Source organism: Arvicanthis niloticus, chromosome 3 (assembly GCF_011762505.2).
Source record: "Arvicanthis niloticus isolate mArvNil1 chromosome 3, mArvNil1.pat.X, whole genome shotgun sequence".
Classification (NCBI taxonomy): domain Eukaryota; kingdom Metazoa; phylum Chordata; class Mammalia; order Rodentia; family Muridae; genus Arvicanthis; species Arvicanthis niloticus.
In genome coordinates this window covers 52376546-52448634 of record NC_047660.1, presented here as the reverse complement: position 1 = coordinate 52448634, position 72089 = coordinate 52376546, and the positions used below count along the sequence as shown (strand labels likewise).

The 72089-nt window shown below is 40.3% G+C and overlaps 2 protein-coding genes across 3 annotated transcripts in view; both read right to left on the bottom strand.

Annotated features, from left to right (window-relative positions):
- The window catches only part of Bnip3l (BCL2 interacting protein 3 like), a 23414-nt gene extending 17444 nt beyond the window's left edge, over positions 1-5970 (bottom strand). For both annotated transcript variants that reach the window (XM_034498017.2, XM_076930811.1), the window contains exon 1: positions 5781-5970. In XM_034498017.2, coding sequence (XP_034353908.1) covers positions 5781-5877 — 97 coding nt within the window. In that variant the 5' untranslated portion in view covers positions 5878-5970. The remainder of the gene's footprint in view (positions 1-5780) is intronic.
- Positions 5971-13406: 7436 nt separating this feature from the next.
- Positions 13407-71436, bottom strand: Ppp2r2a (protein phosphatase 2 regulatory subunit Balpha). The gene is made up of 10 exons (XM_034497971.2): positions 71077-71436; positions 69278-69352; positions 38420-38517; positions 27366-27531; positions 22631-22743; positions 21748-21925; positions 21123-21287; positions 20267-20436; positions 18203-18294; positions 13407-15384 (listed from the first exon to the last, which is right to left on the bottom strand). Exons 1-10 carry the CDS (start codon positions 71081-71083, stop codon positions 15105-15107), a joined length of 1344 nt encoding a protein of 447 aa, XP_034353862.1. The 5' UTR covers positions 71084-71436; the 3' UTR covers positions 13407-15104.
- Between the last annotated feature and the right edge of the window lie 653 nt (positions 71437-72089).

The window sequence follows — 72089 nt, the reverse complement described above, 5'->3', positions numbered from 1 at the left end:
GAAAGCAGGAATAAAGCACACAGAAAATTGTAGTAGCCAGCACAGAGAGAAATGCCACATACAGGTCAGTCATTATGGTAAGTATATTCTGTATGTCTTCAAAAATCACTGGATTTCAAAATCGTGTTCCTTAAGCTCAGAGATGTCAGTATATAAAAATAAGATTCAGGGCTGGAGAGAGGGCTCAGCAGTTAAAAGCACTGGCTGCTCTTGTAGAAGACCTGGGTTCAATTCCCAACACCTACAAGGAGGCTCACAGCCCTCTATAACTCCAGTTCCAGAGGATTCCATACCCCCTTTCTGGACTCCTTAGGCACTAAGCACACATGCTGTGCACATACATGCAATGCAAGTAAAATACTTAACATATAATTTTTGTTTAAATCTTAAAAACAAAAACCTAATAATTCTTCTCTCCTCCCATTTCTAGGTTGGTTGGTTGTAGTTATTAGGGGATTGGACCCAAGTACAATAGGACTATTTAACCCAAACTTTGTGATTTGCTGGAAATGGTCTCATGCAACCCAGTATATACCACAAATGCTAACACCTGAGTGCTGGGATTATAGGAAGGCACTCCACACCTGGCCCTCATTCCTACATCCAGAAGAAATTACTTAAATGGTTTCACACAGAAATTTCTACAAGTATTTTTTTTCCTTATGAAATATTTTTGGGGATTGAAGAAATGGCTCATTAGTTAAGAGCACTGGCCACTGTTCCAAAGGACCTGGGTTCAATTCCCAGCAGCCACATGCCAGCTCAAAGCTGTCTGTAATCCCAGTTCCAGGAGACTTGACACCTTCACAGACAATACACTCAGGCAGAACAGCAATGTACATAAAATTTTTTTATTTTTCAAGATAGGGTCTGTGTACCGCTGACTGTCCTGGAACTCACTCTGTAAATTAGGGCAACTTCAAAAATTATTTTTTTAAATGAACACTGGAATTGTACTATATATAAGTTCCTCTAAGTCACTGGTTCTCAACCCGTGGGTCATGACCCCTTTAGGAGTCACACATAAAATACCCTGCATATCAAATTCGTGACAGTAGCAAAATTACAGCTATGAAGTAGTAACAAAATATTTTTATGGCTGGGTGTCCTCATGTTTCACACCATGAGGAACTGTATTAAAGGGCCAAAGCATCAGGAAGGCTGAGAGCCACTGTGCTAAGTACTGATTGTTACCTAAAACTCGGAAATGCCTTTCAATGTTAGTATGTGCATTCTTTTTGAATACCTTGAATCCATTTTAAAATTTTCCTTTACAATTCATGTGTATGGGTGTTTGGCCTTCATGATGTCTGTGTACTATATGCATGGCTGGTGCCTGTGAAGGCCAGAAGAGGGTGTCAGAGCCCCTTTAATTGGAGTGACTCAGTTATGAGTCACTATGTGGTGCTAGGAATCAAACCTGAGTCCTCTTTAAGAGCAGTCAATGCTCTTAACCAATGAGTCCTCTCTCCAGCTACCTGAAATCTCACTTTTAATAAAGACACAGCATACTTTAACTATTATCCAATGACAATCACCCAGAAGACTATATTACCAATATTTTTACACTGACAGAATCAGTGAACATTCTGAAAAGTCATCTGGCAATATGTAACAAGAGCCTTAAAAAGCTGGATTATCCTTAACAACTGTCTTTTAGAGATAGTCTGTGTACATATGCATCTGTGTGGCTGCCTGTGTATTATGGAGACCAGAGGTCACTTTCAGGTAGTTCCTCAAGAGCCATCCTCCTTGTTCTCTGAGACAAGATCTCTCCTTGACCTGGAAGCTGATAATTAGGTAAGGGTGGCTAGCCAAGGAGCCCCAGGGATCTACCCATCTCTGCCTTCCCAATGTCAGGATTCCAAGTGTAGACCATTGTGCCTAGCTTTATACAGGTTCTGGGAAACTCAAATCCTCATACTTGCAATGACTGTAATGATGGAGCCGTCTTCCTGACTCCAGCTGCGTTCTCTGTGGAAGCATGCAATGCCACAGGGAAAGCCTGGTATACATTCCTTACAAGGAAACCTATTAGACAGGTGTGGTTCCTCACACCTGTAACCTTGGCCAGTGGGTGTCTGAGGCAGGAGGGTTGCTACAAGTTCAATCAAGGTCATCCTGGGCTGAACAATGAGACTCTGTCAAAAAAAAAAAACCAAAAAAAAAAAAAAAAAACCAAAAACAAATAATCTGATGTTGGTAACAGAAAAAGAAACATTTTAAAACATTTGGTTTATCTTCTGAGTATAACATAAAAGAAAACAGGTGGGGGGATGGGGAGACATTTCTTTTGTTATTGTTTTTTACTTCAAGCCTAGGCTGCCCTGGAACTCACTCATTATGTGGTCTAGATTACCTTAGCCATGATCCTAACTCATTTACAGTCTCGGCTGCCACCTCTGCCAATCCCCACAAACTCCCCTAATGCTTGGAAAGGAAACAAGGCAAAGATTTCACGTAATCCAAAAACTACGTAGAGGAAACCACCTGTGAGGCAGTTCCCTTCCTAACCAGAAAGCTTTAAAGAAAGAGCTGAAGCAGTTGTTGTTAAGGACTGTTTACACGCTGGAAGCTGTTCCTTTGTACTAGTTTGTACAAAGACATGGAGACTTACTTTCTAATTGGAGTCTTCTGGAATGGCTAGGGAAAGGCATTAGAGGTTCTGGCCAGTAACTGATCGGCACATCTCTGCAGCTTGCAGCCCCTAAGCTTCTCACCAACAATTAAACCCTCTTACACATCACAAGAAACATTATTTCTCATTTTCTCCCAACTTTTCAAGACCTCACAAGTCACTAGCACACAGTTAGGGGTCCTGAGAGCCTTTCTGTCTGCCTGTTTTGGGTACTAGATGCTGGGACTCCAGATAACCACACAACAGTCCATGACACTCTTCTCTACAGTGGGTACTACACACCAGTAACTGACAAAGGAATCTTATGCGCTACAGCCTGAACCCCTTCCCAGGGTGGACAGCAAGAAAAGGCTATAATTCCAATTACACAGAGTTATGATACCACTCTAATCTCCCTTATGCCGTTCCTGCAGTCTCCTAGGTGTCTTACTCATATCTTGAGAAACTTGATAGTTTTGTCAATTATAAAAGTAACAACTGGAAACATCCTTTTAACTTTGCAAGAAGTTTGGGTATTTGCCCTCCAACAGTCCATACAGTAGTAAACAACATAATCAGAAAATGGTTTCACTGTTTCAAACATATCAATAATTTGGGCTGGAGAGATGGCTCTGCTGTTAAGAGCATGCACTGCTCTTACAGAGGAACAGAGTTCAATTCCCAGGACCCATATCTGTTTATGTTCCAGATCTCAAGGATCTACCGTTATCTTCTGGACTCTATGGGTACCTGCACTCAATCGGACATACCACAACACAGGTGTACACCGTACACACACACACACACACACCCCTAAAAATAATCCTTAAGAAATTTCAATAATTTGCTATTAAAACTGCTGTGGGGCTGGAGAAATGGCTCAACAGTTAAGAGCAGTATCTGCGATTCCAGAGGACCTGGGTTGGATTCCCAGCATGATGTGGAGGCTCACAAGCATCGGCACTCCAGTTCCAGGGGATTTGGTACCCTCTTCTGGCCCCCATAGGCACCAGGTATGCACATGGTGCACATACATACATGCAAGCACGCCCATACACATTAAAAACAAATAGACAAATCCTCTGCTGTGATCCTCCAACTAAAGATAAAAATCTCAAGCCAGAGATAACCTGTCTGTGTTTCTGCTTCTGTTTTCCACAGTTGTGGAACTTCAGCCAGCAAAGTGCTTGGACTTATCAGCAGTTAGGGTAGTTTTAGACATCTGAATAAGTTGTTTTGCTCATTGGAAACAAAAGAAAAAAAATCACTTGGAAGAATCAATAAGGCTTGTTTTGTTCAATCCAGGGTTGTGTGCTAAGCTTTAAAAAGCAAACAAAGAAAGAGGCAAGGACAATAATTAAACCTGGCATTATCTAACAGCTTTCAGTAACTTTTAAAAGTGCAGCTTACTTAGCCCAAGTACAATGCTTTCTATCTAGCAGATTTCCCAGAGTAACATCAGGTATCATATATAGGCTGGAGGTTCTGTAAGAGCCACTTAATAAAGGAAGGAAGAAGCTGGCTAACCCATGACAAACACCTGCCAGGTCTGTCAGACTGTGGGATAAACAACCACAGAGCTCAACCCTTCTCAGTTCTGTTGTTAATAAAGAATCCAAGGAATATGAAAATCCCTTTGTATGTCACAGCCCCACACTGACCGGACATTTAAGCAGTAAGAAGACGCTGAGCACAGCTAACTCAGAAAGGACCAGGCAGAAGATACACACATCCATAAGCATGCCGAAACCCAAGAGAAGGCTCCCAAAAGCACCAGAGGGGCTCAAGACAGAAGCACCACTTCTGGGAATAACACAGAACACAGATTTCTTTAGTCTTTTCATTTCTAACATACAGTTAAAGATGGGTAAAAATTAAAAATTCTGAATTACATGGTATGAGTGAAATTTAAGGACACAATTGACTAAATCTTTATAAAAGTCAGCATTTAGAGAAGTTATTAAATATTGCTTATCAAAATATGGGGTGGGGGCAGAGTGTCTTAAAATACCCGAATTCTTTGTTACTTATTTTGTTGTTGTTGTTTTGTTTCTGACACTAAGTCTTACTTTGGGGCCCAGGCTTATTCCACTTGCCTAGTGAGTAAAAACTAGGCAAGTGCCACCACACCTAGCTAAAATGTCCAAAAGCTCCTGCCATCATCCTCCAGGCTCAGTGACAGCTCTTCACTAAACCGTTCTGGCCACCCTGGAAGCAAGTCCTCTACCGCCACCCACTACCTCTTTCATTAAGACATGAAATACGAACAGAACGGTTGGGCAAGAAGGCCGGGCAATCTCACAACAGTGGACAAGATGTCTGTTTAACTGCAACTCGATCCTGACCAACAGTTTTCAATTGCCAGTAACTGTGCCCTGTGTCTGTTGTGTTTACTGTATTTCTTGAAGTCCACTGCAGATTTGGCTGAAATAGATGTGATCTGAGGGCATGTGCTGGACACCCAATCCATTTAACATAAGAAACAGTGACTTTAAGAAGTCACTAGTATGGTGGCTGCCGCTTGTCACCCCAGAACTTGGGAAAGTGGAAAGCAGAAAGAAATCCGGTCATCCTCAGCAACACAGCAAGTGTGAGGCCAGCCTGGGCTACATGAGACTATCTCAAAGAAAGAAAAGGCAGCCAAAATATGAACTCAAGGTTAACAGCAGCAAAAACCTTGAGAAACTTGGAAATTTTTCAGACCAAAAATAAATAAATAAATAAATGTCAGGGGCGGGGCAAGCACCCTGCACGAAACTCCGATGACCCCTGGACTGGCATGTAGTAAGAGGCGAGCCCCGCACGCACACCTGCGCGGCCGCACGTCCACCCGCCACGCCCGGCCGGTCGCGTCCATCCCCCGGTGTCCCCGCCGCACGTCCTATGCCCTCCCTTCCGCTGGCCAGCTCCAGCTTGCCGCCCCCAACTGCGTGCGCCGCCGGCTCCCGACGCCCACCGCGACCCTAAACCTCTGCGCCCAGAGCGCAGGCCGCGAGCCAGCGCCGAGCGCCTGCTCCTGACTGGAGCGCTCTGGTGTCAGTCACACGCCCGGACCAATTAGCTGCCGTCTGCTCCCGCCCACCCCCACCCCCCGCACGGCGGCGGCGGCCGAGCGGCTCCTCCTCCCCCATCCCTCCGCTGAGCTCGGCGGCCCCGCGCTCACTGTTGAGGCCAGCGGGCGGCGGCAGGGGCTGCTCGCCTTCCTCGCAGTTGTTGTTGTTGTTGTGCAGGGGAGGCGGCGGCTCGACTAAGTGAGACATTGTCTGGAGACTGGAAGCGGCACGGCCGCAGGACGACAGTATCCGGCTCTCCGACAGCAACACAACAAGTCGAGTCCCCCCGCCCCCTTTTCTGCGTCTGCGCAGTCCCTCCCATCGTGACGTCAGGACCCTCCCGGGGCACGTGATGACAACACAGGTCCCCTGGACGGCGGGGTCTGAGCCAGGGAGAGGGGGCGTGACCAGGCCGAGCTGGGCGGGGCATTCGCGAGCTGCTCCGGACTTGAGGGTGCGGAAGTCGCGTTGACTCGGGGTGCCAGGAACGAATTCCTGCGAGTCAGTCGCAATAGCCGGAAGGGCTGAGCAAGGAAGTTGGCACTGGATTGAGAATGGGGAGGAGTGTGCAGCCCGGAAGCGCAGGGCCTGAATGGAGCCCCTCCCACGCCTGCAGCATCCACATAAGGACTCACCTCTGGCTTTAAAGAAGCAGAAAATCTCAGTTCCTCCCCTTAGTGAAACATCCATTTGTGCCTCCCACAGAATACTTTGTGAGGTACCTTGGAGCTAATCACCTTGTTGGAATTTCTAAAATTTTAATTGCAAAGGTAACAGGCAATCACGGTTTAAAAAAAAAAAATCAATGGCTGGGCGTAGCGTGCACATTTGTCATCTCAACCTTTGCTGAGACTGAGGCAGGAGGATCTCGAGTTCCCTGCAGCCTAGGCTAGTGAGCGAGCCCTTGCCTTCAAAAACAAATTAAAAGGGGTGGGGGTGGGGGATATAGATTTACCCAAACCCTGGTTGTTACTTATCTCTGTAAATGCCCTTTCTCCTGTACGCTGCTGACTCTGTTACTTACTGTTCCTAAAAACTCCTTCATTCTATCTTTGTCAAGTTTCCTTGACCTGATTTTTGTATAGAGAATGTTTTTCTCAATATGGCATTTGCCTTTTAACTTTGTTTCAATCTGCAGATGTTGAATTTTCATGGAATTGTGTTTTTTAAAAATATGGTCTGAGATACCCCACACACCAAGATATTAAATCTAGGACCAGGCAGTGAGATGGTTCTGCCGGTAAAGGTGCTTGCTAACTATGAAGACTTATAACTGAGTTCATTCCCCAGAACTCATGGTATATGGAAAGCTAACAGAGTTGCCTTCTGACCTCCATAAATGCACTGCGGCATGCGCCCTCCTCCTATAAATCATAAATACACGCACACACAATAATTTACGATTTATTGTAATTTTTATTCCGCGCATGTGTGTGCCGGAGCCTGAAATAAGCCAGAAATATCCGATAGCCCTAATACTGAACTTTCTGGAAGTTATAAGCCCCCTGACTTGGGTTCTGAAAATCGAACCGAGGTGCTCTACAAGAGCAAGCAGCACATGCTCTTCAGTGCTCAGCCACTACTCCTGCCCCAGTAATTATATTTTTTAAAGATTATGAATTTATTGTATCACTAATTCTCTCTTAGGGTTAGGTTTACATGTAGATTCTTCCTTAATTCTCCTGGAATTAACTTTTCATATTGTAAATTCTGTCTTTGATTATTCCCAACTTTGTAGCCAATTGACCCAATGATACATATCTACTGATCTATTCATTTGCTGGCCTTTTTGAGGCAAGGTCTCATTTTGTAAGCCATGCTGGTCTTCAACTCACTCCATACTCCAGTCTGGTCTCTAGCTCTGGACACTTTTTCCTCAGTGCCGCTATTTCAAATGTGAGCCACCATGCCGGGCTGAGAGGTAGCCTTTGTTTTTGGTTTTTTTCAAGACAGTATTTCTCTGGGTAGCCCTGGCTGTCCTGGAACTCACTCTGTAGATGAAGATGTCTTCCAGTTCAAAGATCTGCCTGCTTTTGACTCTAAAATTGCTGGGATTAAAGGTGTGCAATACCCCAACCCCAGCTGATTTCCTCTCATATTTCTTAGTATTTGTTGATTTTTTAGAAAGTACTATATCACTGTAGCTATGTGCCCAACTCCGTCTTTCTTTAAGGTGCTTCTTTTTCAAATTTTAGTTTATTTGTAGCCAGGTTTGGTATCACATGTGTATAATCCCAGCAGAAAGTAGCCTGGTCTGCAGAGCCAGTTCCAGGATAACCAGGGCTACAACATGGAGAAACCCCACTGAAAACAACAAAAACAAGATTTATTTTACTTTTAGTAGTATTCCTATGTGTGGATATGTACATTAGTGCAGGTGCTACAGAAGTCAAAGACATTGGATCCCTCTTGAACTAGAGTTATGAAAGGCTCTAAGGATACCCTGCATTTGTGCTGGGAACTCAACTCAAGTCCTGTACAAGAGTAGTATGGACTCCTAGCCACTAAGCCACCTCTCCAAACCACTTTTAGGTACTTTTTCAAAAAGCTTTAGGTATTTCTAAGTATTTTATTTTTCCCTACCCATCTCCCCAACCTTTTCAGGTGTAAAAAAAAAAAATTAATTATATTTTGACCTGAGGACATACATACTACGAATAACTGGATCACTTCCATTCTGTTGAAGCATGTCTTATCATTTTAAAAAGTGTTCTGTGTGAGAACTCAGCTGTTTGTAGAAAGAAATAAGGATAAGAAGGGGCAACAAGAAGTAGAATCTTTCTTCCTAGATACAGAAGACTGAATAAGACTCCAGCTAACCCTAACTACTCAGTTCTTTGATATTTCAGATAGCTCCATTACCTAATAAACTAGTGTACAACAATTCAATTTAGATAAGAAAGCAAAATATCATCAGGTGTGGTGGCACACACCTTTAGCCCCAGAACTCAGAAGTCAGAGGCAGCAGGTAGATCTCTGTTAAGTTTGAGGGCATCTTGGTCTACATAGTGAGTTCCAGGACGGCCAGAGCTACATAGTAAAACCCTGGCTAAAACAAAACAAAATGAAAATGTGTGCATAAGGTATGCAACCCTGGGTTTGTTCCTCACCATTGTAGAAAAATTCAAAGTAATGTTAATACACATTTCCAAAAGCTGTACATAAAGGTATATAAAGACACTTAAACAGTTGGATATATACTTTTCTGAGTGCCTCTCTCTTTGGTGTCTGTGCCTAAATCTACTGAAAAACTTTTTAAAAATTAGGAATATATATGCATGCCTGAGTTGGGGTTATGTGTGTGAGGACAGTACACATGAAGGCCAGAAGGCATCAGATGCCCTGGACCTGGAATTACAGGCAGTTGTGAACCACCCCACATGGGTGCTGAAAACAGGACCTGGATCCTCTACACAAGCAGCCAGTGTGCTTAACTCCTGAACTCTCTCTCTAGCCTCCATGCAAAATCTCTGAACAACCTCAAAATCTGCAAAGAATAAGAAAAGGGGGTAGGATAAAATAGCAAAATAATTTAAAATATTATTCACACATACTACTTTATTCCAAGGTTTATATACTATTGTAATCAAGACAATCATATTGGGTAAAGCATAGACCTGTATATTAATGGAATAGGTCAGACATAGACTCACAAGTTTATAGTCAATTGAATTTCAAGAATATTGTGAAGAAAATTGATCCTCGACCACTTTTCTCAAACTTTTATGTTTTATATAACATCTCAAAAGGGTCATAGACCTAAATGTAAAACCTGAAAGGTATCAACAATAAGTCTTTGTCACTTTGAATTAGGCAAAAACCTTAGAAGACACCCAAAAAACACAATCTGTAAGAGAAAAAAAAAAACACATGGGAATTTAGGACTGCTTTCAAGGCCTGGAGGGATGGCTCAGGAGTTAAGCACACTGGCTGCTTTTGCAAAGGACTCGGGCTTGGTTTAAAACACCCACATGACAGCTTGTTCACAGGGGACTTAATGCTGTATTCTGGCCTCTGAGGGCATGAGAAACCCGCATAGTACACAGACATACATGTAGGCAAACATCCATATGCATTTAAAAACAAAAATCCTGATTCTCTTGTGACATGACTCGGGTTAAAGGCTGGGTTGCAGACTGGATTTATGAACTCAGTTCAATCTCTGGGACTCACATAGTACAAGGAGAAAACCAACCCCCACAGGTTGTCCTTGGACCTCCATATGTCCACAGTGCCATACACACACAGAAAGAGAGGAGAGAGAGAGAGAGAGAGATAGATATCATCTTTTAGGCCTTTCCCCTCCTAGATACAGTGTTACATTTATAAAGGCATAATGCAGGTATAAAACCTCTGTGGGTTTTCTCATTTTATGTCTAAATATTTTATGCACCTGAGACTTAACATATATTGCAAAGCAGACCACCTCATCTTATTCTCTGACCTCTACAGTCATGCCTCTTCTTCTCTCAAGTATATAAACAGTAAAAAAAAATTAAAGCAAAAAGACACATTTTTCAAAAGACCCCATTAGGAATGAAAAGAAACATGCCTCATACACTCTCTGAAGCATACTCTTTTGTAAGAGTCTTATATCCAGACTAGAAGGCAAACAAACTGAGTTAAATTGTTTTGTTTCTTTCAGATTTTGTATGAATATTTTGTTGCCTGTATGTGTGTGTGTGCATAGATGGATGAATGTATACGATGTGCATGATTTGCACCCTCCCCAAGGTAAGAAGAGGCCACTAGATTCCTCTGGAATTTATCTCTGATCACAGATAGTTATGATCCACCATGTAGGTGCCAGGAGCTGCTAAACCTAGATCCTTTGGAAGAGCAACAAAGACTCCGAATGGGCTGAGCCATCATTCTGCCCCCAACCTCACCTTTTTGATAGTGTCGCATGTAGTCCAGGCTGGCCTGGAACCCTGTATTGCTGAGGATGACTTTGGACTGCAAATCCTCCTTCCTTGTTTCAAGGCTGTTGTGATTACAGGTTTGCATCACCACACCCAACCTAGGTTACCATTTACTTTCTTAAATGGATAAAAAAATGAAAACCCAGTTTTTGTTCAGCTAGTGGATATGAAAACATGGCTGATATAATCATGATCCATGGTTTTGATATTTTGGAAAATATTTTTGTCATCATGTCTCAGATCTCTATCTTGTAAGGTACTAATTCTGTCTGTAAGACTGTACATGAATAGTTTTTACACTAAGACTGGCATGCTTATTAATTTCTACTTGCAAAATAAAAACAAAAATCACAAACAGGAACTGGCCATGGAAAATGCACACAAGTGAGTCTATGTAGACAAGAAAATTCTGATTACAAATAATACTTGAAAGTCACCTACCAGCACACAATTGGAAGACAGAGAAGCAAGAAAATCAGGAGTTCAAGACAAACCACAACATGGGAATCTGCTCAAAATGTCAGAGGGAGAAAAGGAAGACATTAAGCTTATATAGGATGAATCCAGTTCCTATAGAACAAGCCTAAGAACATATGAGTGAACACCCTTTCTGCTTAAGTACTTTTTAACTGAATCGAATTTACACACATCGCTGTTAACTCTACACAAATGTGCATGAAGTTTCTGGTCTTGTAACAAGGTGTATCAGATCTGCCTTTGCAAGGGAAAAATGGTGAGTTCTTTCCCAGAGAGGCTGGTGCATTCCAAACAGTTGGCTTTATGGTGTCTATCTCTGGTCTCTCACTGCAGGGTCTCATTGAACAGGGGATTAACTTGGATATAAGCACACTTTTAAATTATCATTTACTTGACCTGGTTTGAGTTTTAATGGCACGCCTGTCTATATAGTCCAAAAACACTATACAGAGGCTGGTTAAGATTTAACTACTGCCCCCTAGCGGGAAATTTCTCAACCAACCTGTTGCTGGTCCTATTTCTAAATGTTTATGCCCGGTTAACTTGCTGCTTGGGGAACTCTGTAGAATTCAAAGTTTTGTGATTGTCTGATGAGCAAAGTGTTATAAAGGGCCATTTTATATTAACTTCAAATCTGTAAAGTCTCTAATTCAAACATAGGGTAAGTGCTTCCCAAATGACCCAGTATGTTAAGTATTTGAGAACACCTTCAGGTTCTACAGATCCACTACACGTAAGAATGCTGTGTAAGAAACTGTCACACAGCTTCAACTCTCCATCCTTTAACAGATCATTAAGGGTTCTCAAATAATTTAGAGAATTGGTAAGATTCTTCATTATTTAGATACACTTAAATTGGGGATGGGAGGGGGACAGAGTCTCCATTGGTGGCTCTGGAACCTACTTTGTAGTGTGACTTGGCCTTGAACTCAAGGGATTAAGCTTGCCTTTATCTCGAATGTGGTAAGACATGGTAGAGGAGGTTTAGCCTGTCTCTCATGTGGTGGGACTGAAGTTGTGCCCACCACAGCACACCTTAAATACATTTTTTTCTTAATGTTTAGTTTGTGTGAAAGAGTGGACATGCAGGTGTGGGGGGCAGAGGAAAATTACTGAGATTCACTTCTGTCACTTTAAGTTCTGTCAGCTGATCTCAGATCAGGTTTGGTTTCAAGTGCCTTTACCCACTGAGCCATCTTGATACTGGCCCAGTCAGCAATTTTGGGTGGGGTTAGAGACAATACAAATTATTTCTATTTGAAATCACGTGGGATAGGAAAGATGGATATTCCTAAACAATTGAATGGTTGAAGTTTCACCATTTTGCCAGCACCGCTTAGCTCTACATGCACACAAATTTTCTGTAATAAGTTACATGTGACTGCATTTCTCTAGGGTTGGTGGGATGGTTAGGGTATCAGTGCAAGCAGTGAGCAAGCCTGATGACCTGCAGTTTGATCTGTAGAAAACGAAGTAATTCTTGCAAGGTGTCCTCTGACCTCCATGTGTATGCTGTGCCAAATGCACTAAGGCACCACACATACATTTAATAACAATAAAAAAAAAAAAACACAACAAAGTATCATGTGTAAGATTTGGGGGTTTAAATAACTTAAAAGGGAAAAAAGTTCAGAAATACTTTTTTAAATTGAGAGGAATGGATATACAACCTGATACCAAGAAGTTATTATCATAAGTTAATACATAGAAGTGTATTATTATAGGTTTATATATTACCAATTTTTACTGCCCAGCCACCAAGTGAAGACTGACATTTAACAGAATGAGAACTCTCCCATTCTAGCACTTCAAAAACATTATAAGAGGGTAAAATATGTGTACAGATCATAAGAGATTAGAAAAATACAATCAAGTCGACAAGACTACATTTATTCTGTAAGTTTTATTAACAAAAAGTTGACTATATAAAATGAGTGGCTGGGCATCGTTTGCTACACCAAAGGTACTAGAAAAACAATGACACAGCTTATGATAGCATTCCTAATAGGCATCTTAAGTTTGACAGTTACGTTTCTTTCGACTATACAACACTAACCCTTACAGCAATGGGTGAGAATCATAAAAACTATGATTTAAAAAAAAAAAAAAAAAAAGACTTCTATTTGAGCTTAGTGGCTCAAAGCCAAACCATAGGAATGCCACCATCCCAAAGGATATGAAAAGTTAGCCCATCGAAAATTAGTATCCTTCTGGATGCACAACTATCCACGTGCAAGCCAAAGAAATAAAGACTAAAAATGTACCCACAACCCCCAAATAAATTAGTAAAAGTGCCATTAAGAATCATCAGACATATTGTTTAAATACAAATTCAAATTTAACTCCAAAAGATACAGTAACTTTATTACATAAAATTTCTCCCGTGTGCTAAAAATGTTAATGTACAAGACATAATATTTGTGTAAGTGTTAAGAGGGAATTGTGGTGGAGTTGTTTAGTAACTTTTCATTACTGAAGAACAATAAGCAGTGGGAATATAAGCACAGAGTCCTCTAAATTCAACATTGTTATATTATTGTTCAATCAAAATATACTACCATTCTTATATAAATGCCTGCTCATTCATCTTTTAAAAATAAAGTCCATTTCTCTCTCCATAAAGCTTCCTGCAGGACTGACCAAGGTCCATCCCACGCTAACTGGGACATTCTCCATCTTTGGCTAGGGCCTCAGCACTGGGACACTGAGTCACACATGTGGTGCTTATGCAGCTGTTGCAGTCCATGCAGCACTGTACCTTTAAAAGCTTGTCCCGAATATACCTTTGGAAAACCAAAAGACGTATCTATGGCAAAGTACAATTCATTGATTCCACAGCATGAGTACAAAACAGCTCTTTAGTGCAGCATCGAGTTTCATCTACCGAGTTACTTCCAGATGAAATTCCAGTCTACTGTGCCTGAACATCGAGAGAAGTCAACTTGTCTACTTGGTATTTCCTAAGGCAAATGGAGCACTGCAAGGAGACTTCAGTGAAGCTCCACAACTGTGGCTCTCATTGACAGCAACTTTGTTAACAGAGAAATCAAGCACAGACACGCGAAAACAAAAAAAAAAACAAAAAACAAAAAACCCCAGAATCTTCTAGCATTTCTAGACTGTGAACCCTTAACAATTATATATATTCAACACATGGATGCACAGAACCATGATCCTCTCTGAGGCTCCATGGAAAAGAACACTTGTTAAAAATAGTTCACAAAAATACCAAGGAAACAATAGAAACCCATTTCATTTCATTGCGCCCAAGGATATATGACACAAAATATTGGTTTAAAGAGGTAGATGAAAAAGAAAAAGAAAACCAGATTCTCCATTCTTTGTCACTTTTATTCAGTAGTAGTTTTTTTTTTCCTTATTTTCAGTGCCAGACATGGCAAGGAGTGATTACAGCCAACTGTTATTAAAACATTTGTTCGCAACATATTCCCCCATTATCACTGACCCCAAACTGACTCATTTTGTGTGCTTTCGTTCTTCTTTTTCTGAATACGCCACCACCAAGACAAGGTGGAAAGGGCAAGGGTAAGAGATGGAGGGGAAGAGTCCAGGAGGCCAGAGAGGAGGAATGCTACAAGCCACAGTAAGAATGAGCTGTATTTAATTTAAAAAAGAGGGGAGGGGTGTACCCCACAAATGATACAGTAATGAGGATACACAAATTCCATAGCATGACTGAAGGCGTTCACTGTGTTTGACGTCATCACAATGGAAGGCATAAAAAGTGGAGTACATCAATGCTGACACAGTCCAGTCCAGTCCACCAGGCAAGATGGTGCAAGAAGTCATTAAATTAAAAGTGCCCTTCCCTTCCCTAAATGGTTAGCAGACATGGAAAACAGCCTGGAATGCATCCACACAGCTTTCTCCATGTGGCTATCAAATGTGTTGTTGAATGGCACACTGTCAAACACTGGAAAGGGGCGCCACAATGGACCGCTCTCTTATAGGTACGAATGCTAGATTCAACTATCTCACTAAGCAGGAAGTGGCTCCTCTGCAGAGAATGCCAGCCTAATTCACTTTGTCTTGAAATATATACAGATTGTTTGTAGTTGCTACAGCAATGATGTTCTCCTTGGGATGCCAGGCTGTATGAAGGATTTTCTTGTTGAAGTCTAAGCTGTCAACACTTATTTCATCTTTCTTTCGCTTGCCGCTTGCACAGACTTTGCGTGGCTTCAAAACCGTGCGAGGCTTATTGTTTTCTCGTGATGCTTCTAGGGTTATATCCCGCTTTGTGTTCCTGTCGAACATTCTGAAGAAATTATTGTAGGATCCAGTCATGACAACACTGTAAAGGTAGAACACCCAGTCAAATATGTTAACAAGAGACTGTGTTTACTGTAACAAGTCAGTGGCCATCCTGGCCCAGAACTCTATAGGAGGCGACTTCTCTAAGCTTATTTGAGTTAGGACACAGGCTGTTGATATTAAACCACAAACATTCAAACCCTCCTTTCAAAACACAAATCTAAAACACTGAACAAAGTTGATAGCACCCAAGCACATTTTTCTTCTTCATGTGAGTTACCCCTACTGAGCTAATTTTTCCAAATGCAGGCCACACAACGAACAAAACTAGGGGGTTTCTAGAAGCAGCCACCTATGGAGCTCATTGTACCCAATAACATTCCAACTTCCTCCAAAACGGGGGGGTGGGGGGGGTGGGGGTGGGGATGGGGGGAGGTGGTTTCTGTTTCTAAGGAAGCAAAGTTTCATGATACAAATTATGGCCTAGCTTACTTGTCAGATAATTTTTTTTTGTTTTCATTTTTGAGAAATTATGCAACCGAGACTGGCCTAAAAATCATAACCCTCCTGCCTCAACACTCCTTGTGCAAGAACTATAAGCATGTGTTTACTATGCCAAGTTCAGATATTTTATGAATGTTTACAATAGACCTGGTCAAAAACCAAAACATATCTTCATTAATAGGAAATTATTGTACCTGTAACACAAACCGATTTTTGGAATCCTCATGAAACCAACAATGGTCCCAAAACTCAGTATGTAGATGATATTGGACTCTTAGTCCCTTTGTCTTCCTCTTTCTGGTTATATCCCAGGAGACCTATTTTCTGAAATTACCTTAACCGAACACTTTTTCAACTTTCACTAAATATCTTAAAAAGCGAATCTTGACATCTGAAACCTTTTCCATTCGGAATGCTAGTCCCTCAAAGAACAACAGATAATCTAACTTAAATTCAAGTTAGTACATGTCCCTGGCAACAATGAAACTGTTTCTTTAAAAATAATTCATATTCTAGGACTACATCGAGAAACCCTTGCTGAGGAGGTAAGAGAGAATCACAGAAATTAATCTGGTATACCTATCCCTCCCAGTATCCAGTTTTGTAAGATTTGTATATAACATGTATTTAACGAAGAATTGCAATGCTCACACTGAGAAAGTATAGAATGACTGTCTCATTGTCTAACAAAAAATGCTGAGGCTATAAAAAACAAGAAAAGACTGAAGGACTCTTCTAGAATAAAAAGAATATGACCATCATGTCACTGTAAGGTAAGAGCAGGTTTCTCTCTGCCATAAAGGGACTGAGACCACCTGGTGGGCCAGTGAGCTCTGTAGACAACACTGAGGTTGTAGCTGTGGCAGATGCGGTCTGTCCTTTATGAAGCAGTGTGGGAACCTCGAGGGTTTGGTGGTTAAGAGCACTTGCTGCTTTTACAGAGGTCTAGGTTTCTGTTCTCAGCAACCCACCGTGGCTCACAATCACCTTTTACTCCAGTTACAGGAGATCTGCACCTCTCTTCTGGCCTCCATGGGCACCAGGCAGAAACATGCTAGATACACGCATGCATTCATACACATTAAATTAAAATAAACACCGGAAGAAATAGTTTGAAATTTAATAAGTAATTTGGAAAGAATCATTCCAAATTTTTTTTTTCAATTCTATGTACGTACATATCTATCTACCTACCTACCTACCTATTGACTGTGGTGTGATGTGGAGGTCAGAGGGCAACCTTTAAGAGTTGGTTTTCTTTCCCTTGTGAGTTCCAGGAATCCACCTCAGGTTGTTAGCCCTGGCAGTCTTTTGCTCTATCACATCCTGCCTGCCCTCAGAAAGTGTTCTTAATGTTGAGAATAACTTCCTTCATAATGGAAGGAAACTGAGAACTACTAACCATATAACACACCACACTTACACACCAGTATGTTCTCTTCATATCTGTCCTTCCTAGCCTCATGTTTAGCACAAGTTCTTAGTAGGCCTGTATAGTGTAGTCTGGCCAGCCTATTATTGGGCCTCATGTAAAACTCGGGTAATTAAACTTGGAAAGGAAAGGGGAAAGGAAAGGAAAAGGAAAAGGAAAGGAAAAAAGGAAAAAGAAAGGGGGAGGGGAGGGGAGGGAAGACATGCATCCCAAGTTCCAGGGCTCTCTGGATCTTCTAACACCAAGGAATCTGAATCATTTCAAGCTTTTAAACTCAACTACTACCAAGTAAAACACCTCTAATTGCTTTAGATACAGACTAAAGTAACTTCAAAATTATGCTTTAATGGAACACAGTAAGCGGAAGTGCTTGCAATAACATACAAATTGTTACTTCTGTGAAATGAATGGAGTGAACACTGATCAAGCATCTGCTGCCTCAACAGCTCTCAACAGTAGAACAGCAACCATGTGAAAATCCGCTGTTTAACTAACTGATGGCACAGCAGAGTTGTGACTTTATTTTTAAATGTTCCTTGAGTCGTTGTCTGTGTTACTCAGGCTAGCCTGAGACTCCTGAGTTCAAACGATCCTCCTGCCTCAGCTGCCCAAGCAGGTGGGACTATAGGTATACATTATACCTGGCTAGCAATGTTATTGTTTGGCTTACAAAAGGGGTAAAAGTTTTTAAAATAATAATTTAATTACATATGCCTTCTTGCTATAGATCTCCTTTGCTTTACATTTACTTTGAAAATCAATGTTTAGTTTTCGTAATTATGGCTCTATTCATTAGAAGAGTTATTCATAGCTACCTGGAAAAAAAGTGAATAGGCTCTTAACTTTAAGGTGTCAAAAAAGCTGAGGCTATATTTTTACCTAGTATGACAAGAGAGATAAAATAGCCAGTTTCTTTCCTTACCTGTCAGACCCATTCCAACAACATTCAAACTTGTCAAATATGCAGTCATTTTCATACAGTGAGCAAAGTTTACTTCTGAGGTATTCATGTACCTGCAGAGAAAATAGTACATACTGAGTTTACATCATTCTCTTCTCAAATTAGGAACATAACTAAAAATCCCTATACTTAAAAAGAGTGTTTATACAGAATTACACATCCCTCTGTACTTTTCTTAATCTTGACAAACCCTTAGGCAGGCACACTGTCCTGTGACACAACTAAGAAGAAACTACCTTTCTGGGCATTGCAGTGTGCCCTGATAAGCATAAATAAAACACCCTACTATTACTCACAGAAGAATGTAAAACCCTACTAATTAACCCCAAGGCTCACAGGTCTGGGGGTGGTGTGGCCTTTTGGAAGAGGTATTAGACTAGGAATGGCTTTGAGATTTTAAAAGCCCAAGCCAGAACTAGTCTCTATCATCTGCTTGTAAATGCTACTGCACCAGCACCATGCCTGCCTCTGCACCCCCCCCCCCCGCCCCCCAGACTAAAAAACATTGCAGCAGAATTCCATTTCTACTTCTCAGCACTCAGCCCACTGCTGCTAGTAAGAATGTTGCAATTTAACTTTGGCCTATTATTTCCTATTACATAAACAGTGCAGCAAGGCTTTGGCTTAGTGATGAACTGATTTCTCTTGGCTTTCATGTACCCACATCATTCAATAAAGATTCAGTAGTGGAGAATGAAACAGGTGGCTAGTGGGAGTGCTTGCCATGAAGTCTGATGACCTGAGTCCCAAGATACATAGTAGAGAGAGCAGAATCCTCTGACTGACTCCCACATGTGTGCGCATAGCATACTCACGTACATACACAAATATATACAACCAAACATGTGAGTGCTGCTTCATATTATTTATTCAATATAAAAAGGCAATGAAGATGTATCTGTTTTTGAATTATAGTTCTACATTTACTAGTATTTCACAAAGAGCAATTTTGGAAAGTAAACCGGACAAACATAAAAGTAAAGCTGCTATTTAAAAGGCAGTCAAGAAGCATGGCACATTTCTACACTGATGGCACTTCCCACTGTTTGCTGAGACAATTATCAACCATTCTCTTTTTGCTGAATGAGACCCTTAAAAGGAAGAAATGACAGCTACTAGTAGGTAACTTGTATTTTATTTATGTTGCCCAGGTTGGTCTCAAACGTAGGGGCTCTAACAAACCTCCTGCTTCATGTTCTTGTGTTCTGGTATTACGTGTGCACTTCACACTCTCAACTAAGCCCATTATAAATGTCCACTTTATATAAGCAGGGAGTGAATCTAGCCATGTTTATATGACATTAAGTAAAAAAAAAAAAAAAAAAAATTTTTTTTTTTTTAAAATTTTTTTGAGACAGGGTTTCTCTGTGTAGCCCTGGCTGGCCTCTGCCTCCCAAGAGGTTATAGGCTGGCACAACCATCACCTTCTAGTGTAACTGCACTGCTTTCCACACTCTGCTCCATAGGCCCGGCTAGACTGGCCTGTGCTGCTGCACTGTGCAATTCAGTTTCCCCTGCCTGTGACTTCACAGATACTGATTAAGGACAGAAGCTAGCTGACAGAGGGAGAAACCTGAACATACATTCTGCACTGGAGAGAACTTTCTAAAGCCATATGTTGAGATTTCAGGTCCTTTTAAACTGAAGACAGCCAAAAGGGAGTCATGACTTGGCTGTCAGATTTAAGCTCTGGCTCACTATTACCCACATTGTCTGGAGTGTGTCCTCTGCTAAGAGTGTCCCCAGCCCTGCTTTCATGAGACAAGTGACACATGTGAATGTCCCCACACTTCTCACTTCCATGAACAAAGGAGCACACTAAGTTGCCAGTACTGAACCACATGAGTAACAAAATTAAGTTTACATGCAACCCTGAACAGATAATATACTTTACACAGGCAATGGTAACACATTCATGACTCTTCTGAGAAAAGCGAATGATGAACTATATACTAAAAACCCTGTAAGGAGCACCTCCATATACTTCCCACTGGCATACATTCTAAAAACACAAACTGCAAATACCTGGTATGTCTCCACGGGCCTGTTTTCCATATTTAAGTCCCAAATTTTGACTGACAAATAGTCTCTAGTCATCATATAGCGACCACTATGGCTGAATTTTACATCAGAAATAGAGGAGATGATTTCAGAAAAAAATGACCTGTTGCTGGGATCTTCAGGTTCTTCAAACACTGAAAACAGAGAGGAAAAAGTCTCATATTTGGACTTGGATAAATCATTTTCTAAAGTAACCATTCAAGTGAGATAAAAAATAACAGGCTAATCCAAAAAAATTAAAACATTTTGCCAGCTTTGAGAGCATCACAAAGACTCTTGAGAAAAAATGAATGATTACTACAAAGTGCAAAACCCTGCTAATAAAGGTAGGGGTCTGATTCTGCACAGGAGGACTCCCATGAGACTTTACTTGAGTACACACCCCACCTCACTGCCCTTATTTCGTCACTCTGGAAGCCACTACCCACCCCATCCATCCAATTTCTAGGATTTTGTCAACCAGCACATATTCGGGTTTTTCAATGCAACCAAAACAAAACAAAAGTAATTTTACAATCCCCTCTTTTTGCTTTTAAAATACTTCATCACTGCTGAACCAGCTCCCCAGCTTCACTCATTTTAAAGCCCATGTTTCTCAACATTTTATAAAGATGAGAAAATTATTTCTTAGGGAGAAAATGAGGAATAAGAAGGGAGGAAAAGAAGGAAGCTCTAACTGCATATCATGTTAACGAGTTCAACCACACCTATGCCTCCAACACACACTCCCACCCTATGGGCTTCCAGTGGAATAAACACAAAGGCTCACATCAAGTCTGAGTAAATGACCATTTTAAAGAAAGGGCAGAAATAGACTTACATTTAGAATGCCTGTCACAGAGCGCAGATGCCCTCATGTCACATAACCGAATAGTTCCTTTACTGCTGCTGTACACAAACGTGTTACAGCTGTTGGGATGAAATTCTGCAGCTGTGATCACCTCTGTGAGCTCTTCCATATTGGCAGGCTTGATATCCACAATATCTAGATGGCATTTCATTAAGGAATCTACACTTGGAAAAGGGCAAATAACTAAGACCAAGTCTTTCTTCTCAATAACTACTCCTTTTTATGAGCAAACCCCCAGAAGTGTTACAATGTGTTTTGTAACTTTTTATTTTTGACTGAGAGTTCTTCCCATCCATAAACTGCTGGTCTGAAGCTCCTGACCACACACCCCCCCCCGGCCCCCAAGTCTCAGCCCACAGGGTGAGGGATTGTGAGACAACACTGTCACACATGGGCAGGAACAAATCTTTAAATCAGTTCCATAGTCCAACTTTCCCAGTTTTAATTATTAAAAAAAAAAAAAAAGGGGGGGGGGCGGGAAGATACCACACAGATGGAAAGACGCTATAAATCAAGGACTAGGAGAGAAGATATTAGGGACAGACATAATTTGATTTCTTTACCAAACACCAAATTAAACAAATCAAGTGGATACTAAAACTCCTGTCTGTAATTTCCAGATGCCAGAGATTAATTCGCAAATCATCTGCTGATAAGTAGGTTTCATAATCACTATTGATAGAAATTGAGTTGATGTGGTAGGTATGGGCATTGGCAAATATTCTCCGTGGACTGGCTTCTACCATTAGATCCATGGGCCTAAATACCGGTACCTGTCAATAAAATAGAAAAATCCGTATTTTACAAAAGTAAAATCCTTTTCAACAGTACTCAGGATTCACAAGACCATTATTCTACTTTTGAGAAAAACAGGACACAGAAGAATATGAGTTTTTGGTTTTTTTTAAATCTACTAATGTTGGTACAACAGTACAAGCACTGAAATGGGAAAAAGAAAAATAAACAATTAACAACCTACCTTCTTTTCCAGGAAGAAACAGTACTAGTTTACAAGTCGTAGCTCCAGTATAAACTAGCAAATTTTATGGTTTGAATTAATGAGACTAAAATAAAAAGCCCAGTTTCTTATTATTAGCACCTTTAGCACAAACTGTAAGATTCTGCCATTTCTACTCTCTCAGCTCCAAAGCTCACTATGTAATGAATGAGGTTCCAACCCTGAAAGTCAAAACCAGTGAACAGCATAGTAGAAAATGTGTGTCCTAGATCTGCCTCCGTTAGTAGGAAGACCTCTGTAGAGTTGTTAAAGAACTGTTCATGAGCTTGGGATCAGGATATACAAATATTGACAAAAAATCCAATCTGAGGCTTCCCCCGACCCCTTCTTTGAAGGCAGGGTCTTTTTACATCTCTGTCTGTCCTGGAAAACACACTATGAAGACTAGGCTGGCCTGAAACTTAGAGATACACCTGCCTCTGCCCACTGCTCTGAGACTGAGAGTCCTATTATTACTTACCCGTAGTGTAGTGACTGTAGTAGGATCTCTATATCTTCCATCTTCCTCTTTCAAGTTATAGCCTTCTGGTCTTTTGTCTCTTTCACTGATTTTCCATAATTTTATTGTTTTATCTGGGGGAAAGAATTAAGAAAGCCTTCAAAAACAGCATGGAAAAAAAAATAATTCTGATAGAAAAGTCATTTTAAGTATGCCATCAAATACTTCACCTAAAGAAACTTTTATACCACCAAGCTCCCCCCCCCCCCCCCCCCCCGACCTCCCAACTCTTTTTGAGACAAAGTTTCAATGAGTAGCCTTAGCTGGTCTAAACTTTCTACATAGACCACAGGCTTCAAACTCAAAGAAAATCTCCCTATCTCTGTCTGTCTCCCAAGTGCTTAGATTAAACTAACTCACTAACTAACTAACTAACTCTCTCTCTCTCTCTCTCTCTCTCTCTCTCTCTCTCTCTCTCTCTCTCTCTCTCTGTGTGTGTGTGTGTGTGTGTGTGTGTGTGTGTGTGTGTGTTTGTGTGTGTGATTCCACTCTGTAAACCAGACTTTTCTAGAACTTGTATGTACCTCAGGTGCTTGAATTAAAAGAGTGGGCCCTGACTCCCAGCACAAGCTATTCTTAACAATAACAAAAAGAAGCCATACGCTATTTTATAAAGTGTAAGTAAGGTCTCTAACTCTCAAAAATACTTAGAACTGTTTCAAGGGTATAAACAAGTATCTATGTTCACAAACTTGCCCGGTATTTAATATTAAGGTAGAAAATAAGCAATGGACTCAGCACTGTCTATTACTGAGCTCAATCACGTGGCAAGGCCTAGCTCTTCAGACCTTATCCCAGCATATCTTATGGAAGACCAGTCTCCTTGATAGCACAGCTTGATTATTTTGAATCTGCCTTTTCTCCTCTTGGATCAGGGACTCCCTAAATACAAAACAGGGGCCTGAAAACAGTGACTAAAAGCAAACCCTCAACTCCTTCAAGACAACATCACTCTAATTCAAGGCAATAGTACATATATACACACACATATCACCTTGGAATTATGTTCAGACTTTAGTTTCAAATATAGATGTATTCTCATATACATTTTACCCAGTCTCTAATGTCAATATCTTATGCAACAATGGCAATGCTTGTCAAAACTATGTGTAACACTAGTGAAACTAAGGTGTTCCTGAGATTTGAATATGTTTCCCACTAACACCCTTTTTCTGTCCCACGATCCAAACACCACAGCATTTTGCCATCAAGCCTCCTTAGTCTTTAAATCTGCCTCTCAGGCTTGAATACTTTGTCTTTATCTGGGCAGCTGTGAGCAGTAGGGCTGTAGCCCTTCAATGAATGTCCTTCATTGGGTTTTTAGAAGAACAGAATGGTGAGGTAACCTCCAAGCTCATCATACAAGGCTATGGATTCTGTCAGCATAATTGGTAGTTGGTAGCTAGTGTTGCCAGGCTTCTCCACTGCACACTTTGCACACCTACTCACTTGATTCTTTGGAAATAAAATCTGTCCTTGTATTGTTTACATAATTATTTATGATAAACTCATGTATGATTTTATGTAGTTTTACTTCTAATGATAGTTTTATACAAAACTAAGACATTTTGAATAATCTTACATAAGCAAAATTAAATACCATAGTTTTAAAATAGCCTGGAAGCCATTTCAAAAGTGGTACAAGACAATTGCTACAGGAAGACACCAGTGCAGCCATTTCTACTGCCTACTTACAACACTTGATATAAGATGAAATGTAAACAAAAACTTCTGGCTTCAGTAACTTACAGTCTATCCCAAAGCTCTCATCTAGATCTTGTTTGTGATTCTCCTGCAACAAAGTTCTGTTTCCTATGTACTACTAGGCTTACAGACAGATGACTGAATAATAGATGCACAAACATAAGCCATATACATACTTTTTCTTAACTTCAAAAGACATAAACATCACTTAAAAATTCACTTCTGAAGATGAAGATGACAAATCTGCCCCTCCCCCTCCACTATCTTCAGCCTATTGAAATTCATCAACTTTATAAATGGTCAAGATAGGGAACTGTAACATACTGAACTTTCAGATAGGATGAAATTAAGTTTGGTTTCTTATATTTACAGAGAAAAACAAAAACAACAAAAAAGCCCTCTAAAGCCAAACAAAACAACAACAACAACAACAACAAACCCCAACCCTACCTCTAAAACTGTTAGGCAGCCCCAATTAGATGTTTTCTTTTTATAAGAATTGGCTTGGTCTTGATGTTTCTTCACAGCAACAGAACAGTGACTAGGACAAGGCTCTTAAATAACTTGTAACACTATTCAGTATTTCCAAATGTAGAGACCCAGTGTGTTTTGAGAGCCTGCCCACTGTGTACAGATACAGAACACAGAGCTCCTGGCCCAGCCACAAGACTCCTAGTAGCCTCACCCCCAAATAGCCTCTAAGTGCTTAGTGCCTCAAGTAAGGTTCATCAGAGTCCGGCATGGCGACACACTCCTAGGACCTCAATCCCAAAACCAAATTTAGTGACACTTTCGCTAGAAGAGCAAAACAGTGTCTATGGAAGCTGCATTTGCACATACACAAATGATGACAATTAATTGTCTGCAATGAGAAGAAGGGAAGCAGGGGTTGAGCATGCACTGGGCTGTATCATTCACTACTGTTTCTAGTTGAACTCTTGAAAGCCTGTACTTGAACTTTCTCCTTTAGAAAAAGTAAAAATAGGAAATGAACTGCCACCAAGTAGGCCTTGTGGCAAAAGCTTGTCATTCCAACCTGGGAAAGCTAAGGCAGAAAGATCCCAAATTCAAATTCAAATTTGCTTGGGTCAGGAAATAGTTCAAGACTAGCACAGGAAACTATGAATCTATGTGGGCAGGGGCCGGGGGAGAGAGAGGAAGGAGGGAGAAAAGAGAAACAGGGAAGGAGGAAAGGAGGGAAGAAAGGAGAATGAATAGAAGGGAGGAAGAAGGGAGGGAGGAAGGGAAGGAGGGAAAGTAGGTAGGTAGCTGGGTATAATGTTGCATGTCTTTAATCTCGATACTCAGGAAACAGAGGGAAGCAGAGCTTTGAAAGTTCCAGGTAAGCCTGGGCTACTTGGTGAGTCCCTGGCTCAAAAAAGAGGAGGCGGTGGAGGGGTTAGAGGAGAAGACCCACCTCTGGAGACAGAGGTCAGCAGTAGAGTACTTTTCTTTTCTTTTCTTTTTTTTTTTTTTGGAGACAGGGTTTCTCTGTATAGCCCTGGCTGTCCTGGAACTTACTCTGTAGACCAGGCTGGCCTCGAACTCAGAAATCCACCTGCCTCTGCCTCCTCCTAAATGCTGGGATTAAAGGTGTGCGCCACCACTGCCCAGCAGAGTACTTTTCTAGCTTGCAGTGTATAAGGCCCTTGACTGTGAATACAAGCATTCCAAGCCACAAACTCTACAATGTACAACACACTTTCCAGGGACATTTGTTTCTAAAAGTTAAAAAAAAAAAAATTGTATTATCATGTATTAGTTGATACAAAAAATGTCTAAGTGCTACTTGAAGTACCTCAGCTTACCACATAAATCAAAATGGAAGCAAGACTAGAAGCTATCATCTGGTGCTTCTACCAAGGATGCAACGACATGTTCCAGCCTGGTTGTGTTACTTTCTTTTGGGAAGAGATGGGATACACTGGGCATGCTCATATTTGGGAGGCAGAAGTAGGATACTAAGACTTCAAAGCTAGCCTGAGCTACAATTCAAGACTGTCTCATTGCCTCCCTTGCCTCATAAACACAAAGAAAATATCACTTATGTAAAAAGAAGACAGCAGAGAGTAAAGAAACTTAATTGAGAAATGGGTCGCTAAGGAGGCACGATCAGGAGTGGCACATTTTATGCACTGGATTTCCATAAATTCAATACAGTAAACCACAGGGTACAAAAGTGCAGAAAGGGGACTCTAAATATCCCACTGCGTTACCCTAAGTAGTCATGAGTCTACACACTCTGCAAATAGAAAGATGTAAGTGCTAAGGTTTGCTTCTATTAATAGTTAGATGAGAAAATGTGAGATTTCTGCTAATATCTATTAGCCTAAAAGTTTTAATAGACCATTACACCCAGATCTCTAAGTATCTATCACTCCCATCTCTTCAATCTCAAGGTCCTGACTGGTGATAAGCCAAGTCACATTTTATACATACATTAATACACATATTCACATTCAACTCTTAATTTGTCATGCAGAATTTCAAAAATTGGCCAACCAACGTCTCACACAGCTCTAACCCTCTCTAACACCTTCCCTTACAAGTACAGCTAATGAGAAGAACCTTCCTCCACCCATGTGGCTTACAGAGAAGAAAGGGAGAGATAAGCCAGCAAAAGTCAAGGAAGAAGGGTACTCTCCTAGAAATCATCCTGGCGCAGAAATCATCTTCTGTAGAGTTTGGAAAAGAAATAAACAATTTTTGAGCACTGGCTCTACCTGCCAAGTTACCATGTTAATACACATTCACAACAGTGCTGTAACAGACACTGCTGCCTGTGTCTGCTGGTAAGGAATATTCAACTCAGTATTCAGGACCATCCAATAAAACCAGCCTAGATAAAAATTAGTACCTATAAGTCTGAAATTTGCAAGTTAACAATAAAAGAAGGAAAAGTAGTAGACTTTACATTCTGTACAGGGAAGGGCCTGTATCCTCTACAGGACATGTGGCCATATGATGCTGAAAACTAAAGATGCACACTTACCGTTGGTGGACAATAAAAACTGGGCAGCATTTTTCTGGGGTAACCACCTAATTTTGTTGATCTTCTCTTCTATTTCTAAGCTTTTCAAGTAGTCAAATTCTGGCTCATGGCTCTGGAAGGTGCTGTAAACATTGTATTCTCCTCTGCTATGAGACTGGATTTTGTTCTACAACAGAAAAAATATTTGGACTATGTTGAGAAATATATCAAACCATAATCAACTCCAACAGACTCTGACAATTGTAGATACCCCAACTAGGCAACTCTATCATATATGCCATTGTACTGTTTACTGTATTTAAAGGCCTTCCTTAAAGGAGAAAGAAAGCTTTATAAAGAGTAAGAAGGAAACACTTAAGTGAGCTTCATTTAAAAGGGAAACAGCAGACCAAAAACAGACTGATTTGATTAACTTGTATATTAAATAGCATGGTCATACTGTTAAAGAAGAAAACTGAACACCCACAGTAATAAATACCATTTAAAATATGAAATTAGGAAGACACTGCTCAGAAACAGCTGGCTGAAACACAATTTTGTCTGTTCTATTATCTAATGTGATGTTTGGTCTTCTTGTCCTTTCTGTAGCCTCCTTTCTATATTTCAGTACTGAAAAGCCCTTAAGAAAGATGCTCTCATAAACCCAAACAACCTGTGTCACCCCTGCTACGGATAACTTTGCTGCTGCCAATTAAGTATATAACAGAACCCTGGCAATGCCTGCTTGAACCTCTGCTTCATGACTTATTCTCCTGAGCTCTTTCTGATCACAGGAACTTTACACACTGATGCTTTTGGTTCACTTAGTGCCAGTCTGCTGAGATATACTTGTTCAATTGAAGGGACTTGATATAAACACTACTTGTGAAGTACTTCAGTTAACACAGTTGACCTAGCAAAAGTAAAAATTATAATTACACAATTTCATCTTGTGACCTAACACAATTAGAAACACTTTCATAAAAAAAAATTTTAAAAACTTACTAGAATCTTTGAAAAAGTAGATTAAATGAAAATACAACTATATAGATAAGCAATCACTTTAATGAAAACCAAGTTAAGTGAAATGTTTATAGCTAACAAAATATCCATCTTCCCATTGACATCAGAAGAAACCTGTTAAATTATCTTGGAAACACATGCTTTTGGTTTGTTTCTTCTAACAGTGCGGTCAGGACTGTTGAGTCATTCATCAATTATTAGTGAATGGGCTGGTCAAAACTGTGAAGTCTTGAAAATGTACCAAGAACAGATCCAACCTTGGGGTGTGTTGGTTGCCACACTCATATGCCAAATTCTGTAATGTATTTGTTTTTTCTGTATACTTAAATATCACATGCTGTCAATCTTACACCTAAATTTACCCAAACAGCCTCATATGAAATAATAAATAAAAGTACAATTGCGTTATTAATGTGAATACTGTTTTAGTTTTTCTAATATAGTTAAACAATGGCATATAGTACATGGGAACAGAATCCCATATGTCAAAAGTATACACTTCAAGTACCCAGTGTACAGAATAAGAAGCTACACACTGAATTATTTCATGAAAACCATAAACTTCATAGACAAAATTTTCAGAAAGAGTCAAATACCATTGTAAAGATTCCTCAAGAATCTGACACTGACACAAGGTTCACACCTAATTTCAATCCATTACAAAAACCGAAAACGAACAGGCAAAAAGAAGTCTGGCAGCTATAAACACAAGAAACACCCTTTCCCCTCAAGGAAAAATATTTTCATGAGAAAATTGTTATCTTAAGGTTTTAAAGTTTTTGTTATTTTAAGGCCACAAGTCACTATACTACAGAAGAGAAACTCACTCCCAAGACAAAGTAATAGAATAATAGATGGCCTAGCACAAAAAAGACCTCGGACTGCAGAGGTGAGCTTGCAGCCAGCCCTGGGCTTTTCCTCCACAGAAGAACCTATGCAACCATGGCTGCTCTGCTCTCTAATGGACCACGGCAGTGAAAAGTATGAAGAAAAAGATGTGTGTCTTACCTCCAACACCCATCAACATCAGAAGGTGACTTTCTGGGATTTACTTAAAACAAAAAAATGAAGTAAAATAGCTCTCCTCCACCACAGAGAATTCTGATGCATTCTAACAGGTTCTGTGCTTGAGTTTTCTTGCTTGGCCTTTTAACATCCCTACTTTCTTAGTTTTTGATCACCACAAAAATCTATTTTCTTCACCATGTGTTCTATGTGGGAAATTCTGCCTAACAAATTTACAAGTGGCTTATCCTCAACACCTGTATTAGTGTATGGAATACAGCAAGCCTTCAATTTCTGCCCGAGGAACAGCACTTGGAACAGAAAGGACTTAGCAGAATGCATAGCTAGCAACACAGAAACAGCTTCCAAAGAGAAGCCCTAAGACATACTTCTATTCACCCAAAACAGTACAAAACCCAAACCACACATTTCCAGTAAAGCTGAGTATGTAAGGCAACGCTACACTGCACAGGGACAAGGAGACACAAAAAAAACCACACATGTGACGAGGCAAGCTTGGATTCTGACCTATTGTGCAGATCCACCGGAAGACCGGGGCCTATCTCAAAAACACATTATAGATATAAAGCACACTATAATTCTAGGTCAATAGTGTCAAAAGCTGTTTTCTACCTGCCACAGGTTAACCACTGGGCACAAACTGAACACCTAAAATACTAGAACCAAAGGGAAATTCATTCACTCAACTCATTCATTCACTCCATAGTTTTGCTTTATAAACCAGGATTGCCTCAAACCTTTGATTCTCCCACACCAGCCTGTCCCGTGCTGGAATACAGGTGTGCACCAGAATGAATGGGGTTAACAGCTCACTTCTTTGTTCATTCACTCACTTTTCAGCTATTAGAATGGGTCTATTGGTTATTTTCATGAACTGCACTACTGAAAAGCCCAAGTCCAATTCATTTTTACACCTTACATATGTCAGTACTTCTAAGATTGTATCCCATTAGAATGGCGGGTGTAGTAGAATCCCAGGTGGAGGCCTGGGAAACCTAGCTGTCTTATGTTATTTGTTCTTTATTTCACCACTGTGACTATCGTGGGCTTATCTCTTCTTTAATAAATTTAACTGTGAATAGCCACATGGCCAGTTAGTAAGAGATAGATGATAATCAAGATACAGGAGGCATACCAGACACAGACAACCAGAAAGGAACCACCCCATCAAAACATAATTTAAACAGCAAATACACAAAACAAAGAAAGTAATCTCAAAACAACAAGAATGAAAACTAACTCACATATGGAGGCAAGTCCATTTACTGCAAAACTGAAACTTGCAAAGCCAGGTCTCAACTCAGAAAAATTATGAATGCCAACCACGACTACTACATCTAGCAAAGCAATCTCTTATAATGGTAGAACAAAAAATTTTCCATGATTAAAATGGACTAAATAAGCCAGGCAGTGGTGGCACACACCTTTCATCCCAAGACTCCAGAAGCGGAGGCAGGGGCAGGCGGATTGAGGCCAGCCTGGTCTACAACTGTCTCAAAACAAAAACAATAAAAGACTAAATAAAAAGCAATGTATGACCAGGAAGTCAGCTTTACAGAAAATATCTAAGGAAGAGAAAAGCAAACTCATCTACAAGGTCACAGGAAGAAATCACACTAGAGTAATAGTTTAAACGAGACAAAGAAAACAAAACATCGAACACTACAAAAAGCAACAAAACAGAAGAAGCCAATACATATTTTTAATAACTACTCTAAATATCAATGATCAATTCTCCATTCAAAAGTCACTGATTACAACTAAATCAAAAAAACAGGTGCCATCAATTTGTTGACCCCCAAGAAATGTAACTCACAACCAAAGATTAATTTAGGGTGAAAGAACAGAAAAAAAGTGTTCTGATCACTTAAGAAGGGGGCGGGGGGTAAAGGCCACTTCACACTAAGGGGACAACCCATCAAGTGGACAATGAGAGAGATCTACCTGCTACACCTGCCTCCTGGGTGCTGGGATTAAAGGTGGGCACTACGACGCCCAGCATGGCGTCGTAGTGCCCAGCATGCAAGTCTTAAACACAGGAAGACAAATAATTCATTGCATTTTATTTGATCATAGTGGAGACACAAAGTTAACAGTGACAACGGTTAAGCATACACAACTTCATGGAGATTAAACAGCACCAAAGGATGAGTAAAAAAAGAACTAAAGAAGAAAAGAAAACCATTTCTGGGGTCAGGCAAAAATGAAAACATTAAGGTATCCAAAGCCTTGTTTTAGGAGAAACGTTTTTAACTCCTGTATTAACAAGTTAGAGAACTCTCTCAATGATCCATGCACCTTAGAACTCTGGAAAACAACAATTCAGCAAGTGGAAAGATGGCAAAGATCAGAGAATAAACTAATGAAACAGAAACAAAACAACAATACAATCAGCCAAAGAGCTGGGTCTATGAAAAGAAAAACAAGACAGGCAAACATTTGGCCAAGCTAACTAAAAGAGAAGATCCAAATTAATAAAATTAGAAATGAAAACAAATGCATTACAGTGTATACCAATAAAATTCAGAAAACTTTTAAGTCTTACCTTAAAAAGGAAATGTATGAATTTCTAGACAACTCATCTACCAAATCAAGATGAGAAACAATTTGAACACATCTATCATAGGGCAGTGATATTTAAGCAGTAACTAAAAATCTCAACTATCTGGGTGCAGTTGCACATGCCTTTAATCCTAGCACTCAAGATAGAAAAAAGTGGATCCCTGAGTTCCAGGCTAGCCTGGTCTACAGAGTGAGTTCCAGGAGAGTTGGGGCTAGACAGAGAGAAATCATGTCTCAAAACAAACATCTCTCAACTGGGGACTGAAAGACAGCTCAGCAGCAAGTTGCCTCTAAGCCTGACAATCAAAGTTCAACTTCCTAAATCACCAGGATGAAAGGAAAAGAACCTACTCCACAGTGCAGCACATGTCCTGTGTACAAATATATACACCCAAAAACACACTTGATAGTTTGAGTAAAAATGGCGCCCATAGGCCAATGTTGGAGTGGGTGTGACTTTGTTGGAAGAAGTGTGCATCAGTCTCTTCTGGCTGCCTGCCCTTCCAGATACAGAACTCTCAGCACCATCTGTGTGCATGCTGACATGCTTCTCACCATGAAGATAATGAACTAAACCCCTGCAACTGTAAACCAGCCCCAATTAAATTATTTTCCTTTACACTAGCTGCCATGGTCACGTGGCACATCCCTTTCAGTAGGTAAAGATGGCCAGGATACATAGTGATACCCTTTCTTGTTAAGATGATTAAAAAAAAAAAAAAGTCTCCCAACCAAAATAAGTGCAGAGCTACATGGATTCACTGGAGAGTGTTACTAGACCTTCAAAGAACACCAATGCCAGGTGGTGGTGGCGCACGCCTTTAATCCCAGCACTTGGGAGGCAGAGGCAGGCGGATTTCTGAGTTCCAGGCCAGGCTGGTCTACAGAGTGAGTTCCAGGACAGCCAGGGCTACACAGAGAAACCCTGTCTCGAAAACCCAAAGAACACCAATGCTTTTCCAAAAGCATTCCATAAAATAGAAAAGGAAGACATATTACCAAAGTCTTTTTATTAGCATTACCTTAACACCAACACCAGAGATATAAGAACAATATATCCCAGACCAACTACCTTGATGAACAATCCTAAAAAAGAACAACAACAACAACAACAACAAAAAAAAAAAAAAAAAAAAAAAAAAAAAAACCCAAACCTAAAACTCTTGCCACCTGAATCCAAGAATACAAACAGATCAAGTTGGCTTCATTCCAGAGATGCAGAGAGGGATGGTTCGACATATAAATCAATAAATGTTATGAATTACACAAATGGACTAAAGGACAGAAATCACATGGCCATCAAAATAGATGCAGAAAGGGCTTTTGACAAATTTCAATATCCTTTCATGTTAAAGTCCTGAAGATAATTGGACTAGAAACAATGTACTTTAACAAAATAAAGAATATATAAGACAAACTTATTACAAACATTAAAAGGGGAAAACCTCAAAGTATTTACAATAAAACCAGGAGTAAGACAAGAGTGTTTCCTCTCTTCACCCCTATTCAATACAGTGATGTAATTCTTAGCCAGGGTAGTAAGAGAACCAGGGGCTCAAGTGGGTCAGAACACTGGCTACTCTTCTAAAAGACCCACGGTCAATAAACACCCAGCTCTAATTCCAGTTCCAAGAGATCTAACACCCTCTTCTGGGCTTCACAGGCAACAGGTGTACACATGATGAACAGGCATACATTCAGGCAAACCATCCATAAACATTAAAAAAAAAAAAAAAAAAAAAAGGGAGCCAAATAAAAGGAATGCAAACAGGACAGGAAGAAGTCAAATATTTCTATTTGCAGATGATATGATTCTATACCTGAGACCCAAAAAAACCACCAGAAAGTTCTCAGACCTGATCAACACTTTGGGTGAATTAACCTATCAATAACAAGCACCTGAAGAAAAATAGTAATAAATCAGGGAAGTGACCCCACTCAATTAATTGCTTAACACCAAGTGGCAAAGCTTTCCAGAACTTCGTAAAAATATATTTTTGTATAAAATAAATTTTGGTATAAAAATGTTATATCAAATTTAAAAACAATGGGTTTGAAGGACACCTGGTTGGATGATGCTGCACCCAGAAGATACAGGTTATGAAATGAAATTTTCAGTCCGTGGACTGGGTTACCTCCCTACAAGTCATTAGTCAAGGAGGCTCCAGAAGCACCCAAAACAACACAGGCTATTGTTACTGCAATTGGCTATCCACCATAACTAGATGGAAAGACCCTACTGCCAAAACACCAGACCAATTGTAGTACCAAAAAAAAAAAAAAAAAAAAAAGAATCTGGAACTAATGGAGAAACTTCCCTACTGGCTGGCTTCCACAGAGGAAAGACAAGCTACACAGGCTGCTGGGGAAGAAGAGGTATCAGTGTTCTTAACCAGCACTGGACCTTACCTGCTACAACACCAACCTTACAAGAAAGACATGCTCACCTAACCACAATGGAATGGCTCTTACAGAGGTGCAACTACTTAGTAGCTGAATTTGAGGCTTGTGCCACAGGAGGTAATTCATGTGTGGAGCTGTAAACTTGGCCAGAGGCTCATGGCTAAGAAGGTCATAAGCTGAAGGTGGAAGGAGCGGTCTTACTATATTATTTTGCTAAATGTTCATGCTATCAAACTGCCTTCTAAATATTTGTTTATGCCCTTAGATTAGTTACACTCTCTACTTAGGCCAGGGAAGCTTTCTTTTTGCAGTGGGCAGCAGTTAAAATACAGAATTAAGCCACTATGAGTGTCCCGCTAAGTATATTAACTTCTAAGTATATTAACTTCCCACCCCTACCTTCACCTCAATAAACATCCCAGCAAGGGTGGAAAGAATGAATCAGCTAGAAGTTGAGAAGGATGCTGTGAAATGTTTTTCTGGACAAGATTAGGCTGTAGCACTAGTAAATTCACAGCAGAAGTGGTTACCTGCACAAGACTTAAAAAGGATCAAGCCAGTCAGCATTTCAGCATGGATGGAGAAGGGACAGTAGGGATGGAGGATCCATCCCTAACTGAAGATCTACTGGCAGCTGGTGAAGGCTGGGGGAGGAAGGAGTCATTTTTCTTTCAGGATGTGGCCAGTGGTAGGTTGCCCAGAATCCTCTGGATGGCCTCACACCCATGTATACATATGGGCAGCAGTAACAGGACTGTGGGCTTATAAGAGAAGGAAGGAGAGGAAACAAAGACGGGAGGGGTTAGAGTGCAAGGTAGAAATAAATGTTAAAATATGTATACAAGAATGAAAATCTCAAAGAACAAAAAATACTGGTTAAAAAGAAAGAAACCAACAACTATAGTGGTGCACACCTTTAATCCCAGCACTCAGAATACAGAGGCAGGAGGATCCTTTTGAGTTTGAGGCCAGCCTGGTCTACAGCTAGGTCACCTAGAGTGACAGTAAGACAAGAATGTCTCAACAGAATAAAAGCAAACCAGTTATAGCAACTGCTCATCTCAACTGAACATCCATGCAAACCATAAAACCCATTACAAACCAAAAGCCAGCCCTAAAACCTTCTAAAACCCATACTGTTATCATCAAAAACAAAACTTTTTGTTTGATATTTCCTTTGTTCTCAAAAGCTATTTTAAATTGTAAAACCAAATTAGGAAGACAGGTAATTTACTTTAGGATATACTGTAAGGATTAACTGACCACACCACGGCTATGATCACCTCAGAAAAATCTCTTTACTTTTCTGCCTCAATTTCTCTATTAAAATAAGCAAGATACCCTTGTTATAAAACTTTTTGGGAAATATAAACCTAAAAATTAGGAAGATTATCGTAGCTCCTTTTCCTTTTCCAGGAACACACTTTCACCAATATAGATTTGACTCCCTCAGACCTTGCACACACACTCATTAACCAATCACTGACAGAACCAAAGTTACTCCCTAAGATGCAGCTTACAGTATACAAGATTAATTAGCAGAAACACATCAATTAATATCAACAACATGCAGATTTGGGGGAAAGTCTTCACTGTTACTTAACCAAAACTTAAAAGTATATTTTATATATACTAAGTGATTCTCAAAATAATGTATATAAAACATGAAAAGAATTCTTTTCATATCATGGCGTGATTACCAAAAAGTTATCCATTCTACTAATTCTTCCTCAAACAATACTTATTTAAAATAGCATTTCAAAATCTTTGGAGAAATTTCAGAAAATAAGAAACTACTTTACTTTTTTTTTCTTTTCTAAAGACCATCATTTGTTTCTTTCTGGTGGGGGTGTGCCACAGCCCCCATAAGGAAGCCGGATGACCCTGTAGCTGTCTGGCACCTCCTCTGATCTCGAGTCCTATGGATCAAGCTGTAGGTCATCAGGCTGAAGGACCTCTAGCCACCACGGTGTCTCACCATTCCAAGACTACTCTCTGATATGAATTTCGGGCTTATTTTCTGACATACTTACAATATTTAAACATCTTCCTTTGTCAGGTTTTTGTTACCAAGCACTATCACTGGTCCTTTTTCAAAGATTCTAGAGTGCTTTGATAACTACTAAACTCATATAAAAGCAATCATTTGCCCCATTTTATGCTAAATTCCTGCCCTTTTTGCATCTGATTTGACTTTAATAACAAATTAACACCTACAGAAGGTGGAAATGACTTCATCCACATGCAGAATATTTCCAAGTTAGCTTTTAGCTGACAACTTTCATTTTAAAATAGCAGCGACCTCAGCAAGAAACCAGAACCAGGCCCTCCACCCCCCAGAAAGCCTATATGCAATGTCCTTTGCCTTCGAGACTAAGCACAGTAATTGAAGTTATTCTTGAACTTTCTCTTTAACCAGTTGTAGTGGCATATACTCATAATCCCAGGGCTTGGAAAGTAGAGCCAAAAGACTCAAATTCAAATTCTGTCAAATTCACTGCCCGCCTAGGCTATATGACATACTGTCTCCAAATAAGTAAGCAAGCAAATGAATGAATGAATGAATGAATGAATGAATAAATGAATAAATGAATAAATAAATAAATGAAAAAAGACATGCCACAAGTTCTAGAGATTGGCTATATATTTCTAATTTAATAGTTTATTTGTAAAGAAAGGAAACAAGTCCAATTTCACTTTCTTTTAAAGATAATTATGGTCAAGTTTCTAAAGGGCTGGGGATGTGGCTCAGTTGGCACGCTGCTGGCCTAGCATGCAGAAAGTCCGTCCCCAGTAAACATCAAACTCAACATGGTGCTATAGGTCCATAATCCCATCACTCCAGAAGTAGAGGCAAGGGCATCAGAAGCTCAAAGCCACCCTTGGCTACACAATAAGATCCAGGCCAGTCAGAGATATCTGACACCCTGATCCAAAACAAATCCACAAACAAAACCGTGACTCAGCCTCCCTTCCCACAGATCACTCTGTCAGGCTCCAATCTTATTATTTTTTTTTTTTTTTACTTTCTTCCAACCAAAAGATTAAATGAAAGGAGACATATTTAGTGTTTGTGCATCTTCTATTCAGACACTATTAATCATTTCTTTTAAAATTAAATTACCTACCTCACTGGGGTGTTGTGAGGATTAATTCATTAGTGTTTCTAAAGCACTTTGAGATCCTCAGGTCAAAGGCGCTATAGAAGTGCAAAGTAGTCGTATTATTACTAGATTCTTTGCTTATTTAAGGAATTTTACAATCCTTTAAAACCTTACCCTGTGTTTTGATTTAGACATTTGTAAAATCCTGCAATTTATCAACATTAAATTCTCTGAGTATGCTACAGACAGACAGGGACAGATGTTTCAAAGCCAATTGTCTTAAAGGTTACACCTTGACATAAAATGACTGGAGCAATCTTGGAAATATCCAGTATGACAAACTGTGTCCATATAAAATTCTTATGAAAAATCCTGTCAATCAGATTTACAAGTGTGCATAAATTTTAAGAAAAACAAAACTGAAATGTACTTAACTATAGACTTTGTATTTAAAATTTTCATTTTTAAGAGGAAAAGGAACAGTATCCAAAAAAAATTATTTTAAAAGCCAGCACTGTGTTGATGCATTAATTACAATCACATAGGTGCAAGCACAACACAAACTTTTAAGGACTAGTTTTTGTATGAACTGACCGTAAAATAATTTGGCTGACTTTCTTCCAGTCAACCTTACCCTCAATTACACAGAGCAACTAAGCCTTGAGAGGTCAACTTATTACTGAGGGTAAAGGTTTCAAATCTGGCTAAGTCTTGGATTAATCAATGACTTCCTACCCTCTTCTCTAACCGAAGGTTTTTACAATTAAAATGGGTTTTCAAATAAAAGCAACAAAGGCATACACACACACACACACACACACGCAGAGCTAAGAGAAATCATAAGCAATCTGCAGACAAATATTTACTCAGGGTTCAGGGTTAAAGCTGGATTTCTCCAGCAAAACCTCCAGTATCAAGATCAAACTGAAAAGTAGACACTGAACTGTCAGTACTTACCTCCTGCTCTTGTTGAAAGATGACAACTCTCCCACCTTTATCTCCTGTAGCTAGTAATTCTCCAGAATGATTAAACTCTACTGTAGAAATTATATCTGCTGTATAATTGAAACAAAAACAAAAAGATATCAGTTTTTTGACCCTCAACTCACTAAGAATGTTCCTAACAATATTCTAGGTCTATGCACATCAGAAACAAAGAGATCTAAAGTCTTTCTGCAAACACTTCCATTTGGGGGAGAGGATCCCCCAAATAAACCAACTGGAAACCATGCACCCAATCAGGAAGGTAATAATAAATGGCAAGTTTATAAATACTTTACTTAATTTGTAAATGAAAAAATAACAACCACCTATTTGTGAGATTTGTGTGATGTTTAGATTTATTATAACCATGTATATGTGTGACTTGTAAAGGGGTGAACAGGCCAACATGTGCATGTGGAGGTCAGTTTGTAGAACAGGTTCTCCCCTTCACTTTACCCACTGAACCATCTTGAAAGCCCAGTTGGTGGGTTCTTTGGAAAAGGGGCCTCTTGCAGCCTGGGCTAGTTTTAAACTCCTCATAACTTATTTTCCTTCCTGGACATCCTGAAGCATTTTTTGATAACACCACCAAACAACAATTATTTTATTAATTTTCTAACAATACTGTTTATTGGTTTGGTTTTCCAAGACAAGGACTAGCTGAGTAGTTCAAGTTGGCCTCAAACTTGCTATCCTACACCCTCAGCCTCTTGAGTGCTGAAGTTAGACATATGTGTCTCCATACCTGGCTTTATTTACATACTTTTAATGAGTATGAGGAATTGACATTTTTGGTTTTGTTTGCTGGAAGTGTTAACTACAGATCCAACTCTGAAGACTCAAGTATGCTAGGCAAAAGCCCACCTCTGCTGCTAGGCTTGTTAATACAAACTCAAAGCCTTCAAAATCAGGGCAAAAGAAACCAATGTAGTGGTGCAGGCCAGTAACCCAATTCATGCGAGGCAGGGGCGAGAGGATCAGGACTTTGAGACCAGCCTTTAGTACATAAGACGCTGTCTAAAAAACAAACAAAACCAACAACAAAACTCTAAGACAGATATTATAGAAGAGGGAACCTTTTTAATGTAAGAATAGTTTCAGATGGAATTCAAATAGTCATAAATCCAAATTGTATTCTTAAAAAGTCAGTAATATATATACTCTTAGGTACAAAGAAAATAGTTAATTAGAAAACACATCATTATGACAAACAAGCTGAAAAGAGAATTGTCATGACAGCTATTAACATGGAAACACTCTTTAGATTTAATTATTCTATATTTTATAAAAAGCAATAGCAGTGACACCGCGATCAGAATCATTATACTAAATGTGACATATCGCCCAGAATAGAACATTATGTTCTTATAAATAAACAGCAAAGATCAAAATACTCTTTTTTTACAAAAAGGAATCTTTCTAAGGACAATAAAAATATTATTTTACAGGCTGGAGAGATGGCTCAGTAGTTAAAAGCACTGATTGCTCTTCCAGAGGTCCTAAGTTCAATTCCCAGCTAACCACATGGTGGCTCACAACCATCTGTAATGGGATCTGATGCCCTCTTCTGGTATGTCCGAAGGTAGCAACAATGTGCTCACATACATGAAATAAGTAAATAAACAAATCTTTAGAAAATGTTATTTTACAATCAAGACTGTCTTACTAATCTTAAAACACTCCAATATGGTTAGTGAAAAGAGACCCCCCCACCCATACACCAAGTCCCCAAACACTTATCAACTTAACACTCAGCAAAATTTAAACACATAGATTTATAAATAATTATGCAACAAAAGAAAAGTCTTTAAAGGCTTCATCAGTTCTTACATCAATTCAAATTGAGGAGTTTATAATGGATTCATTCTATGAATATAACAGCTCCTTTTTAAACTATTATCATCCAGACATGCCCTTTGCAGGTGAAATAATCACTTCTTTTGGTGGGTGTGATTGACAGCAGCATTAGTGGACTATTTTTACCTTGCCTGTTCTTGTCATCTACTTTTCTGAAAGTCCTTTGTATGGCATAATAAACAGATAAGATGACAGATAGTCAAGAATTCCAAACTTTAACATTTGTTTTAAAACTCAAAGGAAAACATGCACCTGTGGCATACAGAAACTGTAACAATTAGTGACAAATGCTGCATGTTAATGGAGCAAACCCTCAGCCCTATCATTTTCTCCATATTTCAACTCTGAGCTGTGAGGCAATGCAGTTACTGGCTGGTTTTATAATTTTAAATGAAAATGACTTTAAACCAGCCAGTACAGATAAGCAAGATTTCTGAAACTGAAAGCTGAACGTGTGCTAAATACCCAATAAACAAGAGATGTGAAATGGACTTGTAGACTCAAGTTCAAAACTATGGCACCACCCTCTTTATAAGCATCTTCCTGGAGCTCAGTACTAAAAACTAAAGGTAATTTACTAGCTGGTTAGCTAGTAAATTCAGACAAGGTCCAACAACCTTAGTTCTTATAAGAATTGGATACTTACATTAATAAAATAAATTATATATAAAAATGACTCCAAACACATTAATGGACACATATAAGGAACTACAACATACCAAGTGAGCATTAAATATAGCTATTTCCTATTCATAGCACTAACTGAATTATTTTTCATTTTCCATGCACAGAGAAACAAGAACTCCAGATATCAAGCATGCTGGGGAGTGGTGCTACATACAAGGCAAGGCCAAGGGGCCATGGGTTCAGTAGCATAGGACTCTGCAAATCATGGAATGAAGATAACAGACTAAGTATTCAATTTGCTGCTTCCCTCACACCCCTAAAAAGTACCTGTACTCAACAAAGCACCTAGAACCAAGCCATTTTATACCTCAGTAATGACTGAGCAATAACTAAGCACTTAACACAGCACCCACTACCAAAGTAACCAAGGGTACTGAGTGATTACATATTCTAAATTTCACCTCTGCAAGAAAGATGAACAATATATTCATAAGGATTTAATAAATGTTTAAAAATTGAAAAAGAACACAGACACACATTCACAAAATTACCAAGGAGTTAAGACAAATAGCTCATGGGTCAAATGCCTATCTAGATGGGCTCTAGGTGAAAAATACCATCTCAAAAATAAGAGTGGCAAAAGCAAGGTTTGTTTGAGGCCAGCCTGGCCTACATAGGGAGCTCTAGAGTTACACACAATTACCCTGTTAAGAATAATAAATATGGCTGGGCAGTGGTGGCGCACGCTTTTAATCCCAGTACTTGGGAGGCAGAGGCAGGTGGGTTTCTGAGGCCAGCCTGGTCTACAGAGTGAGTTCCAGGACAATCAGAGCTACACAGAGAAACCCTGCCTCAAAAACCAAACAAATGATGATAGTAATGCTAAAGGAGAAATATAGCACATAGACCAAATAAATATGTAGAGATGCCTCCTTATATTAAACTTAGGACTGACTGTAAAATGTGTAGCCCAGGCTGGCCTCAAACTCGTGATCCTCCCACCTCTGCCTCCTTCAACAAATCCTACCAACATGTGCCAGGCCCACGACTGGCAAAGCACACTCTTAATAGCACACAGGCGCCATCTCAGCCCCAGAACCAACAGGTAAGTAAGTACAAATAAAGGGAAAAAGACTCAACTTGGATAAATTGCTGAAGTGTGCCTAGCCATCTGGGCTGTAGGGTCCTGCAAGCTGTACTTCAACATACAAAGTAAAAGCCAAGTTCATGCTGAGCCATGTTCCCAGCTGTTATGCATTTTTAATTGTAACCTTAAGTTTCAAAAACACCAAGGGAAGATAATTCTTAATCCTACTTCTGAGAACTAGTGTTATTTTAGTAACTCAGCAGAGGTTATTGTGTGATTGAACATCTCAGAACCAAAAAGCTATGTATCAGAAAGCTGCTATCATACCAGTTTTCTAAAAGTTACAAAGCCATTTGATACTGTTAGGATAATATCCAAAAACTGACAACAAATGACCAGAGCTTAGACAGAGAGACAAATTAGAGTTGAAAGCCATTACCATATCACTTCCATGGGAACACCAGAATACTCTTATATACTACTCAAATAACTAAATGAGAAAGAAAGCAAAAGGCAGTAATCTGCTGAAAGAGCAATCAATTAATGTACTGTAAGGTACAACACTGCAAATGCTCATGTGGTGTGCGGCACTTCAGCACTGTGACAGTCAGTCTTCAGTGTCAACCTGACCAAAGCTGTTAGCACCTAGGACACATACCTCCTTATGTCTTCTGTTTTGGGAATAGTTTGCCTGAGGAGGAAGACCCACGGGTAGCAACCATCTCAGGGGCTGTGGTCTCAAGCTGAATAAAACCAGGGGAGAGGCAATGCAGACTCTGATTCTGGACTGTAGACAGAGGATTAAAAGCCACCACTGCCTTCCCTGGCATGAGACTGTATCGCCTCAAACTGTAAGCCAAAACAAGCTTTTAGCATCCCTAAATTTTTTTCATCAGTTACAAGAAAACTAATACAAATACTGAAAACTCTTATGTTGACTAAGCAATCTCACTGAGTACTTACCCAAGTAAAACAGAAGCTAAAAACCTAGACACCCATACATGAAATGTCACAGTAAGAAGGAATAAATCCTGATATAAGCAATAGCAGGATACAGCTCAAGATGCCCTGGGCTAAGTGAATAAAGCTAACTGCAAATGGCACAAGAGGCTGAAACAAGAGACCACTAGTTGATTGCCAGGTCAGGGATGAGATGCACACTAGAGGGCCTGGAGCTTCTGGAGTGACTCAACTGCTTGGCGTACCAGTTGTGGTAATGACTGTGACTGGTTTTTCTCAAAGTTTGTAGCACTGTACAACCAAAAGAGTTAAGTTTACCATGTGAAAATAAGTTTGTCATAGAAAGTAACAAAATCCAGACACTGGAATCCTATCCTAGGCATTCATTCTGTAATCCTAATCTGATATTTCACTTACTTATTATCATGCTTTCTGGATTTAAAGCCTTCATGGGTAGATCTAAGGCATATAGTATTCTGCAAGTATTACCAGCCATTCAAGTTTCACTTTCATAACTTTACATCACTGATGTTTAAAGTAATGGATTCAAATGCTCACTATCATCTGAGAGCTACAAGAGAACTAGCTAGCTACCTGTCCCATCTTCAGGCTGCCAGGCGCTCTCCCACTCTCCCTCTCTCCCTTTCTCCCCTCCCTCCCTCCCCCCTGTCCTGTCCTGTCTCCTGTCTGTCCTGTCCCCTGTCCCTCCTGCCCCTCCTGTCCTGAAAAGCTTCCTCCTTTTCCTTACCAATCTCAACAATGCCCTTGTAAGTCACTAACCGCTAGGGAATGACAAAAGACTAAGGATATGGTCCCAGCTCTGCTCTACCAATAGGCAGTGGTTTCTGTGTTCAGGATTGAATCTTTCATAGAACATATGCTTTGACATACTTAAGAGATATTCCAACCTATCTAGCAGGGACAAGAATATAATGGCTGGAGAAAAATATTACTGTTTTATTAGGAAACTTCTTATATGGAAAATTAAAGGCTTGAAAGGACCATATATCTGCAAACACTGCCCAATTTTTCCTAGGACCATGGTTTTCTGTTAAAAAAAAAAAAAAAAAAAAAAAAAACCCTGAAATTCATAAACTACACTGACCTAGGGTCTTCCAAGAACATGACCACAATGTTCCATATACCATAAACTATTTCTCATATGGTTACACTTGGGGACCATACAGCCAGAACATGAACCCCTGGGAGACAAACTACAAAGTACCACAGGCTTTCCCTCACTTTTCTACAGAACAGCCTGCTGTTGCTTAACTGTAAACAGTAATATACAGACAAGAGGTGATTCACTTTTCAAACATTTAACAAAAACTTCATAAAGCTGATAGAGACCAAGACTCTTCCAGAAACTTTCCCAACTTTAGATTTATGAAAGGTCACACAGATGGTACAGAGTCCTGTAGACACCTCATCTAGTGGCATCATTGTTTACACCTCACTTTGCTATTGTGTATTTGTCACAGATAAGGAAGCAGCTCTTTCTTAAGTGAACTTAATAGTGCTGTTCCTCAGTTTCCTCCTTGTACCTCTTCTATTCCAAAATTTCGTCCAGGTTACCCTACTACAGTCTCGTTACTTCCCTTGACCTAGGAGTTTCTCAGATTGTCTTGTCCTTGATGAACTTGAGAGTCCTTGGGCAGTAGACAGCAGGAAATTCCTTAATCAGAGACTGTGAGATACATTTTTTTTAATGGTAGTGCTGCAACTGTGGGTTCCTGGCAGGAAAATCACAAACGTTAGCATGCCATTTATGTCACAGTATTACTATGGTACATCCTCCTTGTGGTCAGAGTGGAAATGTCCATGATTTACTGATGATACAGTTCATTCTCTGTTCATCTAAGGTTTTTACTACAGAAGGTTATTCCTAGGCCCTCACGTTGTGCTTAGGAAGGTGCAAACTAAATTCAAGGGGGTTGGAGGAAGCGTAAAGCTCTTTGAAAAGAAGTGGTTATGCATCCAAAACAACAACAAAAAATTTCCCCCACTTGTGACCTCACAGGTGTTTTGTTAAAATTTAAATATAATTTCAATCTATTCCAATTGTTCTACATTTAGCCATTAAAAGCCTTCATGAAGGGTTGGCTTTTGGATCCTTTTGGCATGCTTTCATCATCCATGTCTCCCCATACTTTAAAAAAAAAAAAAGCAATGCTAGCACTTAAAAAAAAAAGTGAGAACTGTAACTCAGCTGCTGGACTGCTTGCCTAACATGTATGAAATCCTGAATTTGACATCAGCACCACATAAAGTGAACATGAAGAAGATGTTTGTCCTCAACCAATGGTCTCCCCAAACATGGACATTTGCACATCCATATACAAACATATATATATGTGTGTCTCACACACACAAAGTTTTATTCAAATTATTAGCATAAAATTAACATTTTGTTTTATAGCTGCATTTTAAAACAACTGAATCCATACAAGTTCTGCAAAGAGAAATAGACAAAGAATAAAAGGATGAACCACCATAAAAGCTATAAAACAATGCACCTCAGAACATCTGACCACTGCTAACACTTTTGCCTGGAACAAACGCCTCAGTAGTCAGCTAGGCTCTGAGGCTTAGGCAGGTCAGTGTCAGCTTGTTCACATGTTTAATTAGGCACAAACCTATACCCATCAAGGTATAGGTTAATCTTCCAGTATTTGTTCTTTCCAGACATTGGAGAGGTGGAGCAAGATGAGAGCAGGTAAACAACACATTATCTGTTTCTCTGTTAGTTTTATAAGGTCCATTCAAGACTGAAAGCTTGTTATATATTTATATCCCAATTAAAAGGCAGGATCCATTTTCACCATCTTTTCTTTGGCCCCACAAAGCTATTTAGACATGACTAACCCAATTTTTTTTTCAGAAAGACTCATTTCTCCATACTGTAAAGGAATGCTCAGACGGGGTGAAACTTAGCACTTGTGAGGCTTTAGGGCCTGTTTGATTCCCAACACATGAAAGGGTGGATAATGCATTCATAAAGCAGTAACTTCTTACTTAAAAGGGAAGGCTACCTTCAGGTTCTTTCCCTAAAGAACTTTAGGAGCTCTTTTTAGACTGCTGTCCTCTAGAGGGAGCTCAAAGTCCTCAATAGTTTCCCCAAGGTCAAGCCACTAAACCCACACACAGATAAGGTTGTCGGAGTGACACATCCATTGAGCCATGCTGAGCAAATTCAACTTGATGTTGTCCTTTGGAATTCTCTTCCCTTCAAAAGTAGCCCCCTGACAAACAACAAACAAGCCACACGATTTCTTTCTTCCCTCCACTTCTCAACTTCTCACTAGACCATTCATTCCTCTTTTACCAGAGAGACAGAGAGACAATGGTGATAAGCACCTAGAGGCAAATACCTCCCCAACTGTTGACTCCCTGTGGCGTTCAGCGAAGCACAAGCCAGTGTGTTCCCACCGTCTTCACGTCAGGGCATGGGATGGAATGAGATGGTTGGTATACTTTTTAAAGATAAAGCTGTTTTTTGTCTTCCTAGGTTTACTCAGGAAACTACTCAGGGGCTGAGACCCTTCATCTACTATCACCTCAGGACCACATTTGTGGGGAACAGACACAAAAAACAAACAAAAAGTAAGACTGTCTGATTCCTTTTGGCCATTATCTTATGACCTAGAGGAAGCTTAGCCTAGCCTCTTAGAGGCTCTTTAACCCCAGCCCTAAGGAGACAAAGCCAGGCAGGCAAACATGAGTTCAAGAACAACCTCCTCTACCTAGAGGGTTCTAGCCTAGCCAGGGTTACACAGTAAAACCCTTTATAAACAGCAAGATAAAACAAAATATTAATTGTCCCTAGGATGCCATGGTCAACATAGCCTTGGCCTTTGTTTTCCAGGCAGTCTAATTTTAGTTCACTGAAGTCTGAGGCTAAAGCCCAAGCAAGTAAGAGTATCAACTACCTTGCTCTATTGCTTCTTCACACACACAGAAGCCTGGGCCTGTGTCATAACTGGTTATCGTCAGGATTCCAACTGTCTTGTGGCTAAAATATACCCCCAAGTTTAATGTGATTCCCAACTAAATTATAGAGAAATCTGCATCGAACAAAATGTTCATGGCTTTTCTCAACCCAACTTAGTGAAAAGGACTATGGTTTTTTTTTTTTTTTTTTTTTTTTTTGTTTTTTGTTTTAATAAGCTCAACAGAAACCATTGGCTGTCTGTGCTCATAGAAAACCTACATTGTAATGTTCTCAAGAGAACTGGGGTCCAAAAAGTGTTTCCCAGAGACGTGGTCTGGAACCAGTCTCCCTTAATAAATTAAATTGTTCCTGGATAATCTGGTATCATGTTTGAATACAATGCAATTAAGTAAGTACCCTCCTGCAACAAAGAGAATCAGCTGTTAATACATTAGCTTCCAAGGTATGATGATTTTAACAGGCAAACCTCAGTGTGGCATTGCTTTATAAGTTACAAGGAAGAGAGCTATAAACTGACCATTCTAAACCCAAAGTTAAGACCGGATATCCAATAACTTTTAACTGGTTCATAACCAGCTCTACAATTCAAACTATTCCAATTGCTTGATCAGGAGTGATGGGCATACCTTACTTAATCTTAGCACCAAAAATAGTTTGCAGCCAGGACAGCAAGGGCAACTGAGTAAGACCCAGTCCAAAATCACCAGTAATACTGGTAATGGTGATACAAACATTTTTTTTGGTCTCTATGTAAACAAACCACACTCCACATCTATGGGTATCTTAGTTAACAACCAAAGATGCTTCTACTTTCACTTTTGAGATAAGGTCTTGATAGAATAGAATAGAATAATTTTTTTTTTTTTTTTTTGGGTGTTTTTTTTTTTTTTTTTTTTTTTTTTTTTTTTTTTTTTTTTTTCGAGACAGGGTTTCTCTGTGTAGTCCTGGCTATCCTGGAACTCACTCTGTAGACCAGGCTGGCCTCGAACTCAGAAATCCGCCTGCCTCTGCCTCCCAAGTGCTGGGATTAAAGGCAAGCGCCACCACCGCCCGGAATAGAATTATTTTCTCTAAGTAAGTTCTTTTGAACTCAGAACTGGTTTCTACTGATGTCTGTAAGTATAAGAGCTTTACAAACTACAATTGTCATATCCTTGCTCTAAGAATCAGGACATACTGACAGTCATTCTTAATTAAAATTTAATTTCTCATAGGTTACAAATACAAAGAAGTTTAGATGAAAAGACTAAAGAGATTTTTAGATTATGTTATAAAATTTTACAGGCCTTATTCTAATATCCAAAGACAGAATACTGAGTTTTAGCTAAACAACTCAGTCACCTTGTGCACTGTCACCTTGTGCAACACAGAAGACTGGGAATCAGGAGGAAAGAGAGCAGATAGGAGAGAGACCAAAGCAGAGATGTTTCAGAAATCCTAGTAAGCAACTCTGTCGTCAGAGCCAGGGCAGTGTAGTACAGTGCCATGCTGTGGTAAGCTGCATGCAATGTACTAGCATTTAATCCCCACCACAAACAGGTAAGCTTGTTTACCTTAATACACAGGCTTAACAGATGAAAAACCTAAAGCCAAGATGCCAAGAGGGCGGGTATGAACAAAGCTTCAAACATGTGTATAAATAAAGATAAACATCAAGAAAAAATGTCCAGGTCTTCTAACTGGCTCAATGGACCTCATCACTAATAGGTAGATAATATGTGCCTCACAAGCTCCATGTAACAGCATCTAAAGAGCAAATAAAACTGTAAAGAAAAAAAAAAGCCCACCAGATAACTAATCCAAAAGATTACACCACTGATTTCCTCACAAATCCTTAATCAAAAGGAACACTTCACATACCTTTATAGGAATAGCAACTTAAGCATACCAGGGTGGCAACCTACATTCCCAACACTTAAGATAGGTAAGGCAATGGATCAGGAGTTCAATGCCACCATTTCCTGTAAAGTTCTAGGCTAGCCTGAGACACTCAAGAGCCAAACAAAAAAGAGAAAGGCAATTTCAGTGATTTTTCTCCTTGTATCTTTTTAAAAATTCCTTTTTCTCTTAATTTTGGTAGATAAAACATCAGGTAGTCATTTCCTGACCTGGTCTGCAGTCATATTTAAAATTCAATTCCTAGTTTCCATTTTACTTCTCAAAGGAAGTTATATTTTCAAGTGATGATATCTCTGTGAATGCGATCTTACTAAACAAGGGATAAGAAAGGTTAGAGCTAGCTGGCAGCAGAAGAATGCATTCTGAAGGCAGCCCAAAGAGCAGAAACAAAGTTGTAAAAACAAACCCAGCAGGAGAAAAACAGGAAAAGTTGTATGTAGTCTATCTGCACATCTCTGACTAGACATTTGAGCAGAATGTTATATAGGCAGCTAAATGGATTTGGCAGGAGTTTACAGAAGGCACTCAAAGTCATGTGACATTTCAAGGTGATTTCTTTGTGGGGTCCGCAAAGAAAACTAGGGTTGTGGGCTAAGAAAGAGCCTTGAGGCTTTCCTATCCTTGGCAGCTGAGCAAGAACCACATGAAGAAATGACTGGACTGGGGGGCTTTTGGTGAGGTGGGATTTTTTTTCCAGAAGCCAAGCAGACACGGTTTTGGAAAAGCAGTAGTGATAAGCTGCATTTAAAAGAATTTTTAAAAATATGAGCAACGGGGACTGTAATTTAATTTTAGGCTTGGTGACACAGAGATTTTCTGTGTAACTCCACTGGAAGTCTCTTCAAAATAAACACTATTGTTCCCTGTGACCTTTTTTTTTTTTTTTTTTTGGGGGGGGGGGTCAGGTGAGAGGATGCTCCAGAGGGAAAACTATGTAGGTTATCAGCTACAGACTCACTCTCATGGCTACTGTCAGACATCAGTTTTCCTGGATGCTGGCCTGAGATACCAGTTCTCTGTCACATGGGTTTCAGAAAAGTTCACAACCATGGTGGCTGGTCATGAAAATGAAAGAAAATGAAAGGGAACAGCCTAGACCTTTTTGGTAGCCACATCTGTTTCTTCTGTCATGCTTGTATGCTAGTTGCTAGGTCTGTCATATCCAAGGAAGACTTACACGAAGACCGGAACACCAGAGGGCAGTGTCCATTGGATCCATCTTAAAGGATGCCTACTACAGTTCCTTGATCAGCACAGGAAAACAGTAAGAACTTCATGGCCAGGCAGTAATGCTACAAGCCAGAGAGGGAAACCTACAGCAATTTCATCTTTGAGCTTCAAGATTAAGATTCTCTCCTCCAGCATAGCTGCCTCCCTGCCTCATCCACCCCCACAGTGTGCACAGGCTTGTTATGTATGAGTTGCCCTTATTTAAGAGGACCTAACAGGACCTCATGGGACCTATAAGGCAGATATTCTACCATTTTGTTACAGTCCCAGATCTCAAGCTATTTGATCTTTAATCCATGCTTCAAAATACAAAATGCTCATTAATCTAACCAACATCTATTCTATAGACCACTGTCATTTCTACTCAGGCAAATCAAAACAGGTCCCTTCTCTTACTCTCCATGGGGCTCTCAACCCTGTAAACAAACACTAAAACAGTCAGCAATGTCATCTTTTCCAGCTACTGCTTTGTACCTTCCAAGTGCTTCTCACAGCTTAGTTAAGGCACTCTTCCAGGGTTTCCAAGGATACTGAACTCTCCCTATTATGCTGTTGGACATTTCAGAGTATTTGTCTGTTTGTTTTAACATGTGGGCTTAGATTACCATTCACTACCACAAGTCAATAGCGCTATTTACTTAAATAAGGTACTTTGCACATTCTTTCAAAGGCTGTTTTGATAAAAAAGTGATAGGAAGTATGTATTAGTCTTCCTACCTAACTAGTCTAATTCTACTCTTGAACAAGACAATGGTGTTTTCACCTGCATCAATAATCCCCGGGATATTTTATATAACCAACAGTAGCCTTGAGTTTTGCAGAAATCCTACTGTCTCTGCCTCTTAGGTGCTAGGTTTTATTGCTGTTTTTTAATTTAAAAAAAAAATTGTGAGCCAGAGCAACAAAGAACCCCCCCCCCCGTGTGTTGCATATATGTATGTCTGCATGCCACATGCATGCAGTTACTTTTGGAGGTCAGAAGGGAGCATCAGATCCCTGGGAGTGGAATTAGATTTGTTCCATGCTGCACTGCTGGTACTGCTGGTGGTGGGAATCCAACACTAGTCCAGTGCTCTTAACCACTGAGCCATCACTCTAACCCCTGTAACGGAATTCTAACATTTTGAATTACAAAACCCAGTCACTCTTCAACAATATATCTGCAGTCCAGAGTCCCAAAAGGGAAGCAGAGACACAAACGCTCAGCACGGTGCAAAAATCATCCACTGCTGAACAGAGGTCCCTTCAATAACATCCTCAATGACAGCCATACCTAGTGCTGTGCAATGTGCAAATATTTAATTAGAGACATCTTAAACTACCAAATTATTCTAGCTCACAAAACATTTAGTTAGGGTTACATAACTAAAAAGCTTCCCTACATAGAGTATATAACTCCTTTACCTCAGGCCCCACCTTCCTAAAGATACCCATTCTATCTTCTGAGACTAGAGATTAAGAAGGGAAGGTGAGCCGGGAGGCGGTGGCGCACGACTTTAATCCCAGCACTTGGGAGGCAGAGAGAGGCAGGCGGATTTCTGAGTTCAAGGCCAGCCTGGTCTTCAGAGTGAGTTCCAGGACAGCCAGGACTACACAGAGAAACCCTGTCTCGAAAAACCAGACCAAACCAAACCAAACCAAAACAACAAAAAAAAAGTTGTTAAGAAGGGAAGGTGAGGGGGGGTCGGGTATGGTGGTACATGCCTTTAATCCCACTCTGGGAGGCAGAAGCTCGCAGATCTCTGAATTGAGGCTACTTTGGTCTTTTACAGCAAGCTCCAGAATACCCATGACTACACAGTGAAACCCTGTCTCAAAAACAATCAAAAAACCTCATATGCATTTTACTTTAAAGATTGTTGTCTAAAAAAAAAAAAAACCAACCACCCTACAAGTAAATGCAGGCTACTTCACCAGCTTCACATTACCAAAGATGCAGAGTCTATGCTTACAGTCTAACAAAACACAACCCAGGGATACTTTAGGCATTTGTAGGAAAGAAAACACAGACTAGGAAGGTAAAGAAAGAACCCTGTGAGGCTGGAACTCGCTGGAAGTATCAGAACTGCTCTTAAAGTTCTGTGAAGGGCACTTCAATTTACTTGGAAAAGAAGGTAGAGGAACAGAGAATAATGAATTCCTATGCAGCTGTGCTGCTGGTTGATTGAGTTCTGTAAACCTACTACAAACCTAGAGCTATTTGGGAAAAAGGGACCATAACTATTATCATTTATAAAGTTCACACTTGACAACCCCACACAACATAGATCTCAATGAGGCCCCATTCTTTAGCTATGAACCCTGAGTGCTGCAGACTGCACATAGCTGGCTAGCTACAGGTATAGGTGGTGTACAGCCTGACATGGCTTGTTAACTTTTCCCTGGCATCTGGAAGACACTGCTTTTGTTGTTGTTGCTTACTGTGCAGCTGAAGAGCTGAAGATCTTGGTGCTATTCTTGCTGGATTTCTTCCTTTCTAGGTGGTATTCTTTTGTTATTCTCTGTAATTAAGATGGTGGTACAACATGGACCTTCTCCACTTGTAAATTCCTCCTGTTTTTTCCCTTTCTCTAACTTCTGTTCTTTCTGGAGATCCTCTAACATGGTCATTGGGACTTTGGACTGATCTAACCCCCCCCCACCCCCATCTTCCTTTTTTTGCTCTACTTTTTGGGAGAATTCTTGTAACTTTTACTCAGAACTATTAATTCCTTCACTGTTTGCTTCCTGCTTCTTATAGTAGTGTGAATGTTATTAAACCTTAATTCAAACAAAAATATTTTTATTATGTGAAATAAATAAGGAATTTGACCTTGAACTTAAATCTGATGAGTCCTTTACCAGTAATGCCTGTTGAATAATCTGCTGTCTGAGTGTGCACGAAATAATATTATATCCTACAAGTGAAAGAAGATTGCTATGAATATTAGCAAATATAACTATGTCATAGTTAGGGTTTCTATTGCTGTGATAAAATACATGACTGGTTTGTGAAAAACAGCTGTGTGACATGTAATTTACAAATATGTGAAAACAGAAGCAAATTCTTTAGAAATCAGAGAATTTCAAGGTAAGGCTAGGTCAAAATAAAAAAATTATTCATTTCAAACTATGTACAAAAAAGAAAACCACCCAAAACTAAATCCAAGATTAGATGCTTTGAGAGAGAAACCCTGGTCAGGGATAGTTCCTACTCAACAAAGCAACAGAAAATCACCAAGAGGCAAGTAAAAAACAGGTATGTGATCCAGCCATTATGGTTCACACTTGTAATTCCAGTACTTAAGGGGCTGAGGACGGAAGACTGCCAAAAGATCCAGGACAACCTGGGCTAAAATTAGTTCCAGGCTACCCTGGACTACAGGAATATTCTGACTTAACTATAATAAACAATGTCTGATCATAAAAGCAACTCCAATTAAACTCAGTGAATCACAAAAACAAGATGTAAATAACAAAAAGACATGGAAATAAGAGGGTGGATTCCCTGGGAGGGGAATGAGGGGGTGACAGCAAGGATAAATGACAAAAACAAAAACAAACAAACAAAACCAAAACCTTAATATATCCACATGAAATTGTAAAAGGATAATTAAAACTAAACATATAAAAAGTAAGATTTTGTTTAAATTCATTCTCACATTGGGACACAATCTAGCGTAAGCAACCTTGACTAAAACAGCAAACCACAACCTCAACTACACTTGAGTTTAATCTAGAAGTGGCTGTGTAACTCTCTCTGATGCTCACTGCTCTTTTAAGGCCAGTACAAAGTTCCCATCCCAAGTCTGCCCCCTGTTTAATACCCAAAAAGAAGTCCCTGGCAATGTTTATTTATGCAACAATTTTCAGCACAATGGATCTACTCAGAAACAAAGTAAAGACTTGTTATTTTATAATTGAAACCCTAGAAAAACAAAACAACAAGCCTATGCAGTCGCTCTGGCAGCAAGCAGCAGCACTGGTGCCCCTGCAATGTTCCAATTGCACAAATGAAGAATCAAAGGCTGACTCTTACCCCCAAGCATATCCACATTAAGACTCTGAATTTAAAAGGGGGCGGGGAGGGATGTAAAATGCTCACAGGCAATACAGTTTGTTTTCTAAGCTCCTCAAACATCTGTAGAGTTTCCTAAGGACATTGAGCATATTCATTAATCTAAACAAGGTTCTGGCAAAGACCTGAGATATGTATTACACATATTTCTTTTCTGAGGTGAACAAAAAAGAGACTATGTACCACTTACACTATTATCTTGAGTAACAAGGGAAATTTCAGGCAAGGCTTTTTTTTTTTAAAGCTGAAGCAATTATAGTCAATACCACCAACTCCTACTCCCAGTCTCTGCTTAGAGCAACTGTTCCTCAAAAAAGATGACCACACTTCAGCTTTTGTTGCTAAACATTTAATTTTATATTACTAAAAAGAGTCAAAGCGCCACTCCACTGCCTAACCTCAACTCTGATACAATCAATACTCTTGGCCTGGTTTTCCTGATCTCCTAATCCACCCAAGGCAAGCAATGCTTAAAGCAACAGGTATCTCCTGTGTTCCAAGCCTCCAAACAACCAAGTGATCTTGAGTTGAGCATTAGAATATACTTTTAAGATTCTTCTATTAAGAGGCTGAAAATATGACTCAGCAGACTCTTCAGAGGATCAGGGTTTGAATCCTAGCACCCACATAATTCCACTTACAGGGACCTGACACGCTCTTCTGGCACATCAATGCAGACAAACATGCAAATAAAACATTCATACCTATAAAATGAAAAGCAAAATCTTCAAAAGACTCAAAAAAGATTGTTTTGTTAAATTGCAGTCTGTTAATATTGCTAATTGAGTCACACCAACTAAGTTTCTTGAATGTTCACCATGTGCCTATACTAGGCATCCTTGCATTTAACCTTTTGAATAACAGTAAGGACCACAACCACCCTCAAGTGTTTGTTCCTCTGACTTCCTTTCTGCCTATCCAAAATTATTTTATTTAGAAACTTATTCCCACACAATAGAGACTCAACTTCTTGTTCTCTGAGCTGCTATGCAACCCAAGGGGGAAATGGACACCCTACATATCAATGAGAAAAGGCAGGCGGTACTAAAGGAAAAGGGACAGAGAAAACAAATGTATGTTAAGTGTGGAATACTCCACCTAAAGCACATCAAGCGGTCAGGAAAAACAAACAAAAAAACAAACAAACAAAAAAAACCAAACAAACAAACAAACAAACAAAAAAAGAAAGTAGAAAGGTGATCCTCCAAGCTGAGGGAAAGGGTGGTATGGGACCATCATCTCCCATAGAGTTTCAATTGTATGAGATCAAAAGTTCTGGAGCCAAGCGCATGCCTTTAGTTCTAGAACCTAGAAGGCAGGTGACAACCAGAGCTGCACAGTGAAACCCTGTCTCAAAAAAACCAAACCAAATCAAACTAAAAACTCTGGAGGCATCACTGTTAGCTTTAAACTCAGTAAAATTGCCTAGCAAGCATTAAATCCCCAGGCTCACACTCCCAAGACAAGAAACAAAAGACAGAGAGACAGAGGCAGAAACAGAAGTATTTCACTCAAGGAACTCACTGTGCTGTTAGAAAATGATTTGTCCAGGGAGACACAAAACTGTTCTACTGATTCCAGTAACAACCATTTTCATGCTGTTATCTTTACTTACTGCCTACAATAGCCTGTTCTTTTCAACAATCTTATTATCCTAGTAGTCAACAGAAACTGCTGAAGAATCCTTCTATCCCCTTTAGAAATCTATTTAACTATATTTAGCACCTTGGAATTTTATCTTACCTTGTAGTAAACTGGAAAAAAACAATAAAACTAAAAACAAAAGAAAGAAGCCACAAGCCCACACCAAAGCACTTCTCTATGTAGTCTTGCAGATGGACAACAGCTGCACAAGAGCAGGCTCTCAGAAGCAGTGCTGCTCAAAGCTAACATTCTCACAACTTTAGAAAATTTAAAATTACCACACACACACAAAATCTCTTAGTCTCATTTTTCTCTGAATGTCTGTCTCTCCTGCAGTAACAGGGGTAAAGCCAGAGCCACACACATGCTTACCAAGTGTCCTTCCAGACTTATACTGTCAGTCGTGTTTTTCTTTTTATTTATTTTCATGTACACTGTCACTCTCTTCAAAAACACTAGAAGCAGCATCAGACCCCATTACAGACAGTTGTGAGCCATCATGTGATTGTTGGGAATTGAAGTTGGATCCTCTGGAAGAGCAGTGCTCTCAACTGCTGAGTCATCTCTTCAGCCCCTCTATTTCTTTCTTAATACAGAACACTGGAGTTTTAATATATTCTCATTCATATTCTCTCTCTCTCTCTCTCTCTCTCTCTCTCTCTCTCTCTGCCTCCCTCCCTCTCTCTCTCTGAATGAAATATAAAGTAACAAGTAGTTCAACTAAATACATTCCTGTAATACTTTAATACTTTTGTTGTCGAGACACAAAGGGGACAGATGACACTAAACCTATCAGGACTTGTACCTAAAGATTCATGCCACTAATATTAAAACCAATATTCTTTCCTTTTTATTTTTATAAACAGGGTTTCTTTATATAGCCCTGACTATCCAGGAACTCAATCTGTAGACCAGGCTGGTCTCACCTCAAACTCAGAGATCCACTTGCCTCTGCTTCCTGACTGCTGGGATTAAAGGCATGTATTGTCACCACCTAGCTTAAACGAATATTCATAAGAAAGAATATTCTCTTAGCCTGTGTAGGGAAGCTCATTTGTAATCCCAGTACTGGGAAAGCTGGAGGTCAGCCTGAGTGAGGTACACAGTAATTCAAGGTCAGCCTTGGCTACAATGAGAGACTATCTCAAATGGGGTGAGGTGGTATAAACTCTACCATAACTATAAGTAATACCCCCAATCTTCCAAACTAAGACAGTATGTATGCAAACACAGAACTAGTTTAAGTCAGCATCCCATCATTCAGGAAGTGGAGGCAGGGGAACTGTCATAGAGCTGTCTAAACCAAATATTGAATTCCAGGACAGCTCTGACAACTCAAATAAGACTCTGGCTCAAAAGTTAAAAACCCAACTTGGTGGAGCACACCTTTAATCCAGATGTCTGAGCCTAAGTCTACCTAGCACATTCAAGGCTAATCAAGTACAATTGTGAAAGTAAAATCATGTTAAAAAAAAAAAAAAGAATATATATATGTGTATATATATATATAAGGTGTTTATGACTCCTCTGTCACAAACTGCCTAATTTGGATAGACCTAAGTGCTCTTAGACCCTGAGGTGTTTTTCTAGACCTAGTGAGCCATTATCGATTAAACCCTATGGGATTCCTTCCCTCTTCTGAAGTCAATCAGTAAGCTCCAAATTCAGTGAGACCCTGTCTCAAAAAGGTGGAGCTGGGCTTGTTTGGAATACCTTTAAGCTATCTCTTGGGAGACAGGGAGAGACAGGCAGATCTCTTGCTTTTGGAGGCCAATCAGCCCTACATAAGAGAGTTCAAGGGCCAGTCGGGATTACATTATGAGACCTTGTCAATCAAGCCATCCATCCACCCATCCACCCATCCACCAATCCACCCATCCACCCATCCACCCATCCACCCATCCACCCATCCATCCATCCATCCATCCATCCATCCATCCATCCATCCATCCAGCAATCCATCAATCAATCAATCAATCAAGTGGAGTGACTGAGGAAGAAAAAATATCATCCACCTCTGGCCTTTATGCATACAGGCACAAGTACCTGCAGACTTATACACTACACATATTCCATCATAAGACACTAAGCAAAGCTGGGCAAATTCTACGGACCGCACAATTTACTGAAGTATCTGAAACCAAAAAGTTTTAAAGCATTTTTTCATAGTAATAAACTCTATATAATAACAAGAACATTATGAGGCACTTACAGAGCTGGGGAAGCAGCTCAGCTGGCATACTTGCCCAGCAGAGATGAAGGCTAGCATGTCACAGACAAAGTGTGGCAGCAAACCCCTGTAGTATCAGTATTTGGTAGTTTGAGGCAAGAGGATCAAGAGTTCACAACCAGTCTCAAAACAAAACGGAACGAAAGAGACAAATGTGAGCTGGTGGTTTACACTGCTGCAAATCTCTTCAATGCCTGGCCTGTTTTAACAAGATTCTCATGACATGACAATCAGCTGCATACATGGGAGAAAAAAACTCACTGAGCGATGTGGCTGATAAGGAGAGAATAGTCTTGAGGTGGGTAGTGATAGCTCTCTGGTATTGCAGTCAAACATGACAGGTGGTTCCTTCCTTCCTTCCTTCCTTCCTTCCTTCCTTCCTTCCTTCCTTCCTTCCTTCTTTCTGATTATATACAAGTATGTCGTCTTCATGCGCAGCAGAAGGCATCAGATCTCATTACAGATGGTGGTAAGCCACCATGTGGTTGCTGAGAATTTGAACTCAGAACCCCTGGAAGAGCATCTCTCTCTCTAGCCTGACAGGTGGTAGTTTCTTAGAGCTCTGTAACCTGAACAATGGCCTGCATCTTCAGTTCCAAAACTCTTGCTTATACTTGCTCCAACAAATGGTTTCTAACACCCCATGCACTGGTCACCTGTTAAGACACTACTTTACTTAGACATGAAGATTTTCCAAAACACTGACACAATTTATTACACAAATGCAGCACTTGTTAGTACTATTGACTTCATCCGAAAGACCTTTGAGAATCTGAAAATGTCAAGTCCATGATGGCATACACATTTTCCAAAATCCCAACTTTTACTTGAAATTTTACTATGGTCAACAAATACTAGTATGGCCACAGATCCAATGCTCATCTGAGAATACCAAATATCTATGGTTGAATAAACTACTCCCTGTCAGGTCTTTTTTTTTTTTTTTTTTTTTTTTTTTTGAGATAGGCATTCACAAAGCCCACAGCCCAAGCTGCTGTAAACTATGAAGTCCAAGTTGGCCTCAAACTCCTTATCCTCCTAGCCCTCAATCCCCAAGTTTAGTCTTGCTGGCTTTCACCATTTGCCAGCTCTTTATTTACTTATTTTTGAAATTGGATTTTACTATGTAGCCCCAGCTGGTGTAAAACTAGCTATTGTAGACCAGGCTAGCCTCAAATTCACAGAGACCTGCCTGCCTCTGGGATTAAATGTATGCTGTCAGTTCTTAAAAGTAAAATAAAATGAAGAGAGCAGCTAACTCTGTAAACAGCTTTACCAAAGCTCTTTCTTACACAGTATATACCTTACCCTGCTACAGAAATGCTTTTGGTGTGTTTTCCATTTTGTAATAAAACTTTTATCTGTCAGGTATCCAAGCCAAAAGTAACACCTCTTACTACTTTGCCAAGGCTTGTTTGAAGTAGAACTAGTCAGTTCTAGCTGAGTGTGGTAGTGCACATCATTACTCCTAACACTTGGGAGGAGGTATAGGCAGATGAACTGTGATTCAGGAGGCATAGGCAGGTAAACTCTAAGTTCAAATCCAGCCAAGACTATATAGAGACTCTGTCTCAAAAAATGTAATAATAATAGTAATAAGAATAATCGGTATGCTCTCAGAGTCTCATGTGTGCTGAGGATCACTGTGACCACTAGTAATGATGGTGCCACTGCACTAACACCAACCAAGATGCCTACAGGCTGACACATCTGGTTTTCTCATCATTGCTATAAAGAGCAACACAGTATAAAAGGCAAATTCATTGTAATATATAGCATTATGAAAATACTTTGAATTCATAAATGTTTTCAATGAGTTCAGAAGTTGCCAGACCATACATTGAGAGAAATAAGACTTAATAGCAACTATTTTCACAGTGGTTATAAACTCTGACCAGAAAAATGCCTATGTATAAACACATACAATACAAATTTACATACATTAAGAGCTTCATAAAGAATTCTAACCCACCTATAGTTGATATCTGTGTCAAAATAACATTAGGAGAAAATTCAGTAAATCCCCAAACCGAAATAATATCAAAACAAAAGTATGTGCTGGGCGTTAGCAGTAGAATTCTTGCCCCATGCCAAGTCAAACAGTACATGCAAGGTCCAACAACAAAAAATAAAACCCAAAATCACAAAACCATGGTGGCCTATATTCCTAGTACTTGGGAGGGGCGGGCAAGCCTAAGGAAGGACTTGAAATCGTCTACCTCTTCTTTGGCAGTGTCTTGCTCTGTATCCCACACTAGCATCAAACTCAGTCCTCTTGTCCCAACTTCCACACCTGTGATTACAGGTACACAGCCACAGAGCTCAGGTCGGAGATCAGCATTTGAAATAAAATTGCATTAGGAAAATGAAGGCAAGATAAGTATCTTAGTGGCTCCACTTGCCCAAGATTACAGTTAATACATTAACCTTCTCAACAAGGTCGGCTTACTTCACAGAGCTTTTGTGAAGATTAAAGATCAAAAACATATAAAGCAATGGTCCAGAAGGGGTGGCTCAAGCCAGTCATCTCAGCATGTTGGAAAGCAGAGGCAGGAGGCAGACTGCTTTGAGTTCTAGGCCAGTCTGGGCATCAGAATGAGACAGTAGACCAGTGAGCCGGCTCAGTGCTAAGACTCTTCCCACTGATAATCTGTATTCAATCCCCAGGGACCCGCATTAAAAACAAACAAACAAACAAACCCACTCCAAGTTGTCCTCTAATCCACCATGTGGGACACCGCACAATATATACATAATTTAAAAAAAAAAAAAAAATAACCCAGGTGGTGGTAGCACTGGCCTTTAATCCCAGCACTCTGGGAGGCAGAAGCCTGGTCTACAGAACAAGCTCCAGAACATCCAGGACTGCACAGTGAAACCCTGTCTCAAAAACAAACAAAAACGCATGCATTTTATTATAAGATTGTTCTCCCCCCACCCTTTGGTTTTCCGAGACAAGGTTTCTCTGTGTAGCCCTGGCTGTTCCTGGAACTCACTCTTTAGACCAGGCTGGCCTCTGCCTCCCAAGTGCTGGAAAGGTGTATGCCACCACTGCTCTGAAAGATTGTTATCTCACATTTAAAAAAAAAACAAAACAACAACAACAACAAAAAGACAGTACAGGGCTACTTTAGGCACTTCTAGTAAAGAAAGATAGAAAAAACTAGGAAGATAAAGGAAGAACCCAGTGGAGCTGGATCTCACTGGAGGTATCAGTATAAACTGCTATCTTAAATTCTGTATTGAACACTAGGCCAGACTGGTCTACAGAGCAAGTTCCAAGACAGCCAGGGTTAACCAGAGAAACCCTGTCTGGGGAAAAGGGGGGGAAAAAAAGAAAAAAAAAAAAACAGGAAAAATAAATGTATACCGCATGAGTGTGTACAATACATTCAACAATAAATTCCCTAGCAACTGTAGGTAATCAACAAGCAGGCCAACTCTTCTACACACTTGGCATAGGCAAAAAAAAACCTCTCATCTGTGTCCAGGGTTTTTTGTTGTTGTTGTTGTCTGTTTTTTGGTTCTTGGTTCTTCAAGATCGGCTTTCTGTGATTAATAGCCTTGGCTATCCTGAACTCACTTTGTAGACTAGGCTGGCCTCTGACTCAAAGGGATCTGCCAGTCTCTGCCTCCTGACTGCTGGGATTAAAGTTATGTGTCAAAACTGCCTGGTTTTTTAATAATTTGTTTATGTTTATGTATATTGGTGTTTTGCTTGTATGTGTCTGAATAAAGATGTCAGATCCCCTAGAACAGGAGTTACAGGTAGTTTTTAGCTGCCATATGAGTGTGAAGAATTGGTCCCAGGTCCTCTGGACCAATGCTCTAACTACTAAGCTGTTTCTCTAGCCCTCCAGGTTTTTATCTCTTTCCTTCTATTAAGAAAGCAACTTGAGGCTCCTTAATTACTCATAATTTCAATTGTCACCTCAGGTAAGAAAAGGGAAACATTACAACTGAGACTGCTAGCTAAATATCTGTCTTCAATATTTCAATTTTACCATTAAAGAGATAACTTACATGCTGGGCAGTGGTGGCACACGCCTTTAATGCCAGCACTTGGGAGGCAGAGGCAGGCGAATTAGGAATTTGCCTACTGAGTTAAGCAATCTCCCCTCTTTCACCATTCAATTCCACCATTTCCAAGAACTTGACTGATTTAATTGGTTATAAAATTTTAATTTTCAATTTATTTAAAAAAACTTGAAACAAATGCCAGCTAACTCACTTTTAATGGCCACTACTTCTTACAGGCTTTTAATCAGTAAATGTATAAAAGAAGAAGAAAAAAAATACTACCTTAAAATACAACAAAGGAACTCAGATACTACAGAATGCTACTGAAGCTATTTACCAGGTGAATTTACAGAGCAGCAGCACATCCCGTGAAGGTGACTAGGTCAGTCAGTAGCTAAAAGGAGTATCGAACAAAGAAAGAACAGGTGGTGATGGTACATGCCTTTAATTCCAGCTCTTGGAAGGCAGAGTCAGGCGGATCTCTTTTGAGTTTGGGGCCAGCCTGGTCTATAGAGCAAGTTCTGAAACAGCCAAGGCTTGAAGAACAGAAGGGGGAAAAAAATGTTTTTCAAGAACCAGTCCACAATTCTAAATTCTACCAAAACAGGAAGCAAAGATACAATGCAGTTTGATTCAGGTTTCATAAAATCGGGTTTTAGGTAACAAAATTCTATCCTAAAATAATTTCCTATGAAATAATGCTTAAGACCATCAAATATGCAAAATATTTATATTTTAAAAATGATTAAATTAGCAGAATGTAGTGGTAGACTCCTGCAATCCTAAAGCTTCTGAGGTAGGAGCCAGAGTATCACAAGTTTCAAGGGAGCCTCTGTTATACAACAAGTTTAGGAGTTTGAGGCCAACCTGGGCTACATGAGATCCCATCTCAAAGAGCAAATGGAAGCGGGAGCAGGGGGATGGGGGCAGGGGCAGAAATCCCTGCTTTTCTCTTTTTTTTTTCATTTTGAATTCATACTTTAAAAGCAATCGATAGGAAAAGAGGAAGTAGTAGGAGTATAAAATGAACAGCTCGTGGCCTGGCCCTCTGTTGATGTGACTGATGGGCAGGATGCGCTCATCAGACCACTCCACACACTTTCCTTAAAGATCATAAGCTCTGCTATCAGATTTTATGGAACAAAAGAGACTCAGACAGCTAGACACACAAATGGACAGTCGATAACCAGGGAAAATGAAATAAGTGATAGCATGGACCCCCACTGGTTCTACAGTGACCATGAACGCAGTGCTAACAAATGCAAGCAGACTCCCAAATGAAACACACAGGCAAAGACATGGGGCTGAGGATGGAAAGCTTACTCTTCATCTACTAGAGAGAAAACTGAATTGGTAGTATATAAAACTGATATAAAGGCATCATTTTACTCCTCCCCAATCCAAGTGAGCAGAAGGAACAAGGCAAGAGCTTACCATTAATCTTCAGGGTCACAGACAAGGGAGTAAAGGGATTTTGCCATGTTCCATTCTAGTCATTACTAGGGCACTGGATTCAAAACCAAACAAACCTGCATATACCTGCCACCTTCCAAGTAAACATAAATGTTTTAAAGTATTAAAACCAAAACAAGGGGCTGGAAAGATGGTTCGGGGGTTAAGAGCACTGGCTCCTCTTCTAGAGGACCCGGCCAGGTTCAACTCCCAGCACTCATATGGCAGCTCACAAATTTTTGTAGCTCCAATTCCAAGGGATCTGGCACCTTCTACAGACAGGCAAGACACCAATAAACATAATGTAAATTTTTAAAAACCAAACAAAAGGTAGAGCTGTGGTGGCACACACCTTTGATTCCAGCACTTAGGAGGCAGAAGCAGGTAGATCTGACTGAGTTCAAACCCAGCCTTGTCTACAGAGTGAGTTCCAAGAAAGCCAGAGCTACACAGAGAAACCTTGTCTAAGAAAAAACAAAAAACCAACCAACCAACCAAAAATATTCAGGTTAATCAAAAATGGCAAACATTTATCTATACACCAACTACCCCAGGTCAAGATGTTTGAGGCACCCAACCTCATCAGAACTTCCTATCTGCTTAGAGGGGCTCCTTTTATGCTAAGTAATAACTTTTTGTGACCTTACTGCTTCATGTGTCTACGACCCAGTCTTCCACTTGTTTATACTCTGCTAGTATAGTCAAAAATCAGTGAGGGGAGGGAATAGGAGCAAAGTACAATGTTACAAATATATGAAGATGTCATAAACTCAATACACTAACTACATTTTCCTATAATCCTAGCCTTTGAGAGGTGGAGGCAGAGATCAGAAGTTTAAGGTCATCCACAGTTGTAAAGAGTTTGAGGGTCCACATATAAACATACTATGCCTTCACTTTGGCCAACAAAGTAGATATTTTAAAAATACTATGAGTTACACAGATGGCTCAGAGGATAAGAACACTGACTACTCTTCCAGAGAACCCCCATCTGATTATAAGCACCCACATGACAGCTTTCAATTGCCTGCAATTACAATTCTAGGGGCTATCCAACTCCCTTGTCTGACATCTGTGGGCAAAAGGCACCACTCAGTACAAAGATATATGTGCTGGCAAAACATCAATACATAAAATAAATAAGATAATCCCCAGTTTCTTTACTCTAATTGTCCCTTACTTGTTCTAAGCACTGAAATAAAAGTAAATCTTTATAGCTCTCACAAGAAAGGCGTGCTCATGTGCACCTGTAATATCAGCACTGAGGCAAGATCTTGAGTTCCGTGCCAGCAAAGACTACACCACATAAAAAGAGTTTCAAGCCACAAGAGGCACAGTCTAAAAAAACAAAAAACATCAACAACAAAAAAAACCAAAACAACAACAAAAAAACCCCAAAAAAACAAAACAAAAAAAAAACCAAAAACAACAGGCCAGGCACAGTAGCACATTAAGAGGCAGATGGAGGTGGAGCTCTGTGAGTTCAAGAATTGCAGGCAAGTTCCAGGTCACCCAGGGGCTACCCAGTAAGACTATGTCTCAAAAACAAAACAAGCCTGTCTAATCTTATGAACGAGGTAGTGGGGTTTTTTAATAGCTATACATTCATTTAAACATCAAAATAACACTAAGTCAGGGGTTTTAGTTTTAGTAAACCTTTATAATGGAGTTCACTAGGTAATCTGATTTGCCCAACACCACAGTGAGTAATGACTAAGGAAGACTCAAACTTCAGCCTAAGACCTGAGTCTGTGTTCTTACCAACTCAAAACAGAAAGTTACAAGTCAAGAATAATTAAAGACCACCAGGCAGTGGTGGTGCACGCCTTTAATCCCAGCATTTGGGAGGCAGAGGCAGGAGGATTTCTGAGTTAAGAGGCCAGCCTGGTCTAGAGTGAGTTCCAGGACAGCCAGGGCTATACAGAGAAACCCTGTCTCGAAGAAAAAAAAAAAAAAAAAAAAAAAAAAAAACCCAAAAAAGAGTAATTAAAGACTTAAAACACATAGTGTTATGGTGACCTCACAGATTTTGGGAACTCCATGACATGAAAAAGCTAGAATGACAGAATTTAGTACCTCAACTTCCTCTTAGGAAGCTATTCCAAAGGTAAAACACACAAGCTGTATGCTTGCAGACATGTGTAGATAGAACAGTAACTTGGCATATTAAGTGTCCTGTTTTGAAGACCAAACAGGCAAAGACAGCAAGAGCCTGTGGCTGACTGTCAAACTCTGTTCTGTACCTAATAAAAACTCCTAAGCCTTGAGAAGTCAGTCCAGTAAAGACATATTCTTAATTAAGGCCCCTATTGAGTCAACATCTTAAAACAACTCATCAGTAGTAATAATATGGAGCTACTTCCTTCTGACATCTTTGAGAACAAGAGCAGAAAGAAACAGCAGAAATCACTTCAATCAGTCCCATCAGTTTTATGGCTAAGTATAGGAACCCAGAAAGGCTCAACAGCAGAGCAACAAACTAAATTGTTGGAGCACTTGTTACAGCATTCTCTGCATTATAAAGCTGCAAACCAGAAACAGGCCTACCAGTTCACCTCAACTCTCCTAGACCTTCTACCCCCTTTCTTCCTCTTTAAAAACCCTAGCAACAGGAACACTGACACTTAAGATATCCAATGCCTACTGTGTGCCACGCACGTTGTTCTAGGCCAAGCAGTTTACATGACATTTTCAGAGAAATAAAGATCTTTGGCACTAGGCTTAAAGTGTAACAGCAGAGACTCAAGGTACTAAATACAATATTTAACAAAGTAATGTAAAACAGATTTTAAAAATGATTTCCGCAGAAGGTAATTAAAAGGTTATAGGTGTGATGAGGGTGAGTAGGATTCTGATAAGGGAACAACTATAAGGATGTCACACATGTCAATGGGATTAACAGATTGGGGACGTAGCTAAGTGGTGTAGCATTTGCCTAGCATGTACAAGGCCCTGGGTTCAATCCTCAGAATAGCAAAAATAATCCAAAGTAGAGTGCATAGTGTTTGCTTGTATAGTATCAGTCCAGTGGCCTCATTAGCTTAAGGGAACATATTGAAGAAATGTCATACTTTGCTGGCTGAATTACTAATCCAGTGGATCCCATGATCCACTGAAAATTTCCAAGAAAGAAAACAAACCGCCATGCACTTGGGAGGCAGAGGCAGGTGGATTTCTGAGTTTGAGGCCAGCCTGGTCTACAGAGTGAGTTCCAGGACAGCCAGGACTACACAGAGAAACCCTGTCTTGAAAAACCAAAAAAAAACAAAACAAACAAACAAAAAAAAACAACAAAAAAAAAAAAAAAAAGAAAGAAAGAAAACAAACCAGGATTGTGTTTAAAATTAGAAGTAAAACACAGGAAGAAAATGGTACTCATTTAAGAAGTTAATGTAGTCACCATACCTTAATCCCAGCACTGGGGAGGCAGAAGCAATCAGATCTCCGTGAGTTCAAAGCAGCCTGGTTCCAGGATAGCCAGAACTACAGAGAAACCATCACCAAAAAAAGGTACAAGGCAGGCAGGTATAGAAGATGAACGCATTAAACAAATCAATCAACATGTCCTGGCTGCAGCCTGGCTACAAGGGTACAGTCAAACATCATAAGCTAATGACAGCAAAAAAAAAAGAAAAAAACAACAAAAAAAAACAATGCACCATTAACAAAAAGCAGGCAGTCTAAGGACGGGAGCTAGTAATCATTTAAGGATTATAATCTCTACCTCTGGGTCATATATAATAATCATATTCTACATTAGAAAAGCAAAACTTCCCTTTAATAAACATAATAGACAAAGGTATACAAACCAGTTTCCAAGAATCTGTAAATCAAAGCAGTGTAACTTGAAAACAACACTGTTTATGTACTTGTGAAGACACAGTATGGGCTGGAGAGATGGCTCAGTGGTTAAGAGCACTGACTGGTCTTCCAAAGGTCCTGAGTTCAATTCCCAGCAACCACATGGTGGCTCACAACCATATGCAATTAGATCTGACACCCTCTTCTGGCTTGCCTGAAGACAACTATAGTGTACTCATATATGCAAAATAAATAAATAAAAATCTTTCTAAAATAAATAAATAAATAATTCCAGGACAGCCAGGGCAATACAGAGAAACCCTGTCTCGAAAAACAAAACAAAACAAAACAAAACCCAAGAATAAGAAGTCCTGTTCTTCCTGAAGCACACACTCCTAAGTCTTCATTCACACTGTGAGATGTTCAGAGCACATTGTCACTACGAGCAGAATGGATCTGCCAAGAACTGATAGACAAAAATGAAAACTGACCCGTCACATACATTTGTGTAGTATCACAAATTATCACTTGTTTCAGTTAAGTAATTGATGTTCAGCTTAGAAAATCAATTTCCTCTGATTGAGTGAAAGTGTCCTCCCCATGATTAACAAGAAGCAAACTGAGTTTCTCAAGGGTAAACAGCTTATGTTCTAGACAACATATACCCCGTTCTCAACATTTAGGAGACCTTTGATAAGGGAATAAACAGTGCAACCAAGAAATGTGTTCCAAGTAGAGAGCACTTTCATAATGTGGCAAGTATTGCACAACTGCACAGAACTGAGGATCCAATATCTGAGTGCCTACACTACTCAACAGGTAATGCAGTTACAAAATCAGGAATTCGAGACTCCTCCCTTCAACGCAGGATTTATTTCTCGAAACGAGTTCCACAGAAAAGCAGTGCAGATTGACCATCACTGAGTCACTCCTAAACCCTTTAATTCTTTCCAAGTTTCTGGTCTCTCATGTGAGAAAGGGATGAGGACCACCAGAAAATAAAGGTGGGAAAGTCTGTTAAGACACAACAAGTGTGACAATGATCTTCTACAGGACTCAACACACCAAGCACACTGGTGACAAATGTCACCACATAAGCATCTCCTTAGTCAACAGTCTTTGGCCTACTACCACAGCACTCTACAGTACCACCTAGAGAAAGGGGTACACATTTTCACAGACAACCACAAGTACACACTCTACTTTGATTTCTGTTTAGAAAAATCCCACTAACTTTATTGGTGAGGCAGAGGCAGACAGATGGATCATCGAATTCAAGAACAGCCTGGTCTACATAGCAAGCTTAAAGCCAACTAGGGACAGGCAGGTAGACATAGACACACATACATCCCCCCCCCACCCCCACCCCAAGCCCACAAACTTTAAATATATCTCAGCAAAGAATCCCTTTTGAGATTATTTGTCTCTACCACAAAGATCAGCTCAGACTGCATGCAAGACCTTGACATTCCAAAACTTCAGATACGTTTCTGTCTCAAAAAACGTCCCTTACAAAACAGTGATTTATTATTAAATCTTATCTATCTTAACCACACACACAAATCCCTGCAACATAATAATTTGAGGCAGCATTTTTTCAGCCAACATGTCAACCGATACTACAATCCCAAAGCAGTTAAGTTCAGAAGAACCTAAGTCTCCCCACAGAATAAAAGGTGCTGGTGGGAGCATTTCTGAGCTAAGTATTGCTGGCATCTATTTCTCCTTTTTATCTAAAGACAACAACACATAGACTTGAAGTCCAGTCATTTATATGTAGAATTTATATAACATGGAAACCTTAGTAACACAAACCTTAGAGAGCTTATTGCTCCCCATTTATTTCATTAACTCAATGAAAAAAAAGATAAAAAAGAAATAAGATATACAGACTTTTCAGAAAGGTGATTTTTAAAACTACAGTCCCGCCTCTTGGACAAGAAACACAAAACATTGAGTTCCTTCAGTACAGACTTTTAAATCAATATTCAGTTGTCATTGTTAAAATTTCTTACCTTCTGCTACGTCATCATCTACTGCTCCTTTCACCTGAGAAAAACACCACTGAATATCATTCCCTCCTCCAGCTCCTGGAAGAAGAAAACAGCAATTAAAATTGAGTTCTGTTTACATTCAAAAACACAGAGATGGTATCTGAGGCTGGCATGACACTCCCTACGTAACTACCACTGAGCCCACAGATTTGGAACCAAATTAGGCTCCAATAGTTGGTAGTGTATTAAAAACAAGTCTGCAGGTACAAAATATTCCAAAGCACACAGCCTACCAATAATTATCATCGTACAGATATTCAAAACCTCACTTCTACTTTCCCCACCCCTTAAAGACAGTCAGAGCCTTTCAAGTAAGACAGGTGAGGGGGGAGCACCAAAGTTAGTTTTAAATGTACAAAAGGCCTACAAAAGATATATAAGGCTAAACTACCATGAAATATAGAACGAAGAGAAAACTTCGGGAACATTACTGCCTAAGAGGAGGGATGATTCATGTGGACTAAGCAAACACAACACCCATCTCTTTGCATTCGTTAGGAGCAAATCACTGGCTGCAGACAGAGGAAAAGGGGCGGAAATGCATGCCTGGGAAGAGATGGTCAAAGGAAGCTGCTTCTGCCTCCAGTCACCTAATGAAAGAATCCAAAGGACCCAGAAAAAAGCAACTTTACTCATCTGTCACCTCCTACAATACAGTTCCAATTATCATTTCATTGTTCAGCAAGGTCAAAGGGCAGCTTGTTTATACTGCAAACTGTAAACCAGTCCAGCATTACTTCTTTGAAGGTCTATTATCTATGTAAATATTGAAAAGACAGGAAAATTGGTTTAATCTCCAACACTCACAGCCCAGCACTGAAGAGGAAATGGGGGATGGGGGAGCACCCCTAGATTTCTGGAAAAGAAACTGAATCTCAATCTAGAATGACTCTACTAGATGAAGGGCTTCAAGACTAAAATGTACAAAGCTAACTGACTCTCAGACGACATTAAGCCCCACTTTTCCTTTACCTATTCCTTGCTAAATTATTCCCAATCAGGCTTTCTCCCCCTGCAAGCTTTTATAAAATCCGTCTCCCTTTGGCTATTTATATCGCCGAACTCCACAACTATTTTAACTCCAAGAAACCCTTCTGGGAAAAGGACATCTGCACAAACGCTACCGTGCAAAATGCAAAGTTTAAATTACCTTTTTCTCCCACCCAGCCCCCACCCCAACCCTTGCAACTTCTATTAAAGGGTTAGCATTCATGAGTGGCAAAAAAAAAAAAAAAAGACACGGAAAGGGAGCACAATCGAAACGAAATTCAGGCTTACACCCTCAAAACCTGACCTACCCATTAATGTTTGTGTGGTGCGGTGGGGCGGGGGGTGTCTGTGAGTGAGGGGCATATGCCTCCAGTGTATTTTAACTTGCAAAGCACTCTTCCTTATTATCAGTCCAGAATACATTTCTACGGAATGGTTTGCAGTAGACCGGGAAGAGGAATGAATATGTAAGGAGGAGCGGAGGGAGCAGGGTGCAGAGGGGACCCATCTGCACGCCTGCACCCGCCCCACCCACGCCGTCTCCTACCCCCACCGCACCCGTACCCTGTTCCTGTACTACCAGGCCCCGGGCCCGGCCTCCAAGCTCCACAGTCCCCACAGTCCCGGCTCTGTGCTAGGCCCGCCTGCCCGCCCCGCACTCGGCCAGCGCCCCAAGCCGAGGACCCGCCAGCACGGTCGCTAGGGGGTGACGGAGAGCGCGCAGAGGAAGCGGCACCCTGTCAGCCGCCCAAGGGCCGTTTCTCCTTTACCTGCCATGTCGCGCTGCAAATGGTGACCCTGCCGGGCTCGTCGGGGTCTCCGCGACCGGGGCTCAGCCCCCACACCTGGGGATGGGGGGATCGAGAGCGCGGATGGAGGCGGATGGCACCTGAGGGGGGAGGGGACGGGGACCGGGGCGAAAAGGAAGCGGCCCGGGCGGAGCGGTCGGCAGGATGATGGGGTTCACTCAGGGGCGTCCCGTCTCGTGCTCCTTCTCCCGCGGTGGAGACAGCAGCGGCAGCGGCGGCGGCGGCGGCGGCGGCAGCAGCGGCGGCTAGGACAGCGACGGCGGCCGCGGCGGCAGGGGCAGGCGACTCCACTTTCAAAATGGCGCCCGCTGGCTGGCCGGTGACGTCACTCGATGGGGCGGGGCGGCTCTGGGGCGGCTCTCGCTGTATTGGCCACGCCTCCTTCCTGCCGCGTTCTCGCCCCGCCCGCTAGGACCCTTGTGAAAGAAGGTCCCTGTGCGAAGCTTAAGCTGATTTTAGTTTGCTCTAGCTGTGGGCTGGAGCCTATGGTGGCCAAGGTGGCCAAGGCCTGACCTGTCTGCACCTCGCACTGTCCCAAGCCCTTGAGCCAGGGCTGGGACTCTGGAATGGCCTCCTATGTTCACTTATGCCGCTCACCCACATGGTGAGCTGGCCCTCCCTAGAGAATGCCCCTTTTGTTGTTACAGTGACCCCGTGGGTGAGCCCCGTGGGGCACTAAAATAAAGGGAGAGTGATGCATACTCGCCACCTCCTGTCCAAGGTGAGAGTTCACTGATCCCATAAGGACACAACTGGGCTGGTTCCATCTGGGTGAATTAGGTTACCTTCCCATGGACTAGAGCCCTTGGCTACTGCAAGCAGTTAAGAATAGCTCTTCACAGAAATTGAATGTTGTGAATGGCGCCAAAAGCTCTGTTCAGATAAAAGTGGTAAAATCAATGATTAAGAAGATATGTTCTGCTGGCTGTGGTGACACATACCTATAATCTCGACAGCACTTGTGGAGTGAATGA

Coding starts and splice junctions, on each gene's coding strand:
- Ppp2r2a (XM_034497971.2), bottom strand. Junction 38,518..69,277: donor AGATGATGACGTAGCAGAAG/GTAAGAAATTTT, acceptor TCAATTATACAG/CAGATATAATTTCTACAGTA. Junction 27,532..38,419: donor TCTTTCAACAAGAGCAGGAG/GTAAGTACTGAC, acceptor TTTCTGTTGTAG/AACAAAATCCAGTCTCATAG.